We start from the raw sequence: 72,089 nt of genomic DNA, 5'->3' as shown, positions 1-72,089 counted from the left end.
CATTGTATATTCTTGACTCCCATTTTAAATAAGTTGGCTATACTTGTATGAGTTTATTCTTGGAGTCTTTATTCTGTTCCATTGATCTATGTGTCTGTTTTTATGCCAGTACCATGCTGCTTTGATAACTATTGCCTTGCAGTATCTTAGGATAATTAGGTAGTGTTGTACCTTTAATTTTGTTCTTCTAAAGATTTCTGTGACTATTTGGAGCCTTTTGTGGTTATATATAAATTTTTGGATTATTTGTTCTAGTTCTGGGAAATACGCTATTGGTATTTTGATAGTATGGAATTTACTCTATAGATTGCTTTGGGTAATTCAGGACATTTCAACAATATTCATTCTCTAATCTATGAGCATGGAATGAATACCTTTCCAATATTTGTCTTCAATTTATTTCATCAATGTCTTATAGTTTTAACCAGCTTTCTTTCATTTCAATGCACTTATTAACTAAAACAAACACATGACCTTTCTGAGAATATATTATTGTATCACTAATTTCATTTAACCAATATGTTTTGAGAACTTTGTGACAGGTACTGTTCTAAGACATTGAGATTTTATCTCTAAGATCTTGAGATTATGTTAGTGAACAGAACAGATAAACAATAGATCCTCAGGGAATTTACCATGCAAACTAGGCCAATTAACTCTTTGTGATACTGTGGTTACAAAATGGGCTGAAGAATATCATGAAAAAATTTTTCCCAAGCAAAGTAATTACATAAAAAATGTACAAAAGTATTTCTAACTTTGTAAGAATACAATAACATAAATTAAGCTCTTGTTATTTAAGTTCTTTTTTCCTATTAATAGTGGGGTACAATATTCAATTTTCAAATGTAGCTCCTGAATTTTGAATATCTATATGATAAACGTTAAGTTCACAGAGCTATTTGTAATTCTCTGTATATCATATTATCTCTGGCTCTGTTCTTTTTCCCTCTTCCTGGCACTTAATATATTTCTCCTATTTTCAATCTTTATCTGGTTAATGGTTATTATTATCAACCTCTCCTTTATCTGGTTAATGGTTATTATTTTTCAGTGTTAATCTTAGTTTCTCTAGAAAACTCCCCCAGTCCTCAGTATTTGTCATCACACCATAGGTACTTGTCATTCTCCTAACAGCTATGAAGAACTAATTGTAAGTTTGCATGATAGAGCTAACCACAGCACCTAGCACAGGGTACATCCTCAGTAGATATGGTTTCAACATTGATTTAGAACAACTGATAGAATGACTGACATATTCAGACCCCTCCAAATTTAAATTTTGCTCATCTTGTTAGCTTTATGTCTTCAATAGCTCCATGTATGACCAATCAGTCTATCCTAACCAAACTCGTCTACAATTCCCCGAACATAGCTTTTATACCTTTGTTCGTGTCATTCCTAGAGCATATCCAGCAAGAGCCCACCAATCTGTCAAATCTCAATTCCTGTTCCACTTGTTCTATGAAGTTTTTCATAGTGATGGTGTTACATGGAGGCAATTAAATGACAAAATAAAACTGAGACTACTTGTTTATTAACATAGCTTCAGGGGAATGCAATCATGACTGTCTATAAAAGTTCTTTCTTGCAAAGATGTTGGTAGTGTAGTTTATCTTAAGTAATAAATACTATGCAAAAGAATTTTAAAAATCCTTGATGGTTGTGAAAACTTTAAGCAAAAGTTATTTGAAAAAGTTCAAAGACATATGCTTATATTTTAACGCCCTTATTCTATACTTTATTGTGAAAAATGACTGAGTCAATACAGTTTTAGATGGTGCCTAAGATGATTGGCAAGATAGTGTATTTTAAATAGTAAAAAAGTGTAAAAGATTATGCACTTATTTGTGTAAAGTTAGTGATCCTGTCTTATAATTTAAGTTGAAAATATAGAACACATCACTATGCACTGATGTTAGGAATTGGTAGTGATTGATAATGAATTTTCTATCTGATTGAGGAAGAGAATGTTTATTTGAGGGTAAAACATAAGTTGAATGATTTTGTAATATGAGGTTAAATACTTATATATTATCCTAATACTGATATGAAGGATTTAAATAAACTAACTTTGATACTTGAAAGCAAACAATACTTGGGGTTAGCAGCAGTGGACGGCAGGAAGAACCAACTTGACTCTAAGGGGAACACCATATGGCTGCCACTGCTGGAGTCACACAGGCGGCTCTTCCTTGTATTTACACAAACCCAGTAGTCCCAGGCATATGGTTTCTAAAGAGCTTAGTAATGCTAATAAAAACTAACTTAGATCAAAATTAAAATTATTCACTTCTCAAAAATAGAAGGAAGAGCTAAAGACCTTGTCAGGTGGTTGGAGCACCGTCCTGTACACGAGAAAGTTGTGGGCACTCACCTAGGTTGCAGGTTTGCTCCTGGTCAGGGCACACATGGGAGGCAGCCACTGATGTTTCTCTCTCACATCAATATTTCTCTCTCTCTCTTCCTTTCTCTCTAGAGTCAATAAACGTATCTTTGGGTGAGGATTACAAAAAAAGAAAGAAAAGAAAAGGGAAGGAAGAGCTAGGGAACCAAGCCTCAGGAAGGTTGGCCCCACACATTTCCAAAAACCTCAGGGACTCATACCAGTAGCATCTCTTCTTTCCTTTTCTTTTAATGATGGCCTAGACACTAAGCTACACGAAAGAGAACTGTGTTGACTGGCCATTTCTGATCTAACCCCTCATAGCTTTTTAATCTGTGTGATCCCCATGGAATTATTATCAGACTACAAAGCACACATGAACATAAAATGCAAATATCAAAACTAACAAAACCCTTGGGGGATGGCTCTGCAGCAACATAGGAAAGTGTTAACCTGCTGGACAGATACTGTAGGCTCAAGGAAAATGTAATTATGAGTATGTCTGCGTGGACCATATAGGACCTCTGTGGCTGGGTCACAGATAAATGTAATAATTGGAAGCCAGCCCTGGAATTACACAGTTGGACCAGAGGAGATGGAGATATGTATAAAAAAAGGAGTATATTTCTCCAAAAAAAGAGAAGGTATTGGGAGAAGATAAGAATTTATGTGCTATTACAAGTGAAAGGGCTAGTCTGTTTATTCTGAGTAATTGCATCACACAGGTCCTCAGCCAGTGTTTGGTGGGAGGGAGGAGAATAGAGGGTAGGTCACCTGGGAGAAGAAGCTAACAAGGTGTAGGGGCCAGACATCAACATGGTGGATCAGAGTCAGTCTCCATTCCCCACAGGGCTAGGAAAACGAGTCATGAATCTAGTTGTGTGTACCGCTAGGATATGAGTGTTCATATGGGGGTTGTGGGTTATGAATTGTTGGTACAAGGGTGTTACACTTTGGGAGCTCAGGATTTTTTAAAATAGCTCACTTTTCATTGTGTTTTTTTCCATCACCATTTATTCCTCCTAACCCTCTTCCACATCCACAACACCCCTCCTCGCAACCCCCACTATCAATACACTGTTGTCCTTGTCCATGAATAAATTTTCTTTTTTGCTCAATCCCTCCACCCCCAACCCTTCCACAAGAGCTGCCATCCTTCTATCTATGAGTCTCTCTATGTTTCTTGTTCAGTTTGTTCATCAGATTTCACATTCGAGGTTTGTCTGGAAAAAGTCCAGCATTGTTAATACAACAAGAACGATTGTGTGACATCAATGTAAACTGGCAACCAAGTAGAGGGGACCCGAATGCCCATATGTGAATAATGGTGACTTTACTGTACTAGTTAGTGGGAGGTGTAGAAGCTGCCGAGTGAGCATGTGTGCTGTGTGGCCATCACACACAATATGACTGAGCAAGTAGAGCAATTAATTTGCATCAAATTTTGCATTAAGCTAGAACATTCTGCCGTGGAAACTATTTGAATTATTCCCAAGGTTTTCAGGGATGATGTAATGAGTGCAATGCAAATAAAATGTGGCACAAACACTTCAAAGATGTTCAAGAATCTGTTGAGAGTGATCCATGTTCTGGAAGGCCTGCACAAACAGAACACCTGACAATGTTGAAAATGTACAGGCTGCAATCAACAGAGATAAGCAACTGACAGTGTGAGAGCTAGAAGCTGATTTGGGGGTTCCAGAAACTACTGTGTCCTAGATTTTGACACAGGGTCTTGGCATGACATGTGTTGTGGCAACATTTAGTCCATGGCTTCTGCTACCAGAGCAGAAGAAACATCCTGCTGCAGTTGCTAATGACTTCATTCAAACCAATATCAATGAACCAGATTTCCTCAAGAAGGTTATAACTTTGAAAGGGATCAAGGTGTCATTTTCCTATGTGCAATCTTTCTTGTATCTTTTATCGTCTTCAATAAATGTTTGTATTTTTTCATATTATGTGGATGGATAATTTCTGGGCAGACCTCATATGCATGAAATTATATGGTACTTGTTTTTCTCTGACTGGCTTATTTCACTCAACATGATGTTCTCCAGGTCCATCCATGTTATTGCAAAGGGCACATTTTTCTTTTTTTTTTATGGCCAAGTAGTATTTCATTGTGTAGACATTCCATAGCTATTTTATCTACTCGTCTACTGATGGACACTTGGGCTGCTTCCAAATCTTAGTTACTGTAAATAATGTTGCAATGAACATAAAGGTACATATATTCTTTCAGGTTAGTGTTTTGGGTTTCTTCAGATAAAGTCCCAGAAGTGTAATTGCTGGGTTATAAGACAGTTCCATTTTTTGAGGTAACTATATACTGCTTTCCACAGTGGCTGCACCAGTCTGCATTCCCACCAAAAATGCAGAAGGGTTCCCCTTTCTCCACATCCTTACCAGCGCCTGTTTATGGATTTATTCTGACAAATGTGAGATCATATCTCCTTGTGGTTTTAATTTGCATTTCTGATGATTAGTCACACTGAACACCTTTTCATATGTCTGTTTGTCATCTGTATGTCTCCTATGGAGCAACACTTTTTCAGGTCCTTTGCCTATTTTGAATATTAACCCTTTACCAGATGTATCAGCAAATATGTTTTCCCATTCAGTGGGTTGTCTTTTTGTTTTGTTGATGGTTTTCTTTGCTGCTTAAAACCTCTTCAGTCTGATATCATCTCATTTGTTTATTTTTTCTTTTGTTTTCTTTGGTTAGGGAGCTATATCTGATAAAATATTGCTATAAGCTATGTCTAAGATTTTACTGCCTCTGCTTTCTTTTAGGATTTTTATGGTTTTGAGTCTAACCTTTAAGTCTTTAATCCATTTTAAATTTTTTTTTGTGTGTGGGTGATGTAAGAAGGTGGTCCAGTTTCATTTTTCTGCACATATCTGTCCAATTTTCCCAATATTATTTATTGAATAAACTATCTTCAGCCTATTGTATGTTTTTGCCTCATTTGTCAAATATTAACTAACTATAGAGGTTTGGATGTATTTCTGGGCTCTCAATTCTGTTCCATTGATCTATATGTCTGTTCTTATGCCAGTACCATGCTGTTTTGATCACAATGACTTTGTACTGTAGTTTTATATCAGGTATTGTGATCCTGCCTACTTTGTTCTTTTTTTTTCAGGATTACTGTTTCTATTCAGGCTCTTTTGTGATTCTGTTGAAATTTTTGGGATATTTGTTTTAGTTCTGTGATTTACATCATTAGTACTTTTATAGTAACTGTTTTGAACCTATAAATTGCTTTGGGTAGTGTGAACATTTTAATGATGTTAAGTACAAGAGTAGACGTGCTAATAGAGTGTAGAGAAAAAGATTCATTCTCAAATGACTTTGTTCTAAAATTATCTCATCATCTATAAATATTCTAGAAAAGCATGACAATTATATTGAAACTCATTACTTTTGTTTTCTTATCTAGGTTCTAGACTTACTATTCGTAGTTTCCCAGATTATTTGTGCTAATTCAGTGAAGAGCAGGAAAACTACTTAGGTAACATTTGGGCCCCATTTCTATAGTCTTGATTTCAGAGTTATGTGTAGTACTTCCTACAGAGCCGGTGAAAAAGGATTTCACAACTAAAGAGAAATATTAGGTGTTTCCTAGCTTTCACCCAAGATTGGCATATTTGTCATGTATATTCTAACAGAGTTAATTAAATATGTATTTTCAAGATATTGCATTAATAAGAAAGAGTGAATGGAAAAAGTATCACCTGTGTTTTGTTAATTTGCTGCAAGATCCATTCTCCCTGCAGCTGGCACCTATTTTTAATCTTTTAATTTGACAGTAGAGAAGTATCTGTGATGGAGAAACCACAGCCGTTTCTTCTCTTCATAAAGAAAGGGATGCTGGAAAGCTGAGTAATTATAGCCCTATTTTAATTTTACTAACAGCAGTTAAATTATTTAAATGTCTCCTCTGTAGTCAAAATGAATATTTTTTAGGTTTACATATATTTTATTACCAGTAGAGCAATTTTATTTCGATTAACTTAGCTTTCCATTTCTGTGTTATTAAAAATGAGAAGTAACCCTCACAGAATGATTCTAAATTAGAGTTCTGAGGTCAAATTGTATTTATTGATTTTCTTATGTTCTTCGACTAGGGAAACTACAATATATAACCAATAGCTAAGTTCTATTCTCTTATATGTATTTTGAATTTATTTAGTCAGGAATCATTATATTTCAGGCCAAAAATAAAATCTGTTGAATGCATTATAGAGTTTCTGTACTAGGAGATTTAATGCTACGTCATTTTATGTTCAAAGTTAAGAGTTTGACAGTTTTATTGATTATATCATGAGTATGATGTCTTGGGACTGCTGAGAGTGGACAGAAACAATGAAAAAGTTTTTCCATTTTTATTCCATTATCTTTTTTGAATTCAGCTACATTAAAACATTTTAATTTTGCAAACATCAGATCTTCATAAATAGCTTTAAAGTATTCACACAGATAGTACAAGAGTAAAACTTTTGTAGGTTTTGGCTACATTTTCAAGTTTTCAGTTCTCATTTTATTGATTGTGATAAGCTATGCTGTCTCTCCCCATGGTTTAAGTAAGGCAGCCTTCTTACAATGCTTACTGCTGTACACATCAGAATGAGGTGATGACAAAACTATAAATTTCGATTTGTAAAATTTCCTTTTCATCTTAGGTTCATAAAGTGGTTAAGTTATACAATTTGCACAAATTGTAAATTGTATGCTTTAACTACTTTATAAACCTAAGCTCAAAAGGATAAACTATACAAAGAGACTTTCAGTTTTTCCGTGTTTGGCATTCTACATTATTAATATTTTTATTTGCTAAGATATTTGTGCTTATGCATATCACCTAGCAAAGTAATTATAGTATAATTATACTATTATCAACATTTTGTGCTATTCTATCTAGGGCTGAATCTTAGGGCAGTTAAGTATTTTATTGGTTAGTGATTAAATAGCAGGTTCTGTAATTAGCTTTTTGGAATGCTTTTTGTTTCATCTAGTAAGAAAAAGCAGATAGAAAAAAAATCCTGAAATAGTTCATTTCAGAAACAAAATTTCTGGAATGGTAAAGTAAGGAATTACAAAAACCGACTCTTGCATAAAAGTAATGAAGACACTGGTAAAATGATCAAAATAAACTTTTTAGGACCCTGTAGCAAAAGGCTTTACAGTATCTGAATGCAATCTTAATATACCCATTGTAAAAGAGTGCCTATGTCATTGTATCCAGCTTCACTGAAATAACTTCCCTATTTCTGTCTCTATGGATGGACTTCTAGATTTCTCCATTTACAGATGATATTTGGTGTGACATAAATTTGGGAGAAAGTGAAAAACTGAAATAGCCTGAAAAGTAGACAGCCAGACACTGAGGAATTATATTCCTGGGCATAGTGTAGGAGTTGTCGGTGCTTGGAAAATGTTAATATTTAACAAGAATTTCAGAAAATCTTGTCAAGCCACACTGTGAAAGTCCAGCCTCACTCATGATTGGACCCCAGCAGAAGACAGAGCAAAATCCTGGAGTGAGGCAGTGGAATTTTATCAAGGGAATCGGAGGTACTTGGGTCTCAGTTCATGTCACTTCTCAGCCACTTACAACATGTACGATTTAAATTATCCACTCGAAGCCTTAAATTTTATTTGATATAGATATCCCAAAGCTCCATATATATATTAAATGAGATAATTATCAATAAAACAACTAGCACAAGTCCAGGAACTTGACATTCATTTCCTATTTACCCATAGCTAAGGAAAAAAAAAAGGTCATTCAGTTTTTTATTCCCATTGTACTGAATTGCAACATTAGAGACAGATTTGTATAATGAGAATGAATTTCACCCTTTATACTCAGATATGTGAGAGAAACAGCTTATTTGTTTTCATTTTATTTGATTCTTGATCTACATTCAATATCAGTTTTTATTTAGGTCCCATTTCTTTGGCACCTTGCGACTTGATTATAGAGGACTTAGTACGATCTCTATGATCTACTTTATGCATTAAAGGATTAATCGCAGCTCAGTCTAAGTTCACAGGTTCCCTTACAGTCCAGTGGCTTTCTATTTCTGTGCCATTCACAGACCCTGAGGAGGCAAATCTGGCTTTTAAGCTCCCAATTCCCTTGGCACATGGTTTACCAAGTCCTTTTTGAGACGTGCCCACTTTCTAAGGGAGTTTCCCAGTTGTGCTGGGATCTTTTCTCCTCCATCTCCATTGTAGGCAGCCTCATTCTCCGTTGCTACTCTTGCTAAAAAGAGGCAAAGGGGAGATGTCTGTTATGGTAACACCCTAGTACCTTAGAGGTAATTTAGAATAACCAATAAGATGACTTAAATTCTTTCTAAATCCTACTAAACAGTGTGGTTATGAGATAATTGGCAAATTAGAGAATAACCTCTCTTGTTGACTAATTTAAAAAGTGTTCTTTGCCCTGGCTGGTGTGGCTCAGTGGGTTGAGTGCTGGTTTGCTAATCATAAGGTGTCTGGTTTGATTCCCAGTCTAGGGCACGTGCCTGAGTTGCAGGCCAGGTCCCCAGTAGGGGCACGAGAGAGCTAGCCACACACTAATGTTTCTCTCCCTTTCTTTCTCCCTCCCTTCCCCTCTGTCTAAAAATAAATAAATAAAATCTTTTTAAAAAAGTGTTCTTTGCTAGGGGTCCTGTTTGTCCAAGGGTTCTAACTATACTGATGGATTTTACTAAGTTCTGGAGTAAGGAAGTAGTGCCAATCTGAAATCTGAACTGACGTTAATGTAGCAAGAATGACTAGATTGTGTACCATGGCATTGTCTAGACTTACGGACTGTGTTCCCAGGTAACCCCAAAGAAAGCCGCTATTGAGAAACTGTAGATCACATGTGCATTTTAGTGTCTATCATCTGAGACAACAGTACAATAGATTGCATCTGATATATCATATGTATCATTACATATCTTACGTGAGGTGGTTAATTTTATGTGGCAGCTTGGAGGGTGTTTCTGAATTAGATAAAGATATAAACTGGTAAACTTGGAGGAAGAAAATTGCTCTCCATGATGTAAGTGGGCCCCGTCCAGTCAGCTGTAGGCCCAGATAGAACAGAAAGATGGTTCTCCCGGAGGAAGAAGGGTTCTCTGGCAGACTGCCTCAGACTTCTTTTTGTTGTAAGATCTCCTGGGTCCCCTCCAGACTGCAGGTATAAAGGAAGAAAAATGTTTTCTCTATTTTTCTAGGTTCTTTTGGCTAGTTTAATAATTAATTGCCATTAGACCAATTAATAGGAGTAAAACAAATTTAATTAGTCATGTCCAGTTTCCTCACACAGACACACAGGAAGCTCAAAGACAGTCAGGCAACTGAGACTTAGGTGCCATCCCGGGCTAAGGAGAAAGGGGTAGGGGCCTGGGGCTTCAAAGGAAGGGCAACGATTCCCAGGAAGACGGGAAGAATGATTGTTTGGTAAGCAAATATCTGACATTCCATACAGAGTTAATGGGACACAGCAGGAGCTTTAACTAGCTTCCTGCTGGCCTTTCTGGAGCCCAATGTACCTAGCCCACCTCTGTATTTCTGGTGATAGTTATCTTCCTGGACCAGGCCCTCTGTCTCATTTCTTTCGGGTTCTTTCAGGCAGTTAAGGAGGTAGTACAAATCTTCCTGAGATTTTTGGGGTTTGATTATCTTCAACTCAAAATAGTCTGCATGCCAAAGTGGTACATTTATGGAAAGCTCTTTCTGAACCCATTCTCCAACCCACATTACAGATCTTTTTTAAAAATTTTTTACTGTTGTTCAAGTACAGTTGTCGCCATTCCCCCCCCCCCCCACTACTCCCCACCCCGGCCATCTTCCCCTCCTACTCTCTATCCCACCCCCCTTTGGCTTTCTCCCTGTGCCCTTTATACATGTTCCTTGACAATGTTTCCCTCTTATTCCCCCAATATCCCCTCCCACCTCCCCTCTGGTTACTGTGAGTTTGTTCTTAATTTCTATGTCTCTGGTTATATTTTGCTTGCTTATTTGTTTTGTTGATTACGTTCCACTTATATGTGAGATCATACTACAGATCTTGAACTCACCAGTATCTACAATCAAGAGTCAATGTTTATAATAGATCTTCTACATACATTCATTAGTCCTATTTTTTCTGTGTCTCTGGAAAACCCTGACTGATGAATAAGGCATCCATCAACTTTTAAATATGTTGTGATATGGGAAATTCTATTTAGGAATACTGTGCAAGAAAACACCTGTCATTTTTAATGTTGATGCTTCTTGTCCACAAGGACTTCAAGGTGTACCAAATTTAAAGGAGGAAGATACAAACTATATTTTCCATGTATACAAAAAGCACAAGGGATGTGGGTAAAAAAGACAAGAAAATCCAAATGGGTATAAATTTTAAAAGTACATGACATAATGGTCATTTTCTGTTCAGAGTATCAGTACTCACAAAACAAGCTGCCATGTGAATTAACCTGATATTTTAGTGTAAAAAATTTCTCAGAGGTTATTTTTCAATTTGTGAATGATTCAATAACATACAGAGATTTTAAACCACCTAGCTGGGATTTCAATGTCCTTTGAGGAGCTAGAAAGATAAGGTAGCTTTATGCTTGTTCAATATGGCACCATTACAGTCTGACCAAAGAAAGCAATGAGAACAGACGACCTCTAAATCCTCTCACATGAGGGTACTTTTATTACAACCAGGGAAGCTTTGCACTTAGAGCCAACAAGATATTAAAATATAAATATTAAATTATAAGATCACATACAACAGCATTTCAATGCCATTAGCTTCCAATAAATCAAATTTGCAGGAATTAAAGTATCTAGTTATTATGTTTCACTGAGAGGAAATATTAAAATTCATGACTATTCTAAAGGACATCATAACTAAAGCAAAGCAGAATACAATTCTGCCAATAAAAGATGAGAAACTTTCAACAGGTTTTTACCATGGAATTATCAGAAATCAAAAAGAAAATAAATATCTTCGTTGAAAAAAAGTGGAGGATTAACTTGAATGATGGTTAAAGAAGATAAAAATGTTAGAAAGGTAATTTAAAAATAGCTGATATCCTTGAAAGCAACTAAGACAGAGAAAAATACCAGCAAAGAGGTTAATGAGAACATGAGGACATTTTCAAATAGTTAAGGAGAATAAGAGGGTAAAAGATGAAATAGACCCTATTAGAGAAAATTGGTTATAGGAGCCATAGAAATTGATAAATAATAATTTGATTTAGGAGCAGCAGTAATTTATTACTGAGAAAATGTTGAAATTTTATAAAATGTTGCCAAGCCTTTATAAATTATAAAGTTGAGAAGCAATATGAATTCAAAAAAGCATATTTAAAAAACTCTAAAGGGTGATATGAAATATTATTTAAATGCTCTCCACCCTCAATAAAAATACCTCATTGCTAAAGCTTTCTTTTTTATTAATGACAACAAAATATTTGAATATTCAAATAGAATTATTTCTTATATTCAGAGACACTAAAACCCTTTTTATCCCAAGCTTTTCTCACTATTGACATCACAGACAATGATAAACTATTGTGCCAAGATGCATCTGTCAAGTGAACTGCCCAATTAACTTACCTTCCCACTTCCGCTTTCTTGTCCATTCACTCTATGCGTGAGAAGCACGTCTGGTGTTTGGATGCATGGGAGAGGTTCATGAAGGAATTTGCTGGGGGTGGTTTAATTTTTTGGTTTCTTTTCCTTTGGAATATAGGAACGATAGTAATTAACACATATGTTTTAGCTTTTTCTCTTAAATTATAATTCCTTTTAATTAACTCAATACTTAATTAAAACAGTGAACTTCTTTATGAGTCTTGTGGGGCCTACTTTTAATTTATCCTGTGTAATTACCCAGTAAGAGGAAGGATTCTGTATCCAGAAGTTCAGAATAGTGACTAATTCGCAGAGAGCAAGTGGTTGCAGTACAGGGATCAGTCACGAGGACACACAAGTTGGCCAGTGGGGAGGGATATGTGAAGATGCTTTTCCTTTGTAATAGATACTCAAGCATGGTAATCCTTCAGGGAAAAAAGGGATGTATTGATGTGTCTATTGCATGCATGTGTACTAATTGTTTGAAACATTTTCTCATTTTATGCATGTTGGTGGCTTTGAGAAAATGAAAGATTTTCATTAGATTTTAGTTTATTGACAAGCTTTGTCATTTAATGTATTGGAGCTTCCTTATATCCAAAAGAGAAAAGTAATACCTATGCTGATAGTTGATTTAAGTATTACATTCCACATGTTATTTTTTTGTCTAGCCCAGCACTGGATTAAAGTAGATGATAAACAAAATTTAATTATTTCCCTATCTTACCTCATCCTTAAAAAATGATGTAAGAGTTTGGAACTCAACTTACTACGAATTGGGTCCAATTATTACAGAAGTCATTGAGGCTGTTACTTTTCTATACATTACACTGACTTTAAAGTAATATAACTTAAGAATGACTTTGATTTTTTCCCCTCATATAGTTTTGTTATATATTAGCTTATACTGAACTTATATGTCTCCAAAACCCTAACTCTAACTCTTACAAATGTCTCAAGCCAAGCTTTGCCAATAAATTGTTCAACAAATTCCTTTTAATAAAGTATCTTTCCCACTCTTCTTACCAATAATTTCTTTTCCTAGTCCTCTGGCCTCTTGCTTCCTTGCAGAAGGCTGCTGTCTTCGTGAAGCTGCCCTGGGATCCCATTCAGGCTGCAGAGAATAAGAAATCTCTGATTATCAGTAAGGAACATAAATTTTGTAAGAACACGTAGAGCCAAGCTCCGAGGTTTTGGTGTTTGTTTCTAAACTGGTAGCCTTCAGAAAGAAAAGTATTTCTTTCATACCAGCTATCAGTAGAGTGGAAGGATAAATTGCACTTTAATGGTGATTTGTTTTACACTGGAAAGACTTAACTGAATAAATAATTAAGGCAAGAATATTTATCATGATTTAAAAGAAAATAACATATTTTTAAATATTTTATTTATTTATTTATCTTTAGAGGGGGAGGGAAGGAGAGAGGAAGGAAACATCAATGTATGGTTGCTTCTCGTGCATCCCCTGCAGGGAACTTGCCCCTGCCGGAAACTGGCCTGCAACCCGAGCATGTGCCCTGACTGGGAATCGAACCATGATTGTCTGGTTCCCATGCTCAATCCACTGAGCTACACCAGCCAGGGCTAGAAAATAACATATTTAATTACGGGTGACCATCTCAGAGAAGTGGCTGGTATCCTTAGCACTACAAAAGAGAGGCATAAGGATCATTGGAGGTTAAAAGGCATAACTATAAAGAGAACGAAAATAAGCCAAGGGCATTCAGAGTAAAGATAAGACAAAAACACTATAAAAGATATTGGGAAGGAAATATAAAATACTCCAATAAGATAACATTGGAGTTTATGACTCCAAAATGAAATGCAAAGATATAAGATAGAAAATTTGCATCAGAAAAATTTTGAAGTTGGCATTAGTATTAATCCGAGGATTCAGTTAGGAATGCAAGGAGAGCTCCTTCAAGTGTAGAAATACCCACTCTTTGTGAGTGAGCTCATCACAGAAAGATTGGTTTGTGGATGTCAGTGTGCTGATAGGGTTTTTGCCCCTGCAGTTGCTTCCCGTAATTTTTCTGATCTTGGCTTTCTGAAGATGCAGTCATAGTAATTGATTTTTATTTCTTTAAAAAAAGAAATAAAAAAATCCTAGTTGCATCAGTATGCTTAGTAAGGAGTTTGTATTTATTTGTTAAATTATTCAGATTTTTGCTTTGGAAAACTTTGGTGTGGGTTACTGGGCTGAATCCCTACCCCCAGAGCTGTCACCTAGCTCTAAACATCCCTGGACAGTTGAAGCAGAGGGAGGCCATTCCTCAGGTGTTCTGTGGAAGCAGACCTGGGACAGGACAGCGGAACTGGAAAAACCAGAAAGCTGAAAGCAAACTTCTGTCCTGAGTGCAAAGGGTACTTTGAAAATGGACGCCAGCTGTAGTAGCGAGGAAGTGGGTGGCACAGAGTTGAAATCTGAGGTTTTCAAAAGGAAGGCTTAGATGAGGTTGTTAGTTGTTAGGCATTTGTCAGCCAAGAATAAAATCTGACCTTTCGTTCTAGAAATACTTGCTACTGTTGTGAATGGAAATAGTGTCAATTTAAAGCAATTGTACCTCCTCGAACAGCTTATACTCCCCTTTCATTGTTTAACTATATAATGAGATATTATCTCCACTTTCCCCACAAAATGATTGGGGTGGAGGGTGATTCATCCCCGATCTTCTTCTGGGAATGCTGTGCCCCTTTATATATACCTCTGTTTTATTCTTGGATGTTTCCTAGAGTAGTAACCTTATTGTGCTCTGGAAAAGGCCATCGATTTCCCCGATCTTGTTTTGGATCTTCTAATGTCACCACCTGCTGACTCATGTGAGTGAGCTCTAGCCTAAGCAAAGCTACTCCACTGGCAGCTATTCTGATGCAGGGCTTTTATCAATTCCTGGCCTGTGCATTGCATGCATCCTCACCTATTCCCTCTAATTTGATAGACGATATAATCTGCTGGATCATTTGACTCCTCCAATCCTGCTTACTCATCCTAGACATTGCATGACCTTCAAGAAGGGAACTTGACTACCTCCCTTTTCCCACAGCACATGTTCACAGGACAGGAATTTTAACAAGACTACTAAAACTTTGTAGCACTGGACAACACAGAACATATCTTTAAAATTGTCCTAGACATAATTACTTGGAATTACTAACTTGTTCAAAACTTTTGCCAGGATATCTGTCAAGCTCCTATGAGGTTCCATGTGCTATTGGGTATAAGGGTCGAGGGTCAAACTCAGTCCCCTAAATGGGATCTCCTGAGACCTGTACATGTCCGTTCTTCCATACACTATCCTTTTGTGCTTCTGAGAAATACAGTTCTTTCCTTTTCCAACTCATTTTCTGTCCTATCAGAGGAGCCTGACATATTCTTCTCAAGAAATGTCTCCAATTTTCTCGTGTTTATTACTGCCTCTGATTACAAATGTGTGGAATTAATTTTATTCACCAGCCAAGCCAGTCATCTAGTATATTTATCAAAACTGAGTTTTTGGCCCTGGCTGGTGTAGCTCAGTGGATTGAGCACGGGCCTGCAAATCAAAGGACTGCGGTTCGATTCCCAGTCAGGGCACATGCCTGGGTTGCAGGCCAGTTCCCAGCAGGGGACACACGAGAGGCAACCATACATTGATATTTCTCTCCCTCTCTCCTTCTTCCCTTCTCTTCTAAAGATAAATAAATAAAATCTTAAAAAAAAACCTGAGTTTTTGAATGCTAAATTATGTCATTCATTGTGTCTTTTTAAAATATTTTATTTATTTATTTTAGATATGGGAGGGGGGAGAAAGAGAGGGAGAGAAACATCAATGTGCAGTTGCCTCTTATGCATCCCTTGTTGGGGACCTGGCCTCAACCTGGCATGTACCCTGACTGGGAATTGAACCGGCAACCCTTTGGTTCACAGGTCGTCACTCAGTCCACTGGGCCACACCAGCCAGGGCCAAAATCTAGGTGTTTTTAAGAGGGAAACAAAATAAATTGATAAAGAATTTCTCCAACTCTCAGCACTGGCAGGGTAGCTCAACTGGGTAGAGCATTGCCCTAATATACAAAGGTTATAGGGCACACACAAGAAGCAGCCAGTAGCCCTGGCTGGTGTAGCTCAGTGGATTGAGCACGGGCCTGCGAGCCAGACGATCGCGGTTCGATTCCCAGTCAGGGCACATGCCTGGGTTGCAGGTCAGTTCCCAGCAGGTGCCAGTTCCCAGCAGGGGATGCATGAGAAGCAACCATACATTGATGTTTCTCTTCCTTTCTCCTTCCCTTTCTCTCTAAAGATAAGTAAATAAAATATTTTTAAAAAGCAGCCAGTAAATGCATAAGTAGGTGGAACATCAAAATCAAAAAAAAAAAGCAGCCAGTAAATGCATAAGTAGGTGGAACATCAAAATCAATGTTCCTCTCTGTCTCTTTCTCTCTCTCTCTTTCCCCACCCTTTCCTCTCTCTCTCTGAAGATCAGTTAAAAAAAAAACAAAACAAAACCAAACTCTACAACTCTCTGTGGATACTGCTCCATTAAAGAAACCTATTTAAGTTAGTAGAACAAAGATCAAACCCTCTCTCAAGTTTTCTTCAAGAACAATAGAGACATTTGTTTCTTATCTATGTAGAAACCGAAGGTTCAATTAAGTGGCACTCAAGCAAATCAAAGAGTTGTCTTTTCTAATAGCAAATGTTATTTTTCTGTTCTAGAATGTGAAGTGGGAATTGCAACTCTCAAAACTGAGACATTTTCTATCATCTGTGTTAGTATAATGTTACTAAAGGACTGGGCACTGAGGATTTATAAGCCTGAGGCTCATTCTGCTTAGGAGGAAATATCAACTTGCGAATACTCACTTTTGGGTTTAGTTCTCTTCCTGAACATGCAAATTATGTAGCTACTCTCCTTATTTATGGTTTTCACATGGGGTTTGGTCTCAGTGGTTGAATTTTAGTTATTACATAAAAAGTAGAACTTTTACATATTTATGATATTTTCTTATTCGGATATAGAAAAAGCCTTATTATATGGATAAATGTGTTATTTTTCCTTCCAGAAATAACTATGCTATAAACATTTATATACATATAAGTATATATGTATGTATATACATGTATATATGTAGTGATATGTTATATGCATTTACAAGATGGGGTCATTTTTTTTTTATAGTTACATATTTGGACTCCATTAGATCTACTCTGGGAAGCAGACAGATTGTCTTGGTGCTGACTGTAATCACGACATCATTGAAGGTTACTCTCTCCTTTGAGATGCATTTAAAATTGATTTGCATTCTCTATTTCATGTCCAGTAAGAAAGCCAGTGCCTTTCCCAACATTTGTGTGAATTCCCAGAGTGTACACTCTCACAGTCACTTCTAATTCTGGTTTCCTCTGAGTTTAACCTACCTATTTGCCACTTCCCCTAGCTGCTTTCCCTGTAATCTACTCAAATATGGAACATTGCCTATGCCCTTAAACTCTTATGTGGGGGCAACTTTGCTCTCAAAGTCTCCCCGTCCACCACTGATGAAAGTGAAACTACCAAGACATGATCTGCTTGGGGAGGAGAGGTGGCCAGTCTCTCAGAGGAGAAAAGCCAAGAGCCCCTTCCTCAACAGCTTTTATTGGGTTGTAATACACAGGAATACAGGTAAAGCTCATCAATCAATGTCAGGCAGCAAGGATCAAACAGTAGATAACATTTCAAAAAAGTCCGAGGGCTTAATCTGAGTCAGTGTCAGGAAGGGAGGTTACAAAAACTTTGGGAGACATACTCATTTCCTGCTTGGACTCTTATCATATGAATGAAAGCAGGCTTCACAGGACTTTAAGAACTCTTTCTTATGCCCAATCACCCTGGATTCGTGCTCTAGCTGGCAAGGGGCTGCACTGCCTTCCCCATCATAGGTTTTTAGGCTTAAGTGGATTAGAGCCAGGAAGTACTTTTCCCAGATGGAAATGGGGACTCAGGCTATTTCAGAATGGGGGGGGCGGTGAGGGTCTGTCACTCCCTCTTTGTTGCAGCTGCCCCCCAAGTCCTTCCATGATGGCCTCCCAAGTAATTGTATCTGGCTTAGGTTGCTCCCCCTCTGAGGGGTCTTACCCGTCATAGCCTAACCGACCAAGTGTTGGGGGCAGGGGATGAAACAGAAGCAGCGCTTGCTGCCAGAGACAAGCTTTGTCTCCTTAGTGGCTCGAATTCCAGAGGTTGCTCACTCAGCCTTAGCCATGGGGGACAGTTACAACTTCTGAAACCAGGCAGAGCAGTTCCCAACAGTCTCGAGTATATCACTCACAGAAAGCATTTGTATATATGTTTGAGGAAATTGATAGCTATTTTGAAATATAGCACAGTGTGTAGGGAGTAACTCACTTTATGGCACAGCAATTAGGGGATTGTTTTTACAGCCCAGTTTTTTTTTTACAGCCTAGTGATTCACCTTGTTTCTCTTAGCTTATCTTCTACATACCAGAGTTAATGAAACTCTATGCCTTCTGCTTCTGTACATTGCCTCCTGCTTTGGATCCCAAGGACTGGCCCTCCCTTGATCTACAAAACAACTGCTTTCCCACTGTTCAAGGCCCAGAATTTGGAAACTGACTCCTCTGGGTCCGCGTGTGAAATAAACTTCTACTCCGTACACCCGAAAGTGTCTGAGTTGTTTTCTGTAACATATACATCAGATTATACTGAAGATATTTTGTCAAGGGGGTGGGAGTGGGGGCATTGCAGTAATATGTGGCAATTCTTATAAAAACTTTCAGATGTCTCTGTTCTTTGAAATTATTTTCTGACCACCTCATCCTTTACACCAACAGCCAGAAATTTTGAATTGGCAAAATTTCTCCAGGGGCTCCAGTGGGAATATTGTGATCCCATTGTTTCTGAGGACCTTTTGAAAAATAATATTTTATTAGATTATTTCAGTATAAATAGTTTTTACTTAAGTCTTTTCTGCAGTAAAACAGAGAAAATAATTAAATGCAATTATACGTAATTTATGTTTTATGCAGCAAAGTTAAATCATTGAGATTTTTTATTCTTATTTTCTTAAATTTTAAAAATCTTGGCAGTTTTTTTCATTGCAAATTATTGATGTAAAGATTTATCTCATAGATCAGTACCCTTATCCACTAATAAAGGTATTTTATTGTATCATTTGTAGCTCCTTATATTACCTTTGTGACTTTTTCTGTGTTTCTCTGTTTTGTGTTTCTCAAACTCAAGCTATTCAAAATAGTTTGAATTTCTCCATGTTATTTTTAAATCTAAATTTTGTCCAAATATTTATTTTTTCAACAATTTTTAAAATAAAATCTTTTAATATGTGAATTTTTGGTCATTGCCAACTTGTTTTGTTGATTATTTCTACAGGACATATTCATTTTAATTCAAATCAAAACACTATGAATGTAACATTTTATTGATAACATTACGTCTCGGTAGTTAACAGCCACTATCGTTTCATGAATCTAAGTAACATAGGCTTTGTTTGGGAAGCTGTGTTTATTGCAGCTTCAAATGAAATGGGAAAGAGAAGGGGTATGCACTGAGGACTCAAAACTGGAGGCTGAGGAACAGAGAAGCAGGGGTGGAAACAGGACCCCTGAGCGATTCAGAGTTTCAACTTCTTTCTGGCTAAATGGCTGGTAAGCCATGCAGGGAAACATCAGAATTCCCTAGGGCCAACCTGTCAATATTGAAAGGATGATATGAAGAGCTTTCCTGGTCCTGTTTTAGATCTTGCCTCCATGTGGCTCCTTGTTCTGCGCACGTTTGCCCTCACTGTGCTCTCCAATCTGTGTTAGACTTTGCACGTTCTCAAATTCTCATTGTTTCTTGTGGAGAGCAGTTTAGATAGTAGTCCACCTAGAGCTTTACGTTCTGATCTAAGACCATCTGACCTGGAGATATATTAACCTTGTTCCTTAAGATCAGAAGCAACTGCTGAAAGCTGTGTTCCTTGAGCTAGTTAGATACCCTGGTATCTTTCCCTTCCATTGGATATACTCTGCCCTCGTATTCCTGGAGTACCTGCGTTTGTGTCCCCCACCTCCAGCATTCTCCTCAAGCACTTCTGTTTTTCCTAGTCACCTTTGACTTTCTTTTCTGTAAAACAGTAAAGATTCCATTCAGGAACGTCCTCACTTTGCCACAACCAATAGCTTGAAGGGATTTTCAGGGCTGAGTCTAGGCAGTAGAGAAGGCAATTGTAGACATGAATCCTTTCAGGTGGTGTTGCTCATATTATGCTGTATGTACAGGATATTTCACTTATGTGTAAAACTAGCCTTAGACACTAAGGCCTTTTTGAAAATAACTAGATCACACTTGAAATACTGTGATCTTTAAGAATATATAATTGGTCATTTATGATGATAATATATGCTTGTCATATATTTCTTCATTTATGGTTCCTGACACACAGCTCCTCAAATCCTTGGAATTTCCTACGTGTTGAGAGTGGTAAAGGTGTCTCTGAGCATGGAACCCCTGCACACTGTCCTACATATCTTGCTCTATGCATGTCTTCCATCTGGCTGTTCCTGAGTTTATACTCTTCTACAGTGAACTAGTAATCTAGTAAGTAACATATCTGTGAGTTCTGCAAGTCACTCTAGCAAATTAGTCAAACCCGAGGAGAGAGGTCTACGGAACCTCTGGTTTGTAGCCAGTCTGTAAGAGGTCCAGGTAATGACCTGAACTTGCAACTGGCAACTGAATTGAGTTGCCAACGAGGGGGTCGCTGAGACCTCTGATCTGTAGCTCATTGGTCAGAAGCACAGGTACAGCCTAGGCTTCCATCCAGTGTCTGAAGTAGGGGTGGAGGGTGGTCATAAACAACTAAACCTTAACCTGTAGAATCTGATGGTGTCTTCAGTTGGACTCAATTCAGTTAGAATTGAGTTGAATTCTTGGACACTCTGCTGGTATCCAAGAATTGTTGGCAGTGTGGGGTGCCCCCCACCACACACACCCTATGTTGGAATTGGGTCTGGAAAGACCTATTCATTACTAAGAGTTTCTATCTGACATAAAGAATCTATTAGAATGAGATTTAATCTTTGTTTTTTCAAAGCTAAGCATTTAAAACATATTTTTTCTTCAGTAAGCCTGATAGCTGTTACATTTTCTCAATATTCGCACTAAGTTGTACAAATAACAGAATTTTATCTCATTTGAAACAGCCAACATCCTATTAAATTTATAGTTATATTTAAATGCAAAAAGTCCTTCTTTTTCAGCACATGCACTCGTTTAGGTGGGGACACTTATTTATTTATTTTAAAGTCATAATGCAGATCTATTCAACCATACTTTCTTGCTCCAGGCTCTAGCCTACACACAATTTTTCATTAAAACATTATTTGAGCTGGGACATCTGCAGTAGTCTGGAACATATTTTCTCCAGTACTTGATTTTAAGCCCTTTATACATCTTAGAATTCTCTAAAAAATTACCTGGCACGTTTGAGTATAACTGAACAAACCACAACTGTGCCTACATCCAGAGAGGTTGCCAGTCTGGGTGGAAAATATGCTTGCTTTTTAAAGAGTATCTTTAACATTTTAATTAGCTTTTTATTCTGTCAATAATACTGCTCTCTGAATAGAGAATGTCTCCATGAATAACACAATATTTATTATGAAATGTTTTAAGCAGAGAGAAAAATACAGCAAAAATCAAAATGAATATTTACCATCACCCAGTTTTATCAAACCTTAATATTTTGTTATGTATGCTTCTGATGTTTTAATTAAATATTACATATTCATTTGACTCTCACTGCTCAATTACTCTCTCTTCCATTTCCCTTTCCTTCTGTCCGGAAATAACTGATACTGTTTTCTGACTAAAGGGGTCCATTTGCTTGTGCACATCAGAGCCCAATCAAATGTCAACAGGAGCTTGCAGCCAAGAAAGTAAGGGCTTATTAGTTGAGGAAATGGCACCAAGCCCAGAGTCACAGATAACTTAGTGCAAAGACCTGGCTCCTGATGGTTTCTAGGGGATGAGTTACAAAGGGGGGAAATCATTTTTCATAGTGGCTAAAGGAATTGGGGTCATGGGCTGTAACTGGGATATTATCTAAAAAATATCTGTTTTGTTTTCCAAAAACAATGTATGTTTATATTTTTGTTATATATGTATGTGTTCTAGAATATTTCATATTTGTATGTTGATAAAGCATATACATGTTATCATACTATGGTTGTTTCTTTGAAACTTGGTTTTTCTTTACATTATGCTTTCAAGATAGTTTTGCCTGTTAATACTTATAGCTGTAATTTATTTATTTTTACTAGGTAAAAATTCCATTGTATAAACACAGCACAATGTATATCCCCTTGTCTTGTTTTTCCTACTTTCTTTTTTTTCCTTCCCTAGAAGTTACATTTGCAGCAGGTTCCCTGATACAAAGACACATGGGCGTTAATAAATGAATGCTCTTTGAAGCCATTTATGGAGGTGGTTGTGGGAACCTCCAATGTATAGCTGGAGGGTAGGGTGGGAGGGTGGGGTGGGGGATACTGAGGCCTTTGCCTGTGAAATCTGCTGCTATCTCTGGGTAGAAAGTATCAGAATTGACTTAAATTACAGGTTACTCTGCTGGTGTCTACGAATTGCCTGGCATTAATGTGGGAAGTCTCCTACCCCCTCCATACACATATGTTAGAATTGGGTCAGGAACCCAATGTGCCTATTTATCTTACTTCTTGTTATTTAGGAGTACATGGACTCCAGAAATGTCCTTTGTTTTAGAAATATCATTTGACCAATGCTAATTTTTAACTCATTGTTAGAAAACTCGACTATACTCCTTGCTCCTTGACTCTTTCTTACCCCAGTGAGAGGTCATCAAATCCAGTAATTTTTCTGGTGCATTTTTTCATATAAAAGAGGACAATAATTCTGTCTTTTAAAACACTGTTCTTATTTATTTATTAATTACTTTGTTACTAGAGCCTATATCTGGATTGCCAGTTGGTTTTTTGATTTAATTCTTGTTCAAATACAGTTTTCTGTCTTATATTCTCAGCCCTGCCCCCCCAGTGCTCCCCACCTCCCTCCCATTTCCGCCCCCCACCTTAGTTATTGTCCATGTGTCCTTTATACTTGTTCATGTGAATCCTTCCATTTGTTAATGCTGAGTACCGATTGTTAATGCTGAGTACCAAGGTGTTGATCTCATGTATTACTAGTTGGTTTAATTTGACAATTACATTACCCAACTGCAAATGATTCATTACTTTATGCTTAGATAATCTGAAGGTAGTGTATAATGCCTACCTGACCATTGCAATGTTTGATTTGATACACTCAATAGATGTGGCCCATCTTGAAAAAAATGTTTTTTGAGCCCTTCATCTTCAAGAAGACATTCACTGTATTTGCTAATGATTCATGCTGGAATAATTCTTTTTTGTTTTAGATATATCATACTGTTGTCTAAGATATTGAATCCTTAGTTCATGGTTTAAGTTATAAAATTATTTATAGAGGGTTCATGATGATTTTACTACTAATCCTTCTTTTGTTATTTTTCTAGATGTACTGAAACTCTGGCCCAGCCACATTTTTCTTTGAAAAGCTCATGGTACATTCTCCGTGAGCCTCGAATGCTAAGCCATTTCCCTTCTTGGGTCCATCCTCTTATCCTGAGTGTAAATGAAGACTGATTAACGTAAAGCAGTCTGGAAGAATACCTTCTGAAAATGTTGCTTTCATACTGATGAACACTTTTCCTCAGAAGGTAAAAATCTGTTTGGCTCTCAGAATTACCTAGGTCTCACTGAGAATGGACCCACACAACCATAGAATATCAAGAGATCTTTAGTCCATCCAATAAAATCTTATTTATCAAGGCAGAAATAAATGAAATAGTCAATATTTGGCCAGTTTTGATTTTCCAATTGTAATTTTCATATAGTTCACCTAATGGATGAAGGGAGAAAGCTCCACTAATTTGTTTGGAGACACCTCTAGAATAGGGTCACTGCACTGTGTAGATTCATCTCTATTCTCTCAAGGACAGCATTTGCTCTGTCTCTCACCTTGTATACCTATCATTAAAAAATAAATAAACAAAACAGTTGCTATGTATTTGGAGTGAAAGGGGGAAAAAAGGAACCACACACACATTTTCCTAAAGGGGAAGTAGGACATTTCAAATGAAGATGAACTAGCAAGATATATTATTAGTGCAATTCTTCACCAGCAGGGGGGCATCCTGGATCATTTCCCACGTTCCAAGCCATCCTGTTATTATTCAAGCCAGACTCTTCCTGAGTGACAGGTGGGTAGCATTCCAAAAATCACTTGTGAGTTCCTCTAGACCTTGGAAGGCAGTTTCCTAAACACATGACATAATGAATGATTATCATGTTTTCTGATCAATATTATAAAATCATTTTAACATATAAGATATCCAAATATATTGTTATTGTTTCATATATATCTATCATAGGTATCATTTCTACACAGCAATTTGCTTCTTACTTATCAAGTCTCACCATCTGAGCTGTAGTAGCTACTTCTAACACTGGCATAGAGCTGAGCCTTCACTGGAGGTATCTGCCTGACAGAAAGGGTGTCACAGAATAACCACTTTCCAGTTGCTTAGAATCGAAGATAAAAGGAGAACTGTACCCATGGGGAGCATGCAGTTACAGATTTACGTGGAAATGCATTGTGATATAATTGTTTCTAATGAGGACCTCCTAGTCCTCAATGCATGTCTTTTAGGCTTTCCTTTTTGTATCTTGATCCCGTTTTAGAAATTATGCTATTTTTAATTGGAAAAATTGAGAGCTGCACTTAATTAGACCAGCGACATTGTATCAAACTACTGCCATATTTCTTGGGCCTGAACTTTTCAAATAGTTTTTTATCTGATCCAATGTTGTATTTTCATTGAACTTCATGCCTTTTTTTTTGTAATGTGCCCTGTGGTTGCAGGAACTTCCAAATTTAAAAACTAAATGACTTGCCTTTAAAAGAAGCTTTGTTTCTAAAGTTGTTATTTGCAATAATTGCCACACTAACTTGTGAAGAAGTGCTATGCCTGGGGTCAGCTGGCAGCCTCAGCCCTGGGTCTCTTGCTGGCTTCTGTCAGATTAACGTGGGGTGCTCACCTGCCGAAACCCACATGGTTCTCCTCTGCGCTGCCTGTGGAGGAGAAAAGTGTTCTTAGATTAGGTTAAAACAGGGTTATTTGGTAGGAATATATATATTTGAGTTTGCTGATAAATGCTGCTCACAGGGAATGTGTGAAGTGTCAAGCTTAGCCTGGCTCATGGTAAATTCAGCTCCTTATCAACCCAGATTCCTGTAAGTTTATGTTTCTTCCTCAAAAGCCTTGCTCCTAAACTTTTGTTTTATTAGAGTGAGGTTTTGTTTGTTTAATATAAAATTGTGAAATTATTTCTACCCTCAATACTTGGTTATGACTTAAGGTATAACCTACTTCTAGAGATAGTTGTTTTTTAGGGCCTTGGGAAGTCAGGAATCCAAGGTTAGAGCCTGCGACCACTCTGCCTGTTAGGGCATCCTAAGTGTCTAAAACAAGGAGCTTCACCTAGTAAGCCTCATAAAAAGTATAGGAATGAATGAATAAATGTTCAAATGACTCTTGACTAGCAAGGATTTTGTTATTGACGTATATATTCATTCCTGAACCCTCAAATCACACCCCTCAGCAATCATCCCCCTTCCGTTGTCTATGAGTGGAGCTGTGGAACTGTGAAGTCTAGGCACAGGGGTTATATTGTAGCTTTTCAGAATCTCGATCATCTGACATGATGGCTCCTCTCTTATAATCCAATGCAGTCACCTGATTTAGTATTTAAAAATTAGCCTGTGGGTCCTATTTGGCATTCTCCGTAAGTCTGTAATTGTTGCTGTGGACTAAAGAAAAAGTTACCCCAGAATTTAGAGTACGAATCCCATGTCACTGCTGAGTAGCAGTGGCAGTAATAGATTGCTCACTTAATGGCAGGATCTGTGATACCTGCTGGGGTCAGCAACATGAGCCCAGTTAGTACTTGACATTATCGTATTATCAAGTGATAATATGACTAATAACACATTGATGACTTGTAACTATTTCCTTCCTCAAAGAATCATAATAGAATTCTTGGTCACATCTGAAAAAAATTATCAGAAACATAATGGACAGAAAAGTGCTTTTGGTCCTCCTTCTCTCTCCTCCCTCCCCTGACTCCTTTTCTCTCCCCTCCCCAATATATACAGATACTACTGTTTTTCTGCTTATCCCAGTGACATGACACCCTTAAATATTATAGGAAGTTTTGCCAAACTACCACCATTCAGCTCCTAAGTGCTCTGACAGTTACCCATGCTGGGAGGCCTCATGGCCCTGAGAAAGCTCTGTGTTGTCATGACCTCTCAGGTGCCTTGCTGAGACTTGGAATGTAATGGATCTGCTCAGCAGCCAGAGAAAGAGAGAGAGAGAGAAAGAGAGAGAGAGAGAGAGAGAGAGAGAGAGAGAGAGAGAGAGGAGAGTGAAAACAATAGAAGATTGATAAAATCTTCATCTACCATTGAGAATTTTTTGTTTTGTTTTGTTTTAGGACCCTGCTTGTCAGAACCTGGGACATTTAAAGAAAAAAACAAATTTTCAATCTTTCATGAGGTTGTATATAAAAGGAACATCTTTAGCAACATGACAGACTAAAAGTCAATTGAACTGACATGTTACGCCTAAGAAGTGAGATTTTATTTCTGCCTCCTTTGGAAGAAATAATTGATGACTTCCAACTGTCACTTGGATAAACTTGGGTCACAGTTTAACAAGAGAAATCAAGGTCCTAATCCTGAAGACTTCCTGTTGATTTCAATGATTGGGCTAAGTTGTTATGACTATCACACATATAAGTACAGGATATTTCCAAGTATAGAAATATTTTAAGCAACAATAATAAATATTGGGTTTATTTATTGCTGGTTAAATCCCTGGGATTAAAAGAAGGGCAATTAAATAGGATTCATCAGTATACTGAGTCCTTCAGAGAAGTGTGCAAGGTAAAACAAGGTTATTTTTAATCCACTTACATAGCAGAGTGGTCAAATTTTTTAAAAAATAAGCATTTTATCTTTCTAAACTGAGAAAACATGGTTCTACACAAGATTTACATGATTGGAGAAGGTTTTGTGAATGTGTGTGTATTATGAAGGCTTCTCGGTGAACAAAGCCACTTTGCCCTCCAAAAGTCGGGCTATCATCTGGGTTCCTTCGGGCTGTGGTTGATATTAGTGGTCACAGAAATCATACCTATGGGACAGTATACATTGACAGGTGTAAGTTCATTTTCATGTGACCTGCTTACTAATGTAGCTCACGTTACACTTTGAAGGTGTGGAACTGTTTGTGAGCTTTGTACTGCCTGTTTGCGTTGGCCACACCTCTCCCACTATTGGTCTTCTTTTTCTTGCCCCACAGCTCCCACACTTTACCATGAAGAATTGCTTTGGAAACTGGCTACGATGAGATTTTAATTTAGTATGCTGGGGTAAACTCAGGGATTGCATTGCAAATTAGCTGAGTAATTTCAGTAAAGTGGTGACCCACAGTTCAAGAAACATTGTTTAGACTTTCTGTTGGTTACCAGCTTCCTTCTGCCTAGCATCCGACTGGCCTCCCACGCCTCTGGATGTGGATTCTGCAGGCCCTTTGCTCCCGCTTTCTTTCCCCCCTATGCCTGCAGTGAGCTTACTTCACACTGCTGGAGATAAGTCAGAGAGTTATGTGCTGGAAGAGCTGTGAATACGCCAGCCTACATGGCAAGAGGGCCTTTGCAGACGGGTCCAATGTAATGACAAGGGCCAGAGTGGGGAGGGGGATAGGTGTAAAGATGCTATGCTACTGACCATGAAAATAGAGAGAGAGACCACAAAATTTTTTTCCCTAGAACTTCTGGAAGGGACACTGGCCTGCCAAAATTTTGATTTGGGGTCATCGAAACCAATTTCAGACTTCTAGCCTCCAAATGTGTAAGACAATAAATTCACAATGTTCTAAGCCATTCAGTTTGTGGTGACATGCTGTAACAGTAACAGGAGGTGAAGATATCCTCTCAGAATGTCACTGTGTTCATTTGGTTCAATGAAAAAAAATTAGAATAATAATTCCTACTCCTTAGAATTTTTGAGCAGGTCAAATGAGATACATCATGGGAAATACATAGATCCATATAAAATACATGCTGCCGATGAAGACGCTGGGGAGGGGCACGATGCCAGCAATTCCGCTTCACTTCCAGTTGGGCAGAGCCTCGGCCACCGCGGGACATGAGAGTCATTCTGAAGTCACTTGATTTTTGATCACTTTCTACTTCGAACTGGTCCCCCAGATAATAAACTCTCATTCTGTATATGTTTCCAGAAGAAGCCAGTCATGCCTTATTTTTATAGTAAATCAATGCAAGCAAGAAGATTTTGGGACTATCTGCCAACTACCCACTTGGCCAGAAACCACTTGGCTCAGTCCTATTTCTCTTGAATTTCTCTAATTTATGGTTTTAAGTGTGGATAAGGTTACTTTTCTCTTCATAGAATAGCTTCTTTTGAAAGTCTCATGGTCTCAGGGCTCTCTACTGCTTCTCCCTTTCATCACCTAGCCTGTCCTGAAAGGAGCTGGTGATCTACTGTAACAAGTAAGATGTGATTAGATGCCAGTTAAATGGAGGGCGATTAAAGAAGAGTGAGCTCTCAGAGGAGAGGAGCTGTACATTGATATGTTCGGAAAGGCTTAGGGAGTAAGTGACTGAAGGATAGTTAGAAAGGAAGATGAGGTGAGGGGCTTTAAATTAGGGAGCAACAGAAAAGATCCATTGAGCCTACTTAGAAGTAGGAATAAATAGAGGTTGCATGGGAAATAATCAGTTAATATAGAGATGGAATTATGGTTGTACGTTGTCAGGCTTTACAGGTATTGCAAGCACTGCTTATTTTATCTTATTTTTGAACCCTCCTAGAAGCCCAAGCCAGCACATCTGTAAGTTTAAACAAACAGGCATTTTTTTTTCCTTTTATAGCAATCAGTTAGAAGGGTCCATACTCTTATCTATCCAAGCTGATTCTTAGGTTGGGATACCAGGGTTAATGGATATCCATCCTCTCTCCTGCAAAATAGCTTGGACCGTCTAATACTGAATGCCATTAATGGTGATAAAGTTCCAATTTTAGATATTTTTAAAAGAAAAGTATAATAGGCATATGGAAAAGAGCAGGACTATTCTAAGCATCCAGGGAGCTGTTCTGGAGAAGGAATAAAGAAATAAGCAGTTTACCTTTATTACTGCTTCTCCCCAGTCACATTACTATGAAAGGGGCCAGCACATTGGTGAAGGGAGAGTGCAGGGGACACCATTAGCACCAGCAACCCTGCCCAAATCTCAGCTGCCTCCAGGAGAAAAGTGAAAGAACAGCAAGCAAATGAGATGATTCTGGAAAATAGCAGAGATAGTGGATCAGAGTGGTCAGGGACTCCTTTGGAGATAATTTTTATTCATGTTCAAAAGACGGTGACTCCTTCCTAAAAGCCATGTAATAAAGTAAATAAATTAAAGAGTAGAAAATAGTGTATTTCATGGGCCCAGAGTAAGTAAAAAAAGACATGGAGTTTTTAAGCAAGGGGACCCTTGGAGTACGTTCCTTAGAAGTGACAGAAGACATATGTCCCTAACTGAAGAAGAGCTCAACTCTTATTGCAAGGTGCTTCTCACGCATTTTTCTCCCCAAAGCTTCCCTTAGCCTCCAGCTATATGTCTTAATGTAAAGTAAATCAGCATAACACCCTGAAGGTTTTCATTGGCTTTGTAACACTTTTGAAATATAACATACAATAAAGTATGTAAAACAAATTTCACTTGTTAATGAATAATCATGGATTCATGGAACAGACTGACAGCCGTCAGAAGGGAGGGGGGTTGAGGGACTGGAGGAACGAAGGAGAGGGATTAACCAAAAAATGTATATATAACACATAGACACAGACAACACTGTAGTGCAGGCCAGAGGGAAGGGGGGCGGGGGTAAGCGGAGGTGGGCAAAGGTGTGGAAATGAGGACAGAAGGAGACTTTGCCTGGGCAATGGGTGCATGATGCAGCATGCAGAGGATGTTTTATTTCACTGTCCCCTGGAAACTCATATAGTTTGGGGGACAAATGTCACCCCAATAAACTCAGTGAAAATATATATAAATATATATTTTAAAAAAGTAAACATCCATGCAATCCCTACCCCAGTCATGACACAGCACATCCCAGTACCAGAGAGGAACCTACCCCTCTGCCGGGCTCCTTCCTGTCACCATTCCTTCCTCTCACTCTCAGGTATCCACTCTTCTGAGTTTCTTCAGAATCTCTTTACTGTTCTTTTTAAAAATACACTTGGGACTTGTATATGCATTCTATAAACATCACAAATTAGTTTCCCTGGTTTTCTTGATGTTCTATGAAGAGAAATGGATGATAAATATTTTTTTGTGCCTGGCTATTTTTCCCTTTTAATGTTATGTTTATGAGATTAATCCTTGGTGCTGCCCGTGGTTCTTGCTATATTTTTGATATCTCTCTAATGGATATTACACTACATACGTGCATTATGGAATGGCTGTGTAAACAAGTGGATGTAAATTTCAGATAACATTCTTCACAGAATCTCAATTAAAATGAGCCCTCATCAGCTCCTAAAGGGGGTATATTAGTTTTCTGTTGCTGTGTAACAAATTACCACACATTTAGCAATTTTGACCACCGCCTATGTGGTCCTGCGTAGTTATGGAGGTTAGGCATTTGGGGTAAGTTTCACTAATTTCTCTTTTCTCAGTCAGTTAAGGCCAAAATCCAAGTGTCTGTTACTCTGGTGTCTGATCTGGAGACCTAGGGAAGAATTCACTGCCAACTCATTCAAATTATTGGCATAATTCACTCTGTGGTGGTTGTGGAACTGAAACCTCATCTCCTTGCTGGCTGTTGGCAGAAAATCATTCTCAGAAACTACAAATTGCTCTCAGGTTCTTCCATGTACCTCCTCCATTTTCGAAGCTAACCAAGGCACATCACATCTCAGGTTTCCAATCTCTCATTTCCCCTTCTGTCAAGATCAGAAGAAAATTCCACTTGAAAGTGATTAGATTTCTGTGATTAGAGTAAGCCCGCCTGGAAAATCCCTTTTGCCATAAAACGATGGCAAATGTATCATCATATTTACAGATTTCAGCCATACTCAAAGGGGAGGGGATTTTCCAAGGTGAAGGTCCCTGACAGAATCTTGGAATTTTTTCTCACCATAGGAGAAAACTAACCATTCAAAATGAGTTAAATGGCATATACTACCCATCAGATTTATCTAGGAACCAAAGGATTTTTTTGAACTGTCATATGTCTCTTAGATAAGTTGTTCTGCCTTTGCCTTGACAGAGGGTAATGATTTATCTCAGTATATCTGTGTTTAGGTCCAGCAAAGCTGCCAACAGGTAGTTAATCATCATGAAAGAGCCAGGAAAGACTTCATGGTGGACATGCTACAGGATGATGCAGATGTTTTCAATGTGATTTTCTGATTTGTGTGATATTTGGCACTTATTTCAGATAGCTTCCTCTACGTAGAGGTTCTGAGCAGAAAAAGGAATTCTGATTAAATAAGATTCTAACCAATGAAATTCAAAATGCTACACAAATTTTGCAAATTATCATTGTATTCTACTAACAGTGACTGAGTTTATACTATTATGCCACCAAGATAATAAGAGAAAGAAGTGAAGTTATCATATTTTTCCTTCTTTTAATGTCATATTCTGCCAGAAATATTTGAGTCACTAAATGTGAGGCCCAGGCAAGTTACATAATTAGTTCAAGGTCACAAATCTAGAGTTTGGCAAACTGAGACACGATCTAATTTTCAGGTTTCTGAGCTCACACAACAACAAAAATATCTGCATAGCTGCTTGTATAAAGTGTGCAAGCTTACCTGTGCACACTGCTGCGCACCAACTACTTTCCACAGAAGCTAACAAGTGAGGTGGACAGAAAAGTGGCCTTGGGGCTAATCAGAATTGGATTTGAATCCTGACTAAGTTACTTATGACTTTGGTGACATCGGATAAGTTACTTCAACTCCTTGAGTCACAGGTTTTTCATTTATTTTGACTACAATATAACTCATAGAATATTATGACAACTGAACATAGTAACACATGTAAAACACATAGCAAATTATGTAACACATGATAGATGTTAAGTTTTATTTAAAAATAACTCGTAACCAGTAAATTGTTTCAACAAGACTGTAGATAATCTCACTGGCCACAGAAAGGATGGTAATATAAGGACATGGGTGCTGTGAACTGCCTGTTCTCTGCTGCTGCACGGATAACCTGGGGCATAAGATGTCAGGAAATATCTTAGTTTGAGTTCTTTCAAAAGCAGAATCTAGACAAGTCCTCGTCTGCCCTAGGAATCAGGAATTAGGAAGTAGGGACAATGAGACATGGAGGAAAGAAAGACCAACAGTCAGGCATGTTTTGAAGTTATCCTCGTGAATATTAGGGATTGATGCCACAGGACCTCCTAAGTATGGAGAACCCCTGTCACAACTGACCAGTTGAGTGAAGAACTGCCAGGAACATTAGTGAGGATTGTCATGGGCCTTTTACCCACACTTCTGGGATGAACTTACACATGGGTTAAGGAAGTTCCCATAGCCTTGGGATAGATGCCTAATGGAAAGTGGAAAGCTCTTCTTAGTATCCGTGTTAGGTAGAACACCACCATCAGTAAGCCACAGAGTAGCCTGAGCTGCAGATGAAGTCAGGTTGGCTGAAGGACTCTAATGTGGGGTGAGGGGGCACATGTACTACATGAAGCTAAAGTGGTTTCGCTCAGAATTCTATATGGCCAGCACTTTTTAGAATGATACAGCTAGAAGAGGTCTACCCTCTTCTCTTTTCAAAATATGCTAACGTCATTAATTTTCATGTTCAACTCAATAAATATTGCCTGAGTTTAAACACAAACTAAAGGAAAAACTTCTTTCTGACTTCATATATTTTAAAGTACAACATATGCTCCTGGGCAAAATGACCATGCTAATAGACGTCAGCTAGACAAGTGTTTCACATAAAGTGGTCCTTAGATCACCTGCACCAGAACTACCAGTAAGACCCGCACCTTTGAATTTTCTCAGGATAAATATCTTTTCTGTAACAATTTCTATACTGGGAGTCTGGGAATTATTGTGCTGTGCTGTTGTCTCTCCTTCTTAGTGGTTTCATGTTCCATAGTTTCTGTTACATGCTGTCAACCACAATCTGAAATATTAAGTTAAAAATTCTAGAAATATTTCATGAATATTAAGCTGTGCACCATTCTGAGTAGTGTGATGGGTTCTCATGTCATCCCACTTTCTCTTGCCCAGGACCTGAATTATCTCTTTGTCCACCATATGTACCCCATATCCATACATGCTGTCTTTTTGTCAGTCACTTAGTAGCCAACTTGGTTATCAGATCCACCATCATGTTACCTCAGTGACTGTGTTCAAGTAGTTTTTATAATCAGCCTAGTTCCACATTACAAATGCCTACATCATTCACCTGACTTTATCAGGCATTTTATCATGTTGCATCATCACAAGAAGAAAAACAAGGATGAGTACAGTACAATGGAGATACTTTGAAAAAGAGAGAACATATTCACATAACTTTATTGCAGTATATTGTCATAATTGTTTTATTTTATTATTATCGTTACTCTCTTACTGTGCCAAATTTATAAATTAAACTTTATCATATGCATATGAGAGGAAGAAACACAGTAAATATAAGGTTAAGTACTATCTGCATCCCCTGCTGCTATTGGAAGGTGTCCTGCATGAATAAGGAGGGACCACTGTATTTTTAAGCTTTGGTGCTTCCCCTCCCTAGTGTCTTTTGGGCAAGGCATGAAGAAGTCATTCATGGAACTACTTGTTTGGTTATATTGTGTGCAGTGTTTGGAAGAGAAATTCCTCCATCTGCCATTTGTACATGATTGTACATGTTTAATGTACCCTGCACATCACAGAATCATCTCATCTCCCAGGTACTAGAGGGGGAATAAGGTTGACTACTTCAATAGAGGTAACAGAGGCTCATAAGGTTTGAATGTTTTATTTCAGTCAAGATACCAAATCATAGTTCAAGCTGAGATTAGACCTTTGTTCAATGCCCTGATATTGTTGGCATGGTAAATAGCTCACAGGTTTACTGGTAGTCTTTAAAAGAAGTCTTTAAAAGGAGATAACAGCCACGCCTGTTGTCCAGAACACTCTTCTCTCAAACAGACTACAGTCTTCTGTTCAGACACTGTATAAGAGTACTTAATCTTACTGAGCATACAGACAGTGGTATCTGGACACAATGAACTGACTGATTTAAGAATAAACAGAATACTTAAGCTCAGTATTTACTTTCTTATCACCTGCTGTCACTGGCTAGTTTTCTGGAGGGTTTCTAAAAATATATATTCTCTATCACTAGAAATATGTCATTCAATGCAGGGTGGACAAATGTATGGGCTGTAACTTCCGAATTCTACTTTATCAAGTGCCCTCAGAATGCCCTTCTATTATTTCAGGTTCTTAGGAGTCACACACATTTGCTAATAAAATCAGAGTGAAAGCTTTATGAAACATTGCAGATGTTTGAAACAGAGAATGTTTGCAATTTATTGTCATAAATAGGTAATCAAATATTTGGGTAGTGGAATTGATTGGATGAGCTAGAGGCTATTGAAGCTGAAGTTCTTTGGGGCTGATTGCTTGTAATTTCAGTAACATTGTTTCTATGTAGTTGCTTGAGTATTAAACATATAAGAATCAAAATTAGCCTCTATATTAGTAACTCCAGAAAACTCTCAATTAGCTTTTACAATAGTTTGGGAACCAACCTAGAATCTAAAGCTAAAAAAAGTTAATATTTTATACACACCCAGATCCACACCCACACACATATTGCAATTTTACAAACAATGCTAACAGTGTTGGCTATTTCTTTTACTGCTACACAGAACACTTGGATAAAGGGAATCATGTGATATAGTGGCACACTGAACACAACAATAGATACCATTAACAATAAATATAGCTATTGCTGATTTATACATAGTACTTATAATGTGCCAATGCTTATAAATGTTTTATACAAAAAGTGACTTATGCTTAACTAACTGATTATGAGGTGGCTAGTGTTATAATCTTTATTTTACAGATGAAGAAGCTTTGGAAGATAGAAATTATTGCTTCTAGTCTGATAGTGGGGAAAGAGGTAGAAAGATTATGATTATCTGGTGCATTAATTCAAACAGCAGAATCTCACAGTTATTTACTGTAGGACAAGTAACCTCTTCAGACAGCACATTGTGGCCTCCAAGTAGAATATTTGGGGTTCATAGTGACAATCCTGAAACAGACTAAACAGAAAAAGCAATTTTTATACTCTTTAAAAGAAAGAAGAATCTAATATATTTCAAAACTATTTTCACCTAAAACAATTTTATCAAAAAACAAAAAAATGGTTATTTTTATTAGTCTGGATACTGCAAAATATCTTCTTAATTATGCCTATAATAGAAAATGATATTTATCATACCTTTCTTAGGTTAAAAAAAGGGAAAACAAAGAACCAATCAGCAACCACACACACACTCACACACTCACAAACACATACACATGAAGATTTATTGACATTTAAGAGATAATCTGAAATATCATGTGTCTCAACAGGGGTTTTGAAGTCAAGTGGCATTTGTTCTTTGTTTTCAGATTACTGTACTACAATAGAGTCCTATCATTCTACATCAATCTTCCTTATAGCTATCTACCTTTTTCTGTTAATAATCCTGTGAGATAATAATTCATTCATTTAGATTAATATTCAACTTTATTCAGGTTGATAAATAGAGATTACACATTTTAGAATTCATCTGTATCAATGCAGAAAATTCAAGGAATTTCAAGAATTTACAAAGGATGATTCAGAAATATGACTTAGGCACTGTGTCCTCTTAGATGACTTGATTGTAATATGAGCCTACTAAAAAGTGGGAAGCTTTAATTGCATAAAAATTAAGGATTAATGTTTAACAAAGGCAACCATAGGGAAATCAGAAGAAGATATTTACAGTATTAAAATAAGATATGAGATGTATAATTATCAAAAATATTTAAGGAACTTTTTTCAATAAATTATTTGAGAGAAGAGAAAAGTAAGGAAATGAATAGTAACTCGAGACACCCAAGATGGTGGTGGAGTAGGTGAAAGATACACAAACCTCCTCCTAGAACCAAGCTGGAATTACAACTACATGTAGAAAAATCATCCTGATAACCAGCTGAACACTAGCTGGAGAGAAGCCTTATAACCAAAGACAGACAGAAGAAACCCACTCACCACAACGTGACTGGTAGGGAGTGAAGAAGAGGCCCAAGAGAGTTGGTTGGGCTGTCACAGGTGGCAGCTAAAGACCCAGAGGGATATTTCAATGGCTGAGGATGTTCCTCCTGAGAAGTCTGGGGTATTGAGAAGTCTGGGGTATAAACCCCAAGCTGGGCTCCTCAGACTAGCACACCAAAGTCAGGAAAGGCACCCACACAACATCCAGCTGTGAAAAGCAGCAGGGTTTCTGTGGACCAGGGAGAGTTGAAAATGCAGAGAGCCTCTTAAAAAGATCAATGAACAAAATTATATTTATATCCACTTACCCTGGGATCTGGCAGAAAGAAGGCAGAGTGGATTAGAGGTATGTGAGGGGAGTCTGGGTTGGTGGCTCTGGGGAGAGAAATGAAGAAACAATTACCAGAATCCCTGTGCTGTGGCATCCCCCACACTTTCTTAGGTAAAGTGAGCAATCCCCTACAAGTGGCATCAGCCTGAGGGGAAGCAACAACTCCACCCACAGAAATCCCTCTCACCTCACCTGTTGGAGCTTAGGCCAGGCTGCTGTGTATAGCTGGAGGCTATCTCAGCAATTAGGCTATCAGCAAAGTTGTATCTCCCGAAGTTCCGAGACTTAAGCTGACTCTTCCCTGGGACTGGTGCTGGGGAAAGCTGGCCCTGGAGTGCAGCCTAGTTCTTTCTCCATATACCCAGGCCTAGGAGAGGGAGGTACAAGCTGTGGATCACCGATATTTCTAAACAGGTTGCCCAGGGCCAGTAACAGGCAATGTTCACATGGACCTGCACTAGAGTCTTTGTAGATTTACCTAATACATATAAACATACACAAAGAAACAGCCAAAATGGGAGGACATGGGAAAAAACCCCAAATGAATGAACTAGAGAATTCTCCAGAAGAAGAACCAGGTGAAATGGAGGCAAGCAATTTATCAAATAGAGACTTTAGAGTGATGATTATAAGGATACTCAACAGCATAAAAAAAGACATAGAAACCATAAAAACAACCAGCCAGAAATAAAGAGTGCAATATATAAAAATAAATGATACACTGGAAGGAATAAACAATAGGAGAGATGAAGCAGAGGATCGACTCAGCATTTGGGAAGACAAGTTAGAAAAAACACTCAAGCAGAGCAGCAAGAAGACAAAAATGAACTTTAAAAAAATGAGGAGAGCTTAAAAAATCTTTTGGGACAACATGAAGTATAACAAACATCCACATCACGGGAATACCAGAAATAGAAAAGAGCGAGCAAGGAATTGAGAACCTATCTGAAGAAATAATATCCAAAAACCTGCCTTACCTGGTGAAAGAAAAAGAAACACAAGTCTAGGAAGATCAGAGAGTCCAAAACAAGGTGGAGCCAAAGAGGCCTGTACTGAGACACATCATAATTAAAATAGCAAGACTTAAAAACAAGAAGAAAATCCTAAAATGTGCAAGAGGAAAGCTGGTAATTGCATACAAGGGAGCACCAATTAGACTGTCATCTGGCTTCTCAACAGAAGCATTTAAGGCCAGAAGGAGTGGTATAAAATAATTGGTGTGGTGAAAAACAAGGACCCACAACCAAAGCTACTTAACCCTGAAAGGCTATCATTTAAAATTGAAGAGGAAATAAGGAACTTCTCTGACAAGAAAAAGCTGAAGGAGTTTGTTAACACCAAACCAAGACTGCAAAAAAATATTAAAGGGCTTGCTTTAAGAAGAAGAAAAAGAGAAAGGAAAAAGCAACAGAGGAAAATAGTCTAACAATAAAATGGCACTACATACCTGTCTATCAATTATCACCTTAAATGCAAATAGCTTAAGTGCTTCAATAAAAAGACATAGGGTAGTTGAATGGATAAGAAAACACATCCTGCATATATACTATTTACAGGAGACCTGCCTCAGAACAAATGTTCTACACAGACTGAGAGTGAAGAGATGAAAAAAAAAATATTGCAAGCAAACAAACATGAAAAAAAAAGCCAGTAAACATTTGAAGAGATGTTTATTCTCACTATTTATCAGGAAAGTTCAAGTGAAAGAACATTTTGCATTCTCCAGGATTTCAAATATTAGAAAGCCACCTAATATCTAAACCTAGTGAAAATATGGCAAAATGGGAGTCCAAGTGCATGATTGTTGGAGGCATAAAGGATGGTGAGCAATTTGGCAGTATCTAGTAAAACTAAGTCACCGGTGATTTATCATTCTCACTTCTGGGTATATTCCTTCAAAAATGTGTGACCTCATACGAGAAAACATAGTGGGAAGCTTATGTTACACTTGGGTGACAAAAAGAATTGGAGGGCATGCAGTGACTATCGGTGCACAACAACATGAGAAAAGAATGATATTAAAAGCACAATACCATTTAAATAAATACCCACCAACAATACTGTGACTTGGTTTCAAGAATATCACACTTTCAAAAAAAAAACCCCTGAAAGTTAGATGGAAATGATCTGTACTACATATCATTAAAAAAGTGCTTCTTTGAGAACAGGGGCTTGGAAAAAATAAACAAGGAAAATTATTTGATAAAGCAAAATCAGATCTAAATCAATTATTGGATAAAATGATTATTTACCTATAACCATCCTCTCCCTGTATGCATTTTATGTGGCTAGACTCAGTGTAATGAGTAAAAATAAATACTTTATACAAATATCTTTGGGGCATATTTCTAAGTGACTCTCAGGCTTCTGATGAGCCCTGCTAGCTTCACAAAGATGTTAAAATCTTCCAAAATACAAAACTAAAGATTGCTCTATTTACTTTTTCTGTACTTTCTCTTACTTTATATTGGTGACTGTAAGTGCCATGATTTATGATGAGTAACCAGCACTTCGTGTGACAATGCAGAGTTCCTTTGGGGTGATATACTTCACCTGAGAAGGAGGACAGACTTAGTATCAGCCACCAAACGTACTAGAAGTCGAACTAAAACGGGCATATATCAGATATGCAATTAAAAACAGGTTGCTGTTTATTTTTTAAAGGATGAAATACTTCTGTCTAGCTTCTTTTCTAGCATGGTCGTTATTGATCGTGGCATTTACAGTTCTAATTAGGAAATGGGTAAAGTTAGCAAGTAATGTAAATTTAATAAACATATCTTACAGAGAGATCAAATTATATTTCTAAAGCACTCCATGTAAGAATACAATTTTATTAAAATTAATTATAATATTAATATATTTAAATCTTAATAGGTTAGAATTGATTTTTAAAGTTATTTTTATTTTCATGAAGGTAAACCTTATATATTTATTATTGAAAAGCAATAGAAGAGGAATATATACATTGTGTCAGAAACCTCATATGTTTGATAATAGTGAAAACTACATACAGGGATAGTATACACAGAAAAAAAATTTGATATAGCTGAAAACAGCTAAGATTGAATTACCTAAAAAAAGCAACATTTATGACTCTCAATAATATCTCAGATTTGTTATGAACTGATATGTGGGAGTTTCAGTAAATTAACAGTGACTGAGCTGGACAATCAATAGAATCAATGACTGGACACTGGCTACATGAAACTGTCTTTTTAGAATGAGTGAATATTACCCAACAAAAGAAGTTATATTCCAAGGTAAATAGTTTTATTTTTAAAACTAATATTAACTTAAATTCAAAGCTCACTAGTGATTTGTAAATATGCTATTTGACAGTATAATAACTTAATAACCTGATTATTGAATTGTCAGACTGCCTTTTTTACTAGACTGTCAATATACTTTTAAGCTACATGTTTACTTTATTGAATAAAAAAATGGATGTATGAGAAGCTGGAGGGAGACTGGCAGATACATTTGTTAGATTGCTCCTTTCTGCTGGTGGAGGCCACTACGTAAGCATGGTTGAAGTCTCACCTCCCGCAGTCCTTATATGTAAGTCAGAGTCTGCCAAGGAGCCAGAACAGCTGCGGAAGCTCTTTCTCAGAGATTTGAACTTTGAAACAACCAATGAGAGACTGAGGAGCCATTCTGAGCAATGGGGAGCACTCACAGACTGTGTGGTGGTGTGAGACCCAAACACCAAGTGCTCCAGAGGCTTCGGCTTGGTCACGTACACCGCTGTGGAGCGCGTGAATTCAGGCAGGAATGGAAGGCCACACAAGGTGGGTGGAAGAGTTGTGGAAACAAAGAGGGGCGTCTCAAAAGAAGATTCTCAAAGACCTGGATACACTTCACTGTGAAAAAGATTTTTCTTGGTGGTTTTAAAGAAAACACTGAAAACATCCCATAAGAGATTTTTTTGAATAGTATGGAAAAATTGAAGTGAATGAAACCATGGATGACCTAGGCAGTGGCAAAGAGAGAGAAAAGAGGCTTTGCCTTTGTAACCTTTGATAACCCTGACTTTCTAGACAAGACTGTCATTCAGAAATACCATACCGTGAATGATCACAACTGTGAAGTAAGGAAAGCCCTATCGAAGAGGGAGACGCCTAGTGCTTCATGCAGCCAAAGAGGCTGAAGTGGTCCCGGAAACTCTGGAAATGGCGGTGGAGGTGGTTCTGGTGGGCATGACAGCTTTGGTCACGGAGGAACCTTCAGAAGTGGAAGTGGCTAGTGTGGTAGCTCTGGTGGTGGTAGATATGGTGGCAGTGGGGACGGCTATAATGGATTTGGTAATAAGGAAACAACTTGGGAGGTGGTGGAAGCTGCAATGGCTTTTTACAACAATTAATTTTAAAAATTTTGACCCATGAAAGGAGGAAACTTTGGAGGCAGAAGCTCTGGCCCCTACGATGGATGCCAATACTTTGGCACACCAGGAAGCATCGGTGGCTATGGCGGCGTCACGAGCAGTGGCAGCGGTGACAGTGGCATGGACTTTAATTACTGCCAGGAAACAAAGTTTAGCAGGAGTGGAGAGCCCGAGTAGAGACAGAGAAGCTACAGGTTACAGCAGATTTGTGAACTCAGCCAGGCACAGTGGTGCCAGGGCCTAGCTGCGGCAATGTAGATATGGTTTAGGCAATACTCACACGACTGGGCGAAAAACCCAAGGACTGTATTTGTGACTAATTGTATAACAGGTTATTGTAGTTTCTGTTCTGTGGAAAGTGTAAAGCATTCGGGCACAGGGTTTTAATGTAGATTTTCTAAATGTAATAGGCTGATCATGACACTGAATAAACATGTCTTGAAAAACAACAACAAATGTATGAATAAACACATGGATGGATGGATATATAGAATATGTGGATATGTAGGGTATATATAAAAACAAAAGAAAAAAATTTAAAATCATCTCAAGTGGTAGAACACATGACTACCTTTCATTACAAAATGAAGAGTTTAGACTGCATTGGTCTTTGAAAATAATTCCAAATTAAAATGTTTGCTATTACCACATATAAAGTTTAGGATCTTGGTAAAAATAGAGACTTCAGACCCAACATATTTCCCAGAATACAAGTTATGATGTAAAGGAAAAATACAACAAAAATGGAGAGCCTGGTAGTATTGTTCTCATAATTTGTGGTCACTGCCAGAAAGAGGCTGTGTGAGTGAGGTGAGGGGGAGTTTGAGAGGGGCTGGAGCTAATTTTTTTAAATAATGCTACTGGAAGCATTTATGACATTTATAAAAGTGTTTTGTTTTTGGCCAGTGGCAAAGCTAAAGAGACAAGGCAGGCTGGACTATGCTACACTATTTTGGCCAGATGTCAAATGAGAGACTTAGTCTCATTATTTATATAATACAGTGAAGACTATCAATTTAATTTAATTTGCCCTTTTAGATTGAATATTAACAAAGCATGCCATTTATAAAATATTCGTGATTCTTAACTTGTATTTCAATAATATACAATGACAAACACCTCATATATAATCTTGCATTCTGGACTGCGTATCTAAAAAGATACCCAGAGTGAAGATTTTTTAAAGCATTTCTTTTTGATCTGAAACAAAGAAACATTTCTGAAACATTTCTTTTTGATCTTTTTGATTATTAGATTTATTTCTGAAACATTTCTGAAACATTTCTTTTTGATCTTTTTGATTATTAGATTTATTTATATGTTTATATCCTTTATCCTGTTCCACCAAGTGTGGAAATTGCTTACAAAGTGTGTGTAACAAAGGATAAAACAAAATTTTAGAGTAAAATGGAGATGGGAAAATAATACAATGACGCAAATGCAGACCATTTTGACACTTGCTACAGCTGGGTCTCAGAATGACTCCATGCTTGTCATAACAGAAGAAAATAAGTGACTTTATATTAGATTTAAAAACCTTTAAAAATTGGTTTCATCTTTATTTGCACAGCTTTTCCTGATACCATGATCTATAGAAAATTTCCTTCTGATCTTTAAATAAAACATTATAGTGTATGCTATCCCTAAACCTACAGAAAATATCACTGTGTATATGTACTTATATACATATACATAAATATGCATGTGTATATTCATGAATATATAGTATAAAATGTGCGAATTAATGTATGTATTATATATGCTTTATATAATTTATGATATATATATGTAAAATTCAATAATAGAAATTCTACTGGAAGGAGTTTTTACAAAATTGGTATAAATAGACACTCCAGTCTGATAACCTAACTTCTTTTTTGTTTTATTTTATTTTATTGATTATGCTATTACAGTTATCCCATTTTCTCCCCTTCACTCTCCTCCACCTTGCACATCCCCTCCCACTCACATTCCCCCCCCCTTTAGTTCATGTCCATGGGTCATACACATAAGTTCTTTGGCTTCTTCATTTCCCATACTATTCTTGCCCTCCCCCTATGTATTTTCTACCTACCATCTATGCTACTTATTCTCTGTATCTTTTCCCTCTCTCTCCTCCTCTCACTCCCCTGTTGATAACTTTCCATGTGATCTCCATTTCTGTGGTTCTGTTTCTGTTCTAGTTGTTTGCTTAGTTTGCTCTTGTTTTTGTTTTAGGTATAGTTGTTAATGATTGTGAGTTTGCTGTCATTTTACTGTTCATATTTTTATCTTCTTTTTCTTAGATAAATCCCTTTAACATTTCATATAATAAGGTCTTGGTGATGATGGACTCCTTTAACTTACCTTATCTGAGAAGCACTTTATCTGCCTTTCCATTCTAAATGAAAGTTTTGCTGTAGGAGCAATCTGGCACCTAACTTCTTAATACAAGAAAATAATTTAGACGGTCTTAATAGCATTTTTACCCAAAGACCTGCATCATCCTTGGGGTCCCAGTGGTGGAATTCAGGGATTTTTTTTAACCACCCCATATTGTTGTAGAAATCACAGGTACCTTTTTACATTTTTCTTACTTACAAGCTCAGACAGCATTCTCAAAATGAATTATTACCTACAAAATTTAGGAAACCATTACATGCTATGTGCTTATTGAATTGTTAAATTTTGAATTAGCATATTTAGTTAGGTCCTTTGATGATTTATCACTATTTAATTACTAGTATTCAAATGATTTGCTACTGGCATCAATAATGTCAGAAATGTGGGCTCCTTTTTGTGACACTTATAATTTTTATTTAAAATTATTGTTTTAGACAATTTACAGATTTTTCCCTAGACTCTTTCCTTATAAAGATTAGCATATGTCTGGAAATCTTAACTATCAAGGATAGTTTTTTATATTTGCTGAAATAAGTTCACAAATGAATTGCTTGTGAACTAATATTTGATGAAGGGCTTCACTTCTATTTACATTTATATCATCTCAATGAATGGAGCTCATTAATTGAGATGAGGATAAATCTAACTCTTCATATAATAGCCAGTCTCTATGTAGATCAGTAATATCATATAATTCTTTTGGATAAACTATTTTCTCCCAGCTCAGAGTTTGTACTTGCCATTCTGACACCGCTGCTGGTGTTTTAATTCACGTCCAATCCTGGAGACAATGTGGATGGCAGGGGTGGTAGATGAGGATAATCACTGTCTACTTAGAAGGAAGCTCTCTCAGGTGAGGTCACAGCAAGTCATCAGGCAAGGCAGAGCTCCTGTCACTAGACAGGAGAAGAGGCACCTGTTCTGCTCTTGAAGAGATTTTTGTAATGTGTGGGTGAAAGTCCTTAGATTCACCATAATTCATCCAAATGTCTCATTCTACTTTTCAGTATCCTAGTCAATTCCGTAAAGTTTTATGAAATCTGGTGTGGCTGATAAATCCATTTAGGTTATAATTTAGCAATCTGTAGTAGAAGTTTCTGCTTTGCTTTTCAGTTTCATCAGCCCAACCCTGCATCCATAAGAGATAAAAGACTCTTTTAGGATAAACGTGGGAGCTTTCTTTTCTTTATAATTAATTAAGCTGAGAATTTAAAACCTTAACCTTACCTTCTTTTTAAAATTAAAAATCTCCAGTGTCCTTAGAGTAGTCAGCCTACTTCACATTATTTGTATTATTCAATCTCATCATAACAATCCATCACACCAGCCAGCTGGTCTGCCAGAGTTTGCCCTCGATGTGTATTTTATTCCAGGGAATTACAAGATAATAATATATGTAATTATTTTGGCAAACATCTGTGGACTAATGTTATCTCATTTTCCAACTTTCAAAACAACTGAGTCAGATAAACAAAATTCTGTGAGAGTCAGGCTCTTGTGACCAATCCAGTTACCCAGTGCTCTCTCAAACAAAGTTCTAAGTACTTTAAACAAAGAGGAGTTGAATTCAGAAAATTTGGTAGTGAAATATCATTAGAAGTATTTGGTTAATGGGAGTTTAAAACTTTTATCACTAAACATTTTATTTAAAGACCAAATAATTTTAGTTGCAGTCCAGAATTTAAACAGCTGCTGCTACTATCAGTGTTACTACTTCCATAATTCGTTTCACTCATGACACTGGCAACCAGACACTCGATGCCCTATGAATAGTCATGTTCAGTACTTCTTTACGGAGCTTCGGAAAGATGATTCATTCCATCTGTGCCTCTCAGATCTAGCAGGAATAGATCAAAGGGCAGAAACTAAATTGTACCCTGTTTCTTAGCCACACAAGAATATGAAAAAGAGAGAGACAGAGAGAGAGAGAGAGAGAGAAAGAAAGAATCTTAACTTCTGCAATAGAGGAAGGAGCATGGGAGGAATTTGTTTCACCAAATCTTTTCAGTATCATTTGACATAGTTGATTTTTTCTTTCTCAAAGAACTTCTTATTCTTGCTTTCAGTGTAATGGTATTTTTCTTTCCAAATGCCTTGCCTACTATTTTTGAAGTTCTTTTCAGGATGAAAATGAGTAAGGAAAATGGGGGCAGAGAGAGGATAAGTCTATAATCTATGTTACGATAGCAAAGCAGATTTCTGAATAGGTGTCATTTACATGGAGACTGGAGGTCTGAACATGCGTACACATACATACCAATGTGGGATAGATTTTAGGAATAACATCAATCTTTTTCTTTCTTCCTCTCTTTTTCCTTTCTTTCTCTTCAGTGGCAACTGTGGAGACCATATGCCGAAGGTGGAAGGATCACAAATAGAATTCTCTGAAACCTGTTTAACTTCTTAAAGAGAAGCCACATGAGAGAAAGCTCCCCTATTTATTATAAAGAATTATATATTGCTAAATGAACTAAGTCAGTCAGAGTAAAACAAGTATCATGATTTCACTCATATGTGGAATCTAATGAACAAAACAAAATAACAATCAAAGTAGAGACACACCCATAGATAGAGAACAGATTGACATCTGTCAGAGAAGAGAGGGGTTGTGGGACTGGGTGAAAAAGGTAAATGAAATTAAGCAAAACAAAACAAAACAAAACAAAAAAAATCTCTCATAGACACAGAAAACAGTATGATGATTCCCAGAGGGAAGTGTGGAGGGGAGAGGAAGAGGAGTGTATAGAGGGGATAAGTGGTAATGGAAGGAGACTTGATTTGAAGAAGTGAACACACACACAAAAATGATGTACTATTAAATTGTACACCTGAAACCAATATAATTCTATTAACCATTGTCACATCAATAAATTCAATACAAAGTAAAAAAATTAAAACTACCTTAACTGTCATATGAAAAAAATTTTTACTTTAAGCTACTTAAAATGAAAGAGTATTTGGCTTATTGTTTCATGAAGGTTTGAGGCTTATCAGAACATAATGCTAGAGAGGGACAAAATAATTGGGCATAAGCAATAAAGTAATTATCATAACAGAGAATGAAATTTAGGTTGGATAAGGACAAGTGATATTTATGGGTAGTTAGACAATGACAGTATCAATATATTTACAACAATTATGGCTAAAAAGATTGTGAGGGTATCTGAATAAGTGAGAAAAATATGGAATGCTGCTTTAAAGTGTATGTGGGGTATCAAGGGATGGTGGGATGTTCATTTCCTTGTGATTGCAAAATCAAGTTTGCGAATGAACATAGAAGTAAATAATTGAAGAGATATAAAGGAAAAATGAAATTACCAACTATGAGAAGATCAACAAACTGAGAGGCAAAAGGTTTATGGAAAACCATTCATCAGACATTCAATTCATCCATTCCAGTATTTTAATTATTTGTTTTATTAATAAAGCCAGGATAGCTGAAAATTTGTATTGTAACTCTCTGGACCATTTTCTCCTAACATTTTACAGGATTACTTCTGTTAGGGGCAAAGATAGGGTTTCATTTAATAAAAACATGAGCCCTGGTGTCAGACGGCCCAGATTCTGACCCTGTGTTAGTCACTTACTAGTTGAGTGGCACTTGGCAACTGTCTTACTCCTGAAAACACTTTTCCCCATGATATAAAAGGAATTTGGAAGAATAATTAAAGATAAGTATTTTAATGTCTTAGTTATTAAATTACTGTAATTATTGTGCCTATGACTTCCAACTGTGCTTGATGACCTGACATTAAATTAAATTCACCACTAAATTTGCTGTAGAGACATTGGAGAAGACTATACTCACTATACCATTTATTGTTACTCACATAACTCCTTATTACATAGAGACACACACACAAGCCAAAAAAACAAAACAAAACAGGACCTTCCAGACTGAAATGCCAAGAGAAATTCGCTTCCACTGAGAGACTATTGCATTTCTCAAAATCTCCACAAATTATGTTAATGAATATTCAGTCCATTTTAATGTTGGTGACAAATAGAGTCAAAATTGTGGCTTAACTTTAGTATAGGAAAGGATTCTGAGAATACCTTCTATGCACTCTGTTTCCTCTATTAATCATAATCTTTTATTTTAATTTATATCTAATAATTATTTATTTATATTATATGCACTTTGCAAATCACCTCAATTACATTATGTATGTGTGCGTGAATGAATAAACTCAATATTAGCAATTCAGAAGGAAATAACTGTTGAAGAAAAATGGAGGTCCAGAAAAAGAAGATTTCTACTGCTATAAAAAGTTTTTTTTTGGCTTTAATAATAAAGAGTTTTCCACTTTAGGACTAGAATGAAGCACTTCTTCTTTTGGGTGATGCAACCTGAGCCAAATGTACTAATGTACTTCTTGAGCCTAGTGTTCTAAGGTACTTCTTTCTACATGTCTCATTTTAATTGAAATGGTTAATTGTACTCAGCCATAAAAAAAGATGAAATACTGCTACTTCAAACAACATGGATAGATATTGAGAATATCATGCTAAGTAAAATAAGTAAGAGAAAAAGTTAAGAACCATGTGATTTCACTCATATGGGATAGAAAACTGAAAACAAGAAATGAGCAAACAGGAGAAGCAGAAACTCATAGACACAGACGACAGTACAGTGGCTACCAGAGGAAAGGCGACTGAGGGGTAGTAAAGGGTCCAGGGGGTTAAATATATAGTGATGGAAGAAGATTTGACTTTGGGTGGTATGCAAACAATGCAATATACAGATGATACGTCATAGAATTTTACACTTAAAACCTATAGAATCTTATTAACCAATGTCATCCTAATAAATTCAATTAAAAATAAAATAAATAAAATAGAAGTTTAGCGGTGCATTATCTATTGACCTTATTTCTTATTTTGGCCCAATCTGTTATAATGATTTTTTTCTTTATGTTGTGATTTCTAGAGACTAATGAGGATTCTAGAGTTCTTTTCTCAACTTCATTTCTATTGATATTTTAATGGTAAAGTGAAATAAAAAAAAAGGTAAGTGAGGTACTATTTCCTATGTTAACATTGAATGAAGCAGGTAACATTTTAATGATATCCTATTTTTGTCCCTGAAAGTAGAGCTTGGTACATTCTTGGTGCACATAGTGGCTGAGACACTATGTTAAGTAGAATAACTTAACATAGTGAACCATCTTTGAAAAATTGTCCAAAGTTTCAATATTTCTTATTTTTCACACAAGCAAATGATTTCATCTTTGACCTGCAGTTTGATTTTCTAAGCATAAGGTGTTCTGTATGTTAATACAAGTGTGCTTAAGCCCATTGAATTTCATTTAATCTTCTACTTATATTGATACTTGAAAGCCTGAGGATACATCTCTGAATTTTAACCCTACATACATTTCAAGAAAGGCAAAAACACAAGAATCAAATGAAAGTGCAGTTGCTAACTGTCCTGACAGGAGCTCTTTGAAGTTGAGCCCGTGATAAGCCAAATAGGGTCTCATAAACTGTTCTCTTCTAGACAGATTTATAGTTAATTTTAAGAGATATTTGTGATATACCTACCTGTGGAAAATGATAAGTTCTTAAGAGACAGAAGAAATGAAGACAAAATAGTCCAGGCCTCAAGGAGTAACTATTGAGTACACAGTATTGCCCAAGTTCAGAGGGGAAAAAACTGTTTTCCTTGCAATGCGTGCTTGATCAAGTAAGTTTTTACAAATTTCTAAGTAATAGAAAGCTGTGAATACTGAACACTTGCCACTGAGGTAACTTTAAGAAATAAGAGTCCCGGGTTTATGCAGTCTATCTCAAGTTGAAATTCTTTTTTTTAAAAAGATTTTATTTATTTATTTTTAGACAGAGGGGGAGAGAGAGAGAGAGAGACATTAATGTGTGGTTGTCTCTCATATCCCAGGCATGTGCCCTGATTGGGAATCAAACCAGAGTCCCTTTGGTTCGCAGGCCAGTCCTCAATCCACTGAGCCACATCAGCCAGGGTTAATGTTGAAATTCTTAATTCACTGTGTGATTTTTGAATTTTCTAAAATTTGTAAATATTTTATATGATTTAATCTGGTTTTCCACTATACTTATACACATCTTCTGTTTCATTCCTTTAGTTTATTTATATCTTTTTTGATAAAAAATATGTTGACATCAAAGAAAAATGAATAAATGATGAGGTATTCCATTTTCATAGACAAGAAGGCTCAATATTGTCAAGATGTCAGGTTTTCCCAAATATATTGATCTATAGATCCATAACAATTCAAATTGAAATCCCAGCAAGTACTTATTTAGATATTGGCAAACCAGTTTTAAAGTTTATATGGGGAGGTAGAAGACTGAGATGGGCAACCCACTGGTGAAAGAGAATGAAGTTGGAGGGCTGACAATATTCAACTTCAAGACATACTATCTAGCTACAGTAATTGAGGTGGTCTGGTATTAACAAAAGACTACACACAAATAGATCACTGAAATAGAATAGAGAGTTCATACATAGACCACATAATAAAAACATAAGCACAGTCAACTGGCCTTTGACAAAGGAGGAAAAGCAATACAATAGAGGAAAAATCTTTTCAACAAAAGGTGAAATAATTGTCCATCCACATGCAAAAAAAAAACCTTTTCTAGGCACAGATCTTATGTCTTTCACAAAAATTAACTAAAAATGATTCAGAAACCCAAATGTAAAATGCAAAACCATAAAACTTTTAAATGATAACAGAGTGGAAAGCCTAGATGATCCTGAGTTTGGTGATGGTACAATACCAAAGGCAAAGTATACAAAAATAGAATTGATAAGCTGAACTTCATTAAAATTTTTTTAAAATTTACTTTGTAGACAACATTGTCAAGAGAATAAAAAGACTCTGTTAATGACTGGGAGAAATATTTACAAAAGACATAGCTCATGAAAGAGTATTAACCAAATATACAAAGAACTCAAAAAGTTCCAAAAAAATTGTCAACTTGATTAAAAATTAGGCAAGGACTTTAACAGACATCTCACCTTGGAAACTGTATATGTTGAGACTCAGGAGAAGGGCTTACATCAGTTGAATTCCATTCATTTGAGTTGGAGAAAGGAAGATTGTGTGTTTCTAGGAATTTATCCATTTTGTCGAGGTTGTCCAATTTGTTGGGATAGAGTTTTTCATAATATTTCTCACAATCCTTTGTATTTCTTTGGTGTCCATTATTATTTTTCCTCTTTTATTTCTAATTTTATGTAGTTGTGGCTTCTTTTTTTTCCTTCAACGAGTCTGGTTAAAGGCTTGTTAATCTTGTTTATCTTTTCAAAAAACCAGCTTTGGAGTCACTAATTTTTTATATCATTTTATCAGACTCTATTTTTTATTTCTGCTCTGATGTTTATTACTTCTTTTTCCTTCTACTCACTTTGGGCTTTGTTGTTCTTTTTAAAGGTCCTTTAAGTATAAACTTAGGTTGTTTATTTGAGCTTTTTCTTTTTTCTTCCTTTTTTAGATATGCCTATAATGCTATAAATTTTCCTTTTATTGCTTTTTCCATGTCCCACAGATTATGGATTGTTGTGTCCTCATTTTCATTTTTTTTCAAGGTATCTTTTGATTTCTTCCTGGATATTATTCTTGATGTATTCACTGTTTAATAAAATGTTATTAAGTTTCCATGTTTTTAAGTTTTGCATGTTTTCAGTGTTTTTCTTGTGATTGATTTCTAGTTTCATAGCATTGAGGTCAGAAAAGATGCTTGAAAAAATGTCAATCTTCTTAAATGTATTGAGACTTGTTTTGTGTCCCAACATGTGGTCTATCCTAGAAAATGTTCCATGTGCACTTGAAAAGTATGTAAATTCTGCTGCTTTGGGGTGAAATGCTCTGAAGACATCAATTGAATCCATTTGATCTAGTATGTCATTTAAGTCTGCTGTCTCCTTGTTTATTTTATGTCAGGAAGATCTATCTACTAAAATCAGTGGGTTACTAAAATCTCATACTATAAATGTATTTCTGTCAATCTCTTCCTTTATGTCCATCAATATTTGCTTTACATATTTAGGTGTTCCGATGGATGCTTGGGTGTGTAAATGTTCACTAGGGCTATATCCTCTTGTTGGATTATTCTTTAATCATTATATAGTGTCCTTCTGTGTCTCTTACTATAGCCTTGGTTTTAAAGTCTATCTTGTCAGATATAAGCATTGCTACACCAGCTTTTTCCTCCTTTCAATTTGCATGAAATATTGTTTTCCATTCCTTTACTTTTGATCTGTGTGTCTCTTTTGATTTGGTGTGGGTCTTTTGGAAGGAGCATATATATGGGTCTTGCTTTCTTATCTATTTGGCTACCCTCTGTCTTTTGGTTGGAGCATTTAAGCCATTTACATTTAGGGTGATTAGTGATAGATACATATGTAGTGCCATTTTATTGTTAGACTATTTTCCTCTTTTCTCTCTCTTTTTCTTCTTCTTAAAGCAAGCCCTTTAACGTTTATTGCAATACTTGTTTGGTATTAACAGACTCCTTTAGCCTTTTCTTGTCTGGGAAGCTTCTTATTTATCCTTTGATTTTAAGTGACAGCTTTGCTAAGTAAACTAGTCTTGGTAGCAGGTCCTTTCTTTTTATTACCTTGAGTATTTCATGTCAATCCCTTCTGCCCTGAAATGTTTCTGTGCAGAAATCAGATGACAGTCGAATTGATACTCCCTTGTGTGTAATTACCTGCATTTCTCTTGAAGCATTTAGTATTCTCTCCTTGTCTTTAAGCCTTGCCATTTTAATTATGATGTGTCTCCATGTCAGCTTCTTTGGACTCTCTGATCTCCTTGGACTTGTATTTCTTTTTCCTTCACCAGATTAGGAAAATTTTTGGACATTATTTCTTTAAGTAGGTTCTTGATCCCTTGTTTATTCTCTTTTTCTTCTGGTATTCCAGAAGGAAATATCCAACATCCAACATGTGGATGTTGTTATGCTTTATTGTTGTCCAAAATATTTTTAAGGTCTCCTCATTTTTTAAAATTCTTTTTTTCATTTTGCAGCTCTGCCTGTGTTTTTTTCCTACTTTGCCTTCCAATTCACTGATTCAGTCCTGTGCTTCATCTAACTAGTGTTTATCCTGTCCAATGTATTGTTTATTTCAGATATTGCATTCTGTATTTCTGACTAGTCCTTTTTAATGAACAACAGAGAATCTGAATAGACAGATTACATCTAGTGAAATTGAAGCAATAATCAAAAACCTCCCAACAACAACAAAAGAAGACCTAGTCTGGATGTCTTCACGGGTAAATTTTACCAAACATTTCAAGAAAAACGAACACCTCTCCTTCTCAAACTATTTCAAAAATTTAAGAGGAGGGAAGGCTTCCAAACTCATTTACAAAGCTAGAATTATCATAATTCCAGAACCAGATAATAACACTGCAAAGAAAAAAAGTATAGGCCAATATCCATAATTAACCTAGCTGTTAAAACCCTCCACACAATATTAGCTAGCCAGATACAGAAATGCATCAAAAAGATCATACAGCATGACTAATGTAAGCTGGATACAACATTTGCAAATCAATAAATAGGATTCACCACATAAACAAATGAAGGATAAAATCACATAGTCATATCAGATGATGCAGAAAATGCATTTGACAAAATCAAGCATGAGTTTATAATTAAAGCTCTCAACAAAGTGGGATTAGAGGGAACATACTTATAGTAAAGGCCATATATGAGAAGCCTGATGCTGGCATCACAATCAATGGACAAAAACTACATGTATTTCCCTTAAATTTGGGAACAAGATAGGGATATCCACTTCCACTTTTATTATTCAACATAGTACTGGAAGTCCTAGCCATAGCAATCAGACAAGAAGAAGCATTAAAACACATCCAGATTGGAATGACAGAAGTAAAACCATCATTACTTGCAGATGACATGATACTATACATACAAAACCATAAAGACTCCACCAAGAAACTGCTAGTACTGATAAATAAATTCAGCAAAGTAGCAGGATACAAAGTTAATATTTGTAAATCAGTTGCATTTTTACATGACAATAACAAACTAACAAAGGGAAATTAAGAAAATAACTTCATTCACAATTGCCTCAAAAAAGAATAAAATATCTTGGAATAAACCTAACCAAAGATGAAAGAACTGTACTTGAAAAATTATAAAACACTAGAGAAAGAAATTAAAGAAAATACAAATAAGTTGAATCACAAGCTGTGTTCATGGATAGGAAGAATTAACATAATTAAAATGGCCATACTACCCAAAGCAATCTATAGATTTAACTCAATTCCTATCAAGATTCCAATGAAATATTTCACCACACCAGAACAAATATTTCAAAAATGTATATGGAACCACAAAAGGTCCAACATAGAAACAGCAATTCTGAGAAAGAAGAACAAAATTGGAAGAATCATACTACCTGATATCAAACTATACTATAGGGCCATTTTAATCAAAACAGCTTGGTACTTTATATAAAAACAGATACACAGATCAGTGGAACAGAATGGAGAGCCAAGAAATAAAACCATACATTTATTAATACTCAACAGAGGGAACAAGCACATACCATAGGCTAAAGACAGTTTATTCAATGAATGGTGCTGGGAAAATTGGACTGATACATGCAGTAAAATGAAACCCAGCTACCTTCTTATACCATACACAATAATAAATTTGAAATGAATTAAAAACTTAAATATTAGACTCACCACCATAAAAATCATTGAAGAAAACACAGGCAGCAAAATCTTGGACATTGCTTATAGTGATATTTTATTAGATATATCTCCCCAGCCAATGGAAACTAAAGAAAAATGTAAACAAATAGGACTACGTGAAACTAAAAGAACATTGCACAGCAAAGAAAAATATCAACAAAATAAAGAGACAACCCACAGAATGGAGTGACATATTTGCTGGTACATCTGAGAAGGGGTAATATCCAAAATTTATAAATAAATTATAAAACTCAACATCAAAAAACAAACAACTCAATCAAAAATGAGCAAAGGAGCTACATAGATACTTTTCCAAAGGGGATTACACATGACCAATAGACATATAAAAAGATGCTTAACATAATTAATTATCAAAAATGCATATTAAAACCACAATGAGATGTCATTTCACACTGTCAGAATGGCTTCATCAACAAATGAACAAACAATAAGTGCTGGTGAGGATGAGGAGAAAGAATCCTTTTGCACTGTTTGTGGGAATGCAGATTGATGCAGCTGCTGTGGAAAGCAGTATGGAGATATCTCGAAAAATTAAAAATGGGTCTGCATTTTGACCTAACAATACCACTTCAGGAACTATATCTGAAGGTACTCAAAACACTGATTTGAGAGAACATAAGCCCCTCTTTGTTCATTACAACACTACTTACAATCACCAAGATACGGAAGCAGCCCAAGTGTCCCTCAGTAGAGGAGGGGACAAAACAACTATGGGACATTTTCACAGTGGGATACTACCTGGCCATGTAAGTGAAGAAACCCTTGTGACAGTGTGTATGGACCTGGAGAACATTATGCTAAGTGAAATAAGCCAGTCAGAGTAAAGCAAATACCTTACGATTTTATTTATATGTGGAATCTAATGAACAAACAAAACAAGCAAAATAGAGACAGACTTGTAGATAGAGAGTAAGATGATAGATCAAGGAGTGGGGAGAATAAGGAGTGGAGGAAATGAGCAAAAAGGAAAAAGGACTCATGCACTTGGACAACACTGTGGCAATTACTGGGGTGGGGGGTATAAGGAGACTAAATGGTAATGAAAAGAAAAATTTAAGAAAAACAATGTAAAAAGAAAAGAGAGAGGGGGTTGAAGAAAGGAGAAGAAGCTGCTTGTTAAAGAGTACCCAAACTAAGAGGAAAATTTTGACGTAAGAGCAGAGGAAAGAGCATACTTGGATGAGGGTGTGGTCAATAGCATCAAATGCTAGAACGTGGTCAAGTAAGATGCAGACTGAAGCTTATCTGTGACAATTCAGAGTTTCTTCAGGTGAGTGGTAAGTGCAGAAGCCAGACTGCCGAGGGATGAGGCATAGGACATTAGAGAATGTCCATGAAGATAAGGGACAATTGGAGTCCTGGTTGCAGAGGGGCTAAGGAGAGAAATATTTTTAAAGAATTGAGAAACTTAAGCATGTTTAAATACCAGACAGAAAATTTGGTAGAGAAGAAAAAGTTGAAAATGATGGAAGGAGAAGGGAGCGTTTTCAGCCCAAAATCCCCGAGAAAGCAGGTGATGGTTCAGAGTACTAGGACAGGCAACTCCTTCTTTGTAACGAGAAGCCAGTGCCAGACAACTCAGATTTGGACCCTTCTGTCTCCTTCCAAAATACATGTAACTTTAAGGGACAGAAAGAGTTATAATAGATGTGCAAGCTGGGGGAGAGGACTCCACAGTTTAATAAAAAAGAATGCAAAGTCAGTATGGAGGCTTTCGGCATCCACTGAGAAAGCAGTTTCAGTAGCCTGAGGCCAAGGAAGGCACACTGTTGTGGTTAGAATTGTAGAGGATGGTGAACAAAAGGGTGCAGTGAGTGCAAACACTGCTCAGAAAATGGGCTCTGAAGAGAGAGCCAGTTGTAAGATGATGCCAGAAAAGACAGGGCAGGTGGGGGAGGAGGTATGGGGGAGGTGTGGAAGAGCAAGCAAGCAACTTCCTTCAGTGCAGGTCCTTGCTCAGAGGCCCTGGATGGCTGAAGATGTAAAGCACAGACGCCCTGGCTGTCTGTGATGCAGGGCTGAACCCAGCGAGGTGCCAGAAGCCCCAGAGTCCACACCTCTTGAAATAGAATGACCTCTCTGGAGGTATCCAGGTTGGGAGGCTGATTCTTGGAGCAGGCCCGGCCAACCAGTTCAGGGAGTCAGAAAAACTCTTGAGACCAGGCCTGTTACTCCCCCCGGACTCTCAGGGACTGTGCAACAGGCTGGCCCTGGGTTTGGAGAGTTTGCAGAACTGCAGTAGTCCTCTCCCCACTGCCCTCAGGACACCCACACTTAGCTGCTCCCAGGCCCCAAGGTGCAGGTAATCTGCCAGCACTGGCTGCTTACTAGACAGTCCTGCTCAGGAGTCCAGGACAGGCTTCTGCAGAGACAAGTCCATTCTGGTCTAGGGATAGGGGTGTGTGGGGGGCCAGGAGATGTTGTGGGGGTGGAGGGATGAGGGGATGTTGCAGAGTTGGAGGAGGAGGTGGTTCCCCACACAGGCACACACAAACCCTGTTTCCCTGCAGGTAACATTTGTACCATACTCCTTTTACCTGAAGAATGACTTTTAACATATGTTGTAATAAATGGTATTGGATCCTCTCTCTTTGTTTGCAAAAGTTGTTTTTCAGCTTACTTTCTGAAAAATATTTTCACTTGTTACACATTTCTTTGTTGGAGTTTTCATTTCAGGAGTTAAAAGGTGCTACTCAACTTTTTTTGGCTGATGTAAAATTCGATCCAAATGTGGGTTTTGTTATAGTTATATTAGTGCTTTTTTTCCCTCTAGACTCCTTTAAAGTTGCCTTGTGCAGAAGGTCCAAGCTGGATTGTCAGTGGTTTTTTTTCTCAATGTTACTGTTGTATTAGCTTTAGATTTTCCCTGCATGCTTCCACATCAGAATAGGTATTAGAATAGTTCTCCATGCTTCCACCTCAGGGACAGTCAGCCCTGCCTTGCTAGTCTGCTAGAGGGTATTGAACAGACTGGTGGTGGGGGCAGAACAGATGTTCTCTGTTGTCTTGGTTCAGTGTCAGCCTTAGACTACCTTGGCACTCCTGGTTCTTGGGGAGATGAGGCTTTCTTTGTGATCTTGCTCTGGCTCCTTTTGCTCCTTTTGTTTCCTGTAGAAGACTTCTAACAGCCAGGGTTGGGGTGTCTCTAACCCACCTCTCAGGAGGAGAAAGAATTTTGTTTTTGTTTTAATTTTTTTCTGGTTTCTTGACCTAGCTGCAACCATATGTGGTCTTTCTTCTTCCCCCTACTCCTGCCACAGGTCTCTTTTTCTGGATGGGAGAAGGTTCCAGGCAAAACTGAGCCATCCTACTACGGTGGTGGTGCCTTATTCCAGTCTCTCACTCATCTCAAACTGTTCTTATTACCTTGTGTGGACATCCATGGGAAAATGTGAGATTAAGTGTAAAATGGCTCTTGGAAATTCTGTACCCAACCTATCCCACACGTGGCCTTGAGAAATGTGCTGAAAATGTCAGGTAAATCTTCTTATTGGCTTATATGAAAGCTCAGTTTTTCTACTATGTTCTATCCCATATAAGCCACTGCTCACCTTCCCTTGATGGGGCCTATCTTTCCTCCAATTTCAGCCTCTTTGTTTTTCTTGTGACATGAACCATCTGATGAGCTCAGAACAAATTTCATACAACTTTGTATATTATTAAGCTTTTTCTTATTGTTTGAGTGGGAATATTGCTCTTTCCACTTTTTTACATCCTAATGGGCAGTCAGACCTTTCTGGAGGAGAGTTTTTGTTCTGATGGAAACCATTAAAACTGGTGCCAGGCTCACATCATGAAAAAGTGGCTCAGACTTGGTCGGGCTGTTGAGATTATTCCACCAGCGGTTGTGTTGACATCACCATTTGGGAATTTAGGTCTTCTTTAGAAGGTCCCCCAAATTATTTTTCTATTATCAAAATGTGTATATAATATCGTATTGTAAATATAGTGCCTCTGTCCGGCATGTCATTAAACTGTAGGCTTTGAGTTGCTATTTGTTTGTGATAGAGTGACATTTTAAATGGATGTTCTTATTTATAAATATCAGAAGTTATGAAAGTGACTATTTTTTGCAAGCTCTCACAGTGGAAAAATTGATTTTATTACCTGGTCATTTAAGTTTTGGAAATTGTATTTATCTTTGAACCATTTCAAAATGTGAGCATAATACTTTCTTAGATAATCAAAACAATTTTAACACATCACAATTCTTAATTCAAATGTATTGCATTATTTCCATTAAATTTCATTTCATCACTCTTGCCATTATCACATTTAACTTAATCAGTGTGAAAACTACTTGAAAGTATAGTTTATATAAAAGATACTAATGCACTCTTGACTTCCAATGAATAGAATAATAGTGTGATGCACTCAGGAAAATATTTTTTTCAAATTTGTTATTAGTAATGGACAGGAAGAATTCAGTATTTACCCAGTTAGGTCAGAAAACTAGAAGCAGAGTGATTCTGAAAAATACAAGTAACGAGTATTTATCATGAATGTGTTATGCCCTCTCTTTATCTTTTTATATTGTCACTGTCAAGAATTAGATAAAGAAATAGAAGTGTGACCTTTATTTTGGGGCTAGAAGTTCATTAACTCAATGAATGTTTATTGAGTGGCTATGGTAGAACGACTACTATTTTGAAAACTGTGAATTCAGCAGTCACAGAGAGGACTAGCCTTGCTCTAGGTATAGCTCTTTATTTTTTCAAGAATAATTAAAAGTACTTATTACACTTTTATGTTATTTTTCTCATGAGATCTCAAATGGGAGAGCTCAAGTTTGGGTGTCATTAGTCTTAGCATTTAATTGCAGATTCAATTGCTATTATTATTTCTCTAGCATTGATAAATGCTTTATTTTGTAGCTGAACAAGTAATTAGAGGAGTGTATATGTATTCTCTTCTATAAGTTTGTCAATAAAATTGATGTGGAACTAGAATAGAATTTGAAATATTTGGTTCAAGTTTAAGCAGAGGCGTACTCAAAAGTTTCCCTCATTGATTTTTTTGCTTTGTAGGCGTAAGATAATTTTGTGTTTCCATTGAGTACTCTGTGCATATGAGACAGGACTAAGTTTTAGCAGTTCCAGCAATCAATCCAAGGAACAGGAGCCTCTTTACCAGGTCTAGACTGAAGGTTACATTTACATTGTGTTGATTGATTGTTTTACTGCAGTTTGCTGTAGCCCAATCTTACTGGCTTTATGTGAGATCATTGTTAAGTTTTCAGGAGATTTAAAACCGTGTTGCTTCACACTTGGGGGTTTAAAATCTGACAGAGTGCTGTGTTACAGAGGAGGCATTTTATTACTGTGTTCCGAAGAACACAAATCCACATTAGAAGATTTTCTAGAATAACTCAAGGATAAAACCCAGTTTTACTCCCAAGATTTATTACACAGAGGTGCTAAGGATATACAGCAGGACCACAAAGGAAAGAGATATAAGAAGAGTGAGGTTTATTCCACGTGTAGGCTCCCTTATGTTCTTTCCTTTTCATGAGGAATCACATGAGTAACACTCTTACCCTCTATGAAAATGAAGCAACATGTGTGTGATGTTTTTGTTGAGAGAAGCTGATTAGAGGCTCATAAGTAAGGTTTTTTTTTATTTTTAATTGAAAGCTGATCACATAGGTGCCCTCCAGTGACACACATACCACATAGCAAAATTCCAGCTTCCCCAAATGAAGGCAGATACCTTATAAAGCATATTGTTTTCACAAACAGTGTAAATAGTGTAACACCAAACCCTAAATGAAACACAGCTAAAGGGGGGCCCCAATAAAACAGAATTGTCTTCTGGGGAGCAGGCCCCTTCGTGTGCTAGGTGCGTGTTGTAGGAACCCCTCTGTATCAGTGCATCAGCTGGTGTTATTGTCAATGGCTTAGTTTGCCTTTGTTGAATTTTTGGCTTTTTTAAGACTCAACACATTTGCCCATTTCATGATGGGTGATTTATGAGCACACCTTCCCACACTGTGCTGAGTGTTCAGCAATTTTTGACTGAAAATGGCCTGACCATTATTGTATTATTATATTATTATTATACTATATCCTTATTGTATTATTTTACATACAAACAACAGTGAACTTACTGGTACGCACCCTGAATTTGATGACTAAGTGGAGATATTGAGTAAAACAGTGGTATGCATGAGTCTGAAATTGGGGAGAGGTGAGGGCTGGAGATCAAACTTGGGGATTATCAAATTAAAGATAATATTTAAATCTATTGGAACGTAAGACGTCACAAAGTGTAGTTTCAGTAAAAGAGTCAAAGAGGCAAAGACCTGGGGCATTCTAATTCCACAAGTGTGGAAGTTAAGTAGCTTCCTGCAGAGGAGACCTATGTCTTGCCCTGACCTATGTGGCTCAGTAGTTTAGGCGTCACCCAGCAAAGTGAAATGTCACCGGTTGATTCTCAGTGAGGGCACATGCTGGGGTGTAGGTTAGATCTCTGGCTAGGGTGTGTACAAGAGGCAACCAACTGATGTTTCTCTTTTTCTCCCTCCCTTCCCCCTCTAAATAAATAAATAAGTAAATAAATAACGAAATAAATAAGTAAAACCTTTAAAAAGAAGAAAAGTCTTTCAAAAGAGAGGAAATCATTCACATTGCCAAAAGTGGCTGATTGTATTAGGTGAAGTTTGAAAATTGACCAGTAAATTTGTTTCAGGTGACATTGGCAGGAAAAAATGGTATAAATTGAATTATGCTAATAATAGAAATTAGTGTGGTTTCAAGAGAAAATAGAAAGAGTGGAAGGATGATGGATTCTAAGTCCAGGTTGTAACTGGAGGAAGATTTAAGTGTTAAGAGAGCCTTTTAATAGGTATTATTACAACATGTTTGATTATGATAAAAATTACTCCAGAAAGAAAAAGCTGATCATACTGAATATGAAGAGAAAGTGTCAGGAGTAGTGAGATAGGAGGGACTCTAATACATAATTGGAGGGATTAACTTGGTGTAGGAAGTAAAACCGTGAAAGAAGGCAGAGTATATGAGAATGAAAGTGGGTAGATTAGATGTGGGACTGGATGTTTGGAATACTTTTATTTTGTCAGTGAAATATTTACAAGGCGATCACCTGGAAATGGGAAATGCCCCAGGGATGAGGACATAGGGAAAGAGATTTTGCTAGTTTGAGGAGAAAGAAAAACAGATATACTATTTATGGAAGGTTGGGTGACTGAATTAATTAGGGGAACATAGTAGAATTCCCAGACAAGAAAATGTTAAAAGCATTCATCATCACCAAACAAGTATTACAATAAATTTTAAAGGGACTTCTTTAAGGAGAATAAGAAAAATACATATGAATAATTAAATGGCAGTAACTATGTACCTACCAATAATTACTTTAAATGTAAATGAATTAAATGCTTCAATCAAAAGACAGAGGTGACTTAATGGATAAGAAAATAAGACTGATGCATATACTGCCTATAAGAGACCCACTTCACATCAAAACACACATAAAGTAAAGGGATAGAGAAGATATTTCATTAAACTGAAAACAAGTTGGGGGAGCAATACTTACGTCAGTCAAAATAGACTCTAAAGCAAAGGTTATAACAAGAGACAAAGAAGCACCCAGCAATTCCACTTCTGCTTATTTAACAGAAGAAATCCAAAACACTAGTTTGAATAGACATGAGCATTCTATGTTCATTGCAGTATTCTTTAGAGTACCAAGATATGGAAGCAACCTAAGTATCCATCGGTAGACAAATGGGTAAGGAGGAGATATTATGTATACACAATAGAATATTACTCAACCTTTAAAAAATGAAATCTTGCTATCTGCAACAACATGGATGGGCCTATAGAGTATTATGCTCAGCAAAGAAAGTCAAATATATAAAGACAAATGCCAGATGATTTTACTTATATTTGTGGAAATTAAAAAAACAAATGAGCCCTGGCTGGTGTAGCCCAGGGGATTGAGTGTGGGCCCGCGAACCAAAGGGTCAAGGTTCAATTCCCAGTCAGGGCACATACCTGGGTTGCAGGCCACTTCCCAGCAGGGGACGCACGGGAGGCAACCATATATTAATATTTCGCTCCCTTTCTTCTTTCCTTCCTTTCTAAAAATAAATAAATTAAATTAAAAAAAGTAAAAAATAAAAATAAAAAAACGGAAACAAACTCAGATACAGAGAATATTTTGATGACTTCCAAATGGGAGGGGAGTTGGAGGGAAAGATAAAAACGGGGAAAGATGCCTTGGTGTAGCCTTGGTGATGCCTTGGTGTAGCTCAGCGGTTTGAGCTCGGGCTGATGATCAAAGGGTCACTGGTTCGATTACAGGTCAGAGCACATGCCTGTGTTGCAGGCCAGGTCCCCACTGGGGGCCATGTAAGAGGCAACCATATATTGATGTTTCTCTCCCTCCCTTCCCCTCTCTCTAAAAATAAATAAATAAAAATATTTTTAAAAAGTCAAAGGGGGGAGTGATTAAGATGTGCCAATAGCCAGCTAGAAAAAGTCATGGGGATATAAAGTACCACGTAGGAAATATAGTCAACAATATTATAATAAGCATGTTTGGTGACTGATGGGTACTGGACTTATTGGAGTGATGGCTTTGCAAATTGCATAAATGTCTACTCACTACGTTGTATTCCTGAAACTAGTATGATATTGCATGTTGACTATAATTGAAAACAATAAAAAAAACAAAAGAAATACAATAAGCTCAAAATGAAGAAAAAATCAGCTTGAATTTAGTGAGATGAATTCAGTGAGTCAGTTTAGATCCTTCAACAAGCAGATGACAAGTTGAGATTAGACACGCAAGATATTTATTGGGGAAATGCTTATGAAGGGTAAAGGCTAGGCAGAGGTGAGAAGTCTCCAAGACTGTCATGCGGGTCTGACACCTGTAAAATGAGAGGAAAGACAGGAAAACAGAGTAACAGAGCTTCAGACTGAAGTGCAGATCTGAGAACGTACTGACCAAGCCAAAGTGAGGCCTCCCAGGAAAGACTGATGTTAGGAAGGTCCCATGTTGGGCAGCAATAACCAGCTATAGTAGTCTTGTTATCTGCAGTTACTGTCTGGGAGCAGGCTGGGGAAAGCTCAGCTTGGAATGGGGCGTGGCCGAGAATCTGCAGGTGGAGCGGGTCAAGGCTTTCAGACAGTCCTGATCACTGCAGCGGGGTCTCTTGAAGGGAGTCTGAACTGCGCATGTCCACGGCTGACGTGTTTAACTTGGTTGTACGCTTTACTCCAGTCCTGTTCAGTTGCTCGAATTAATTTAAGGAGGATGTGGAATGTTATAATTAAGTAGATTTGAGAATTTCCAGGGTGATAATATGAAGAGAAAGAGAGCTGCAGAAATTGGAGCATAACAAATGGTGCTGTATACCCACACAAACAAGAAGCCGAAGTCTCTTTAAGGTAAACTTCCTTAGTTTTCTCTTTAGTTTCTGAGGATAGACGTATGAGAGACTAACAATGTGATATATATGTGTGTGTGTGTGCGCCTATATATGCATATATATAGAGAGAGGGGGGGGAGAGAAGGGGGAGAGGGAGAGAGGGAGAGGGAGAGGGAGGGAGAGAGAGAGAGAAAGAGAGAGAGAGAGAGAATTTAAGGAGTCACCAATTTACACACATGATTTAGATGGAAGAGGAGAAGAGAGATGAATTTGCTGCTTCCTGGTAGGTTTCAATCCCGTGTGTTTCTTATACTCTTAGCCACACTGAATTTAATTTTAATTTCAAATATCCTTCGAAGCATTGGTGTCAAATTCCATTGAACTACTTAATCACATGGTCAAATGAAGAGAAGAAATTAAATGCACTGAACTTGTACTGAGAGATGATACTCAGTTCTACAAAGTAGTGCTTTGGCATGAGAGTTTGAAGGGTACTTTGGACATTAAAAAATTTAAAGATTATCCACTAACTTCACGATTGAACACCAATGTAAGATCAGCTTCCAGATGATGGCCTATATCTGTTTTCCCTCTTAATTCTCTTCTACTAGCCTATTTGGATATTCCACTCCCTGAATCAATACTGTGGAAATCCCTGATTATCTGTGATTTTGCCCACCTGGTGCCAACTTCTAACTGCAAGACTGAAATTTATTTCCATTTGTCTTAGGTCCATCCCTTCAGCTATTTTCCTACTTTGATGGGAAAGTCTAGTTTCAGATCTGAACCCTCTTTAATATATTTTGCCATGCTCCAATTAACAAAACCATGTCTGGTTGTGTCAGTGATATTAATAAGTAAACAATAGTAATAACAGTCATTACTATACTCACCAGTAAGTGCCAGGAAGTGAGTTTTGTTCTGAGAGCCTTAAAAATATTCACATTCAAACCTCATAGCAATACTATATTTTATTATTACTCTTATTCTTATTTATACATTATAAGGTAATGTAACTTGCCTTAATTTTTACAATAAATTGTGACACTATGGAGAAAAATCAAGCTGGCTTCAAATTCTAATTACTATCTTACATACCCTTGGTGGTTGGCATTAAATATACCTACTTCAAAATGTCTGATGTCCTGCATTTACAATACATTTACAGAACATCGCCTATTTAAGTTCTCTATATTAAAAGATAAAGTAACAACACTGTCTACTTATGCAAAAAATAATAACCCTATGTCTGTACAAGGCCATCATCAGGTACTTTTGATTGCTTGGACACATGCCTTCATGCTCACATTTATTGATGCTCCAGGGTAACTATTTTTGGTTATAGCTATAATCATAACTGTCAAACAGAAATATATGTATTTTTCCTCTTATAGTTTCAAGTCCCATTTTCATTAAAATCATTGCTATAGGGCTGAGGCTTCTCAGATCATAAAGCTGGCCTCCTAAATCAGAAACAGGAAGAACTTTTCCAGATGTGTGTCAAAATAAAGCGATATGCTTGTTAAAGGATGGGTTTGCTTATTTCTCTCTTTCTTGTTCTGGGAGTTATACTTTCCAAACCGTATTGGGAAACTAATTAAAATTGCACTTGCTGAAAAGCAAATTGAAAATTTTGTAAAGTCAATGATAGTTTTTTATGGCTGAAGTGAACCAATTACCTGTCAGACATTGTCCTATTTCTTTAACACTTTTCTGTCCATCAGTTGTGATAAATATCTGTTTCTGAATGTCATGAGGAAATAGGTTGCAGCATTTAAGTGAAGGATTTCATTTTAAGTGAGGGATTTTATTGGACAAAATTGGACACAGTCTCCTTGCTCTGCGTCGTAGTCTCTGCAGCAGCTGAGAATCTGTTCTGCTCTACACAGAAGTATTTTCTCCTATTGGATGTAAGCATTAATTTCACTGGCAGGTGGTTGCAAAATTCAAGGTATCTCATTCATTCTTATGTTACACAAGAATCTAAATGAATAAAAAGCTACTTGAGAAATCATATAGTTATGAAAAATAATAATTAAAAAGAAAAATACTTTCATATCTGTATTCTATGTTCCTCGTGTACCATGCAACTGATTTTGAATTTGCAAACCAAGTGAAAAGGAAGAGAGAGATAACTATTCTTATAATAGTGCTCTAAATTAACCATACTATTGGGAGGGTATTAATAGTTTTACTTCCATTATCTAATGAATAAGATCTTCTCTTACAATCTATCCTGCATGTTTCTTCATTTACATTGTAATAATGTCATCTTATTTAGCTATTGATAACTTTGCATTTATGTAACTTTAATAAGCTTATTATATCACTGCCGCTAAACTCATGTTACTTTAAAAATTCTTCCGGATGGATACTTTAAAAGTATCCACTTGCACTCTGTTTAAAATTCCTTATCCCTTAGTTCCCGCTGTCAGTCTCACTTGATTGACAGCTCTCTGTGCAGCGCTCTTTAGTGCAGCCAGCTTCTCTATGGACAACCCAGGAGGTGAGGGCCAGGTTTGTTGGTATTGCTTATGCTCTTCCCCAGATAAGCCAAAGGCTGCCTTTCCTTTAGGTCCAACAGTGTATCCCTTCCCTTTGTAAAGTGTCACTCAAATTGTTTATCTCTGTTATGATTTTCTCTTGTGTGAATTCCAAAACTCATCTATATTGTATAGTCTCAAACTGGGCTCTAGCTAATGTTTTCTAGTTGCTTCATGCTTATTATTTCTTCAAGTAGGTTATGTTTTTAGAATTTTATATTTTTAACAAGGCTTCTTGATCACTAAGAAACAAATGCATATTTAAGTAATATAGAAATATTGTAATAATACATGATCTATTACAATAATAACATTTGTTAAAATATAGTATCAAGCACTTAAGACAATGTAAGTGGTTAATGTTCAACAAGGTATTCACAATTTTTTAAAAAACATTACATTGTAGATTATACATGAAATTATACCTCATTCTAACATTTCTTTCAAGTTTAAAAAATAGCAAGGTAGCAGGCTGAATTAAAGCTTGAAAACTGATGATTAAATATAAGTACCACATATTCAAAATCTCATATGCTAAAATTAGAAGAATTATTGTTAAATAATTAATTTGTTAATAAAATGAGAAAAACACAACATTCGTGTTTAACTTCTTCATATGTTATATTTTGTATATAGTTTTGAGAATCTGATGATAAGTCATGGACCTGTCTACTACTTCCCCACTTTCCCAAACTATTGTATATAAACACACAATAGTTTCATGAAGTTTGCTTTGGTTTTTAATGGAAATAGATTTCCTTTTTAAAAAATATAAAGTCAATTAAAATATTTTAATACCCCATTTTAAACATGAAAATAACAGCTTCCTTTAAAAAAGAGATTAATGCAAATTGGACAATTAAAACTGAACAGAAGAAAATTAATTCACTTTAAAGTATATTTAAATTAGTAAGGTGCTGGTATTTGACTTGAGTAAGAAGTTGGTATTTTCAACTTGACTTTGACATGGCAAAGCTCATGTCATCTTTAATATCCAGTTGAGCTTTTTGACTTTTCATTTCAATAATAATAAAAGTTTGATTCAATTCACAGAGGTTCATAGAAACACATCAAATCAGAATTCCTATTGTTGTCAAGCAAGGGTCAGCTTGTGTCAAAAAATTTTTGATTTTTTTCCTCAAAGGTCTGAGTCAGATACATGTTAGAGTATTTATTTTCTTTCAAATAAATGAGGATATGTTATATATATATATATATATATATATATATGCAATCTATATATATATATACATATATGTGCAACAAGGATATGCAATGAGGATATGTTATATATGTGGAATGTATATATACATGCAACGTATATATATGTTATGTATACAATGCATATATGCATGTATGTACATTGCAGTTTGATATTATTCATATTACTTCAGCAAGGAAATATTGACATCTGTATTTTAATTTTTAAATGTTATGAGAATTATACTTCAAAATGGTCTTGCATTATTTTTCTTGTATTTTCAGACATCTGTGTAAGAAACTGACCAGTCCTTGTGATTCCTGATTGCAGCCCAGAAAAACATTTTTTCCAATCCTGGAGCATTCAGTAGTTACATCTACTGACTATAGTTTTAGTACTAATATCTTAAGAGTGAGATGTTATTTGCCTGTTTCATCCTCATTTTCTCAGTTTTTTCATGTCACCTTAATCTTCTCTTGGTAGCAGCAAAGATCAGGCTGATACCAATAAAAGCCCAGAGTTCATGCAGTTGTCACAGGTCAAACTGATACATCAAACCCGTGAGAAGAATGGGCTTTCTAGAGACTGTGTGCAGTGATGCCATCTGATACAGTCAATGAGAAGAGAGGGATTTATCACCACCTGGTTTATTCATTCTTTTTTAAAAGATTTTATTTATATATCTTTAGGAGGGAAGGGAAGGAGAAAGGGAGAGAAATATCAATGTATGGTTGCCTCTTATGTGTCCCCTGCTGGGAACTGGCCTGCAACCCAGGCATGTGCCCTGGCTGGGAATTGAACCATGATCCTTTGGTTTGCAGGCCCACGCTCAATCCATTAAGCTACCCCAGCCAGAGCTATTCATTCTTGTAATGACCATTTATCTGTAGTTCCGGTGCATCTGAAAATCCCTGCTGGGCTAGGACAGAACTTACTTGGGGATACAACTGCCAGGTGGGCAGTGTGGAAGGCCAGGAGCTGCTCGGCTGCTGCGGGGCCATTGAATGCAGAGGGCATCTTCTTTAGAGGGCAGGCTTCTTCCTAACCTGAACTGATGTCTCCTCAGGATCTAGGTCTTCCTGATTATTGAACTCTGGTGCCCAAGTCTCTAAGGTAGCTACTATCCCAGCTCCTAGTAGAGAGAAATGAGGGATCTGGCTCAGGAGATCCCTTCCAGTGTGGTGCTAGCAGGCAGTGTTCCTCCTTACCCCCAAGACACTAGGGGTCAGGGTGAGATTGCCACTAACCTGGGCCTGTTCCTTCAACCCTGTTGCTCATTCCTCTCATCTTACATTTGTTCAAGTGTCCATGCTTCTAACACACTTTATTCTTTGAACAAGGACTGTGTATTTCTATCTCTGGTTTGAACTGGTCTTTTAACAAGATGTTAAAACTGAAAAACAAGTTATTTATTGGCAACTCATATATACTTTCTTATAATCTTATCCTTTTTCTTTTTCTAAAAGATAAAAATTGAGACTATGGAAGTGTTGTTAGGCAGTTTCTAGGTTGAATTCCAGCTTTTCATTTCTTTCTTTTTTTTTTGTTTTGACCCCTCTCATCTATCTTATCACACAAACCATAAATATTGTATGGCCTCCTTCTTTTTAAGTCACTTCTCCAGAATAAACTATTGGTCCAATATGCTGTCTTAAATTCATTAAGTTTACACACATCACTTCTGACAGGATTATAAATTTGTGTTTGTGTGTATATATACACACACAGACAAACATAATAATTTTTCCTAAAACATATTTAAAATAATTTAAGATCAACTGTACTCCCAAAATGTTTTCCTCACATGTTCCATCTGTTTACTTAAATTTCCATTATGCCTTCATAAAACCTCACCTTTCACTTTCTACATTTTTCTTTTCTGAGAAGTATTTCTCACCAGTATCCTTGTAAGTCCTCTTCTATTTTAGCTAAAGATTTTCTGAAGTGTCAGTAAAGATGATGGCTGAACCTTGTTTTGAAAGATTTACCTCATTTATTTGTCAAATTTATCTGCCATTTATAGCTAATCTGTGAATGTGCTTTTCCCTGGTACATTATTCTGAGAGTTAACTTTCATATTCTTTCAAAAATATTAAGCTCCCTACTTTTGGTCGAATGTAGGTTCAGTCAGTTTGCTTCTGTAGGGTCAGTCATAACCTGAACTCTGAGATTAGACTGGCACTCAGTGGAACAGTGATTCCTGAAGCATTGTCCAGGGATGTTGGGGTTCTCTGAGGCCCTTTCAAGGAATCTGCAATGCCAAAAACAATTTCAGCAATCATTGTTTTTGATAATTAACAGTAGGATATCATTTGCCTTTTTAGCTCTCATTTTTACATGTGTGAAGAGTATTTTCTAGACATTATATAATTTGTTATGACAAAATAAATGAAGAAACAAGTATGACAATTTTGTTGCTTCTATTAGTAGAGCATTAAAAATTCTGTAAACAAGGCCATTCTTTCCTCTGATTTTTGTTGTTTTGGGAAGTAAAGAAACTTTTATAAACATGCAATTAAAAAAATTACTGGATTTACTAATGTTGATTTTAAATGCAATGGTCAGTGAATATTTTAAATTTCTGCTTTAATTTCTAATGCCATACTTATAGACATAATTTGCATAAACCAAAACTCTTTGGGATCCTCAATATCTTTCGAGAGTGTTAAATGGTCAAGTGTTGAAGCCTAATGTTTAAGAAACACTATTATGGAGACTGTCTAAACTCTTATCAAATCTTAAATGTAGTCAATCTGCTATATACAAATGAAGAACAACCTGTACAGCTAGCTCTGGTTAGTACCGAAACAAGTATTTATCTGTTCAGGTCTTATACCCATTTGGGTCTTGGTCATTTGATCTACATTCTTGTTTTCCTAATCTTTGACCCTGGCAAATCTCCTGTTTGAAAAGTTGTTTGTGTACCCTTCTCTGGCTTATTGATCTTTGTTCTATTTACTCTCTTGACTCTAGAGCTTGGTTTCTAGAGTAGAAGCCAAGGCTTCTACTACTTGTACCAAAACAAGCCTAGGGAACTCTTACCTGGATTCAGGTAAGAAAAGTATACACATCACTGCCTATATTTGTACATTAAGAGTTTGGAGTAATTGATATTGCCACTAATTGTGTATCTGTCATTTGTGGATCTGAAACAGTTGATAATTCCTCACCCAACAGTATACCTGATGTGTTTAATGACTTGTTCCTCCCCAGCATTCCACCATTCTTCTGTGGTTGAGGTTCTTCCCTGCCTTCCACTTTAGTTCATTCTGCTCTTGCTCTCACCCTTCAGTACTTTTGATAGGTGTCTAATCCCTGGAGGTGGGCTCTCACCCTCTTTAATTTAAAGTTCCTGATGTTCCCTAAACCAGCCCTCTCTTATTCCAGACTACTACTGAAACATCTAATCAGCTCACCTGAATTTTTTGGTTGCAATTTAAAAATCTTTTTACTTAAGCATAGCATACATTATTAATATAAATAAATTATAGTCATTTTTATGATGAATGCTCCCAAATTTAGCATGTTGAAGATAACCAAAATATAGATCAAGAGACAGAACATTGCCAGTATCCCAAAATTCCAAAAATAAAACTATGTTTTTATTCTAACTGTACAGATGAGTTTACCTGTTAGAAATTTATGTAAATATGTTCCAAGATGGCTACAGAGCAGCTGGAAGCTCTGTCCACTTGCTCCGAGCCCTGAACTAGTCTTGCAGCCAAACCACAGAGCAATCCACTCAAAAACCCAGCTGAGTGTGGGTGAGAGCATGTGTGAGTGTGGATACGGACAAGTGTGAGGGCATGTGTGAGAATGTGGCCCCGGGCTTTCTTGCTGGAGCAGCTGCCACCACTGCTGACTAGCCTGGTGCTTTTGGCTGTGCAGATTTGGGGCAGGAGCCCATTGAAGGAATTTGAACTATCCTCCTCAGGAATAAGCCTCCAGAGTGCCTGCACCTGGGCATCCAGACCTGTCTTTGTGCCCTCTGCCATGGACAGGGCAGGGCCACACACCTCATTGCTGCCAGAAGCCAGGGTCCTGAGACTGTGGTACTTCCTAGCATGGGGGAGGGGGAGCTGTTACCTCCCCAACTCTGAGAGCCAGAAGAAGCACAAGCGGGACAGAGTCTGACTGTGGAGGCCGTAGATCAGGCCATAAGCTGGGAGCACTGGACAGAGAGAAGTGGCCAGGGGGTGCTGGCTGCAGAGACCATGGTGGGAGTGCAGCAGTGGCTCAGCAGCAGGAGACTGAGGCTGATACTGAAGGGACCAGTGCAAGCACCCCTCCACTACCCCATGTTAGAATATTGCTGCTAGACTCTTCCCTTCCCTCACACCATCAGGAGGATGATGTGAGACTTGAAAGAAGACAGTGAATACCAGATATAATTTATTGTTTTGGAGAGAGAGGAAGATGTGTAAGTATGAGACAGAAGCTTGGATAGGTGGCCTCCTGTACATGTCCCAACTGGGGATTCAACCCACATCTAGAAACCCTCTCAAGACAGAGGAGGTTGTGGTAGGTGCTGAGCACCTCAGCCAGATGGGGAAAAGCACCCACTGAGAAATGGGCTCTCCACTTTGGGGGACAGAATAAAACCACTGGCGAGAAACCCACCATCTTCTTTTTCCTCCCTTAAAG

General features: G+C 37.0%; 1 long non-coding RNA gene and 1 pseudogene across 1 annotated transcript; both read left to right on the top strand.

Moving 5' to 3' along the window:
• Positions 1–18,560: 18,560 nt before the first annotated feature.
• LOC118995761 (uncharacterized) lies at positions 18,561–40,155 on the top strand. Its single transcript, XR_005068355.1, has 3 exons — positions 18,561–18,630; positions 32,964–32,968; positions 40,145–40,155. It is a non-coding gene; the product is annotated as an uncharacterized LOC118995761 (long non-coding RNA).
• A 174-nt stretch (positions 40,156–40,329) lies between these two features.
• LOC118995719 (heterogeneous nuclear ribonucleoprotein A1-like) lies at positions 40,330–41,363 on the top strand (annotated as a pseudogene).
• Positions 41,364–72,089: the final 30,726 nt, after the last annotated feature.

This window comes from Sturnira hondurensis, unplaced genomic scaffold (genome assembly GCF_014824575.4).
Source record: "Sturnira hondurensis isolate 20B ecotype Veracruz unplaced genomic scaffold, ASM1482457v3 Scaffold0010428, whole genome shotgun sequence".
In the NCBI taxonomy this organism is placed as follows: domain Eukaryota; kingdom Metazoa; phylum Chordata; class Mammalia; order Chiroptera; family Phyllostomidae; genus Sturnira; species Sturnira hondurensis.
Note: the sequence above shows the minus strand (reverse complement) of the source record. Positions and strands in the feature narration are given on the sequence as shown.